The 63,030-nt window shown below is 50.7% G+C and overlaps 1 protein-coding gene across 4 annotated transcripts; it reads left to right on the top strand.

Annotated features, from left to right (window-relative positions):
• Nucleotides 1-16,347: 16,347 nt before the first annotated feature.
• On the top strand, nt 16,348-45,372 carry Faim2 (Fas apoptotic inhibitory molecule 2). 4 transcript variants are annotated; one of them, XM_031355474.1, is made up of 12 exons: nt 16,348-16,516; nt 19,045-19,246; nt 23,175-23,242; nt 23,644-23,708; nt 24,067-24,120; nt 30,348-30,398; nt 30,652-30,691; nt 31,192-31,229; nt 31,676-31,763; nt 31,939-32,034; nt 33,818-33,871; nt 43,833-45,372. In XM_031355474.1, the coding sequence occupies exons 1-12, from the start codon at nt 16,502-16,504 to the stop codon at nt 43,980-43,982; spliced, it is 921 nt and encodes a 306-aa protein (XP_031211334.1). In that variant the 5' UTR covers nt 16,348-16,501; the 3' UTR covers nt 43,983-45,372. The 4 variants fall into 4 exon arrangements, with proteins under 4 accessions (XP_031211334.1, XP_031211324.1, XP_031211352.1 ...); XM_031355464.1 differs by having other exon boundaries at nt 16,349-16,516; nt 23,139-23,242; XM_031355492.1 differs by lacking the exons at nt 16,348-16,516; nt 19,045-19,246 and adding an exon at nt 20,906-21,017.
• The last annotated feature ends 17,658 nt before the right edge of the window (nt 45,373-63,030 follow it).

Below are 63,030 nucleotides of genomic sequence, written 5' to 3'. Positions count from 1 at the left end.
GGGGTGTCGGTGTGCTGAAAGGGGGTGTCGGTGTGCTGAAAGGGGGTGTTGATGTGCTGAAAGGGGGGTGTCGATGTGCTGAAAGAGCCCTGGAGCTGACACCGCTGCCTCGGCCCAAGGGGCTCATCTATAGCTCTGAGAAAGCAAGACAACTGCTGTGCTATCTGTCCTAAGGAGAGGCAGTGAATCTCAATAGAAACTGCATTTGGAGGCAATGATGGTGGCCAGAGCTGGAGGATGGAGCAAGTGACAAGTGATGGGAGTTGGGGGAGAAGACAGGGAGGGAAGCTGTGGCTGCAGGAGTCAACCCCTGCCCTGTGCTGGCTGCCTGGGCACCATTCTGAGGAGCCCCTCTCTGGTTCCCATGGTGCATCCTTCTGCAGTCACCAGAGCAGGGCTCACAGGGTCCTGGCAGAGTGTGGGCCGTGAAGTCAGACGTGGCGCCGAGTGTGCAGCAGGCGCATGCGTGGCCACCATCGCTCTCTTACATCACACTCACAGGAACTACTGTCTGCTCTGGAGTCAGGTCACCCTGGGCTCAAGTGCGTGACCTGGGATAAAGCACATAGCCACTGTGACTAGCGCATGGCTGAGGAGGTACAGCTGGAGCGCAGGTACCTGTGACTGATCACCACCCATGTGGGCAGTGTCTGTAATCTCACATCATTCCCTCCAATGTATATATTTGAAAATTTCAATAATAAAACGTAAAGGGAAACCTGAATATAAAACCATGCTTCATTATGAGTATGTTCAAAGTGTTCGGCCTCAGTTCTCCAGAGGCTAAGGGATTAAAATTGTCGGATGAAAATCAGATTTGGGGTTGGGGGATGGCTCAGTGAGTTTGATCCCCAGAATCTGTAAACAGCAAGATTGGGTGACACACCTCTAATGCCAGCACGCCTATGGGGTGAGGTGGGGGATAGGCTGGACAGGCAGACGCTGGGAGTGCAGAGGTCAAGTCTGGGGTGCACAGCAGAAGCAACAAAGGCAAGAGAGGCTCTGCCACAGCTGCCACAGCTGCCACAGCTGCCACAGGTGGAAGGGGAGAGCCACCTCTACAAAGTTCCCTCCGACCCCATGCATGTACGCCTGTACTCACAAATACACGAAGTCAAAACTGAGGGAGCTAGAAAGATGACCCAGTAGCTGCATGCCTGCTTCACTCCCAGAAGACCTGAGTTCAGTTCAGCACTTCTATCAGATGGTTCACAACTGCCTGTAACTCAAACTTCAGGGGATTAGACTCTCTTCTGGCTTCAGAGAGCAGTTCCACACATCTAGACTTCGCTCACACAAAAAGACACAGAAACACAGACACACACATATAATTTTATTTTCTATTTATTTACTTACTTATTTTGAAACAAGGTCTCTCAAGGTAGCCCTGTCTGTCCTGGAACTCTCTATATAGACCAGGCTGGCTTCAAGTTGTAGAGATCTGCCTGCCTCTACCTCCCAAGTGCTGGGATTAAAGATACACATCACCACATCTGGCCAACTACATTCTTTTTAATTAAAAATATAACTTGTTTTCAGTCATTGATTTACCTAACCACCCTGGGTGGAATTCTTGGCCTATTGCCATGTGCCTATTTTATTTTATTTATTTAGGAATGTGTGTGTGTGTGTGTAGACATCTTTTGAGAGCTGGTTCTCTCTTCCCCCTTACTGAAGAAGGGCTTCTCGTTCTGCTGTGTGTCCATTTTAGGTCCCAAGCTTCCCTGGTAATTCTCCTGTCTGTCTCACATCCTGTAGTAATATTAGGACTACAGATGTGCCACTGAATCCCACTTTTTTGTGGGTTCCATGCTTCCTTCTTGGAGAGAAAGCACTTTTATTTCATGAGCCACTTTTTTTGGATTTTTCGAGACAGGGTTTCTCTGTGTAGTCCTTGCTGTCCTGGAACTCACTCTGTAGACTAGGCTGGCCTCGAACTCAGAAATCTACCTGCCTCTGTCTCCCAAGCGCTGGGATTAAAGGCATGCGCCATTGCTCAGCATTGTGTTCATTTTTAAAAAATTATTTATTTATTGTATATGAGTACAGTGTAGCTGTCTTCAGGCACTCCAGAAGAAAGCACCAGATCCCGTTACAGATGGTTGTGAGCCACCATGTGGTTGCTGGGAATTGAACTCAGGACCTCTAGAAGAGCAGCCAGTGCTCTTAACGGCTGAGCCATCTCTCCAGCCCCCTTGTGTCCATTTTTAAATTAAGAGAACTAGAATCTGAAGAAGTTAACTAAGTTGCAAAGGCCATGCTTGGCTAGTGGAGTTGCTGAGATCTGAAGCCAGGCAGTGCATCTTCAGAGTCCTGGGCTACCATAGTATGGCAGGCTATAGAGTTATCTAGCCACCTTGGGAGCCCACTCTGGTGGGCTACCCATCCTTACATGCTCCCGATCCTCCGCATCCCTGTCTGGCTGACTCCTGGGCTAAAGAGAATGAAAGGACAAGAAACTAAAGAACAGGAGAAAGGAGGAGAACTTTGCTGGGATACACTTTCTTTCAGGTTGATACAGTGTTTGTGACCTTGAGCTTTTACCATATTGATGCTTCTTTCCCATTGTCAATTTTAATCCTTTAGATACTTAATAAACCTATCACCTTTGGTTCAGTGTGACTCTCCAAATTCTTTCTGCAGTGTAAAGTATCTGGCCTTAGCTGAGTGGAAGTCCCTAAGACGGAAGGGAACTTCTCAGCCCTCGGGTGGCTGTTGCTAATGACAAGAAGAGATTTCTGAGGGTGGAGACCATGGGAACTTGTCAGGAGGACCCCACCTCGAGAGTCAAAGCACTCAAGGACACTGCCCCTGAGAGTTGCTGACCTATGAACCAGCCAAGGGTGGAGGCCAGGCTTGAAGAGGGCACTGAGTGTGCCAGGCTAGGGTGCCTGAAGTTTCCTCCTGCCTGGCTGCTTGCACAGTCTTCACTACCCGGACCTGTTCATGGGTCAGCTGCTGCGCAGTCTCTTAGGTGGGAGCATTTGTGAAAGACCCAGGCACAAAAGGCCCAGGCTGGTGTTCAAAGGCCATCTGTAGGAATATAGCTCTCCTCAGATATCCGGGAGAGAGAAAGGCCGGATGCCGGGAGCTCGGGGCTCCTTACTGCCTGCCCTCAGTGTCTTCCAGCTACCCCGGGGTGTATTTGTGGGTACAGAATATGGTCTCCTTGCTTCTGATTATAACTGCAAGAATTCAAGGGTTAAAATCCTCAAATAGGCCCAGCGGTGGCGACACATGCCTTCAATCTCAGCAGAGGTAAGTGAATCTCTGTGAGCTTGAGGCCACCCTAGCCTATAGGGTGAGCTCCAGGACAGCCAGGACTGTTACACAGAGAAACCCTGTCTCAAAACCCCACCCGCTCACCCCCAAATCTCCAAATACTGGGAGTTGCGGAGCCACCCTGGTCTCCGAGGTCCGCCAGCCTCTCAGTCTTCGCTGTCCACGTTTTCTCTCCATCTCATCCCTCACCTCGTTGTTGATTGTACGAGTGTGTCTAAGCTCTGTTACAGGAACCACATATGGCCCCACAGATATGAATAAAGCATTGGTTCTCAGGTTCCTCACAGCCTTGGGGAGGCAGCCATGTGAACAGAGACTGTGAGGGCAGAAGAGAGCATACCCAACACATTACCTACCACCTCAGGTACCACCTCAGGCCTAACTCTGGCCTGGCTTCCAACCCATATCCCCTGACCCTGGTCTGGTCTGGACAGATCTATTGTAGTGTGTGATAGGCTATGAGTCTCCCCACGTCTCCCTGTGAGCTTACCCTAAAATGAATGAGAAGTAGAAAACGGGTGTAATTTAGATGAGCTGCGTCCAATAGAGAGAAATACAATATGAAACCCAGACACATACATGCAATTTAAACTCTTTTAACGACTACATTGAAAATATTTTCTTTAAAAAAAGTAAAATCAATTTCGGTAATGTGTTTTATTTAACTCAATATACCTGAAATATTACCCTGTCAAATGCAATCAATATGAAAAGTTATTAATAAAGTGATTTCTGCTTGTTTTTCAACGTCCTTAAATCTCAGCATACAGTTTGCATCTGTGACTCATCTCACTTGGGGTCAGCCACAGGTGAAGTGCTCAGTTGTCTCACAAGGCTGGTGGACGTCATATTGGACAACCACGTCTACACGTGGTATCTCAGTTTTCAATTCCGCTGTGCAAGAAACAGCCTCGCTCCTTGGGCAGCTTTGCAAGGAAGAAGCATGACACAGCCTCTGCCTCTGATCCCTGCCCAGAATGTCAGCGGACACCAGGCCAGAACACAGGCTTAGGCTCGGTGCATTAACCAACCAGCGCTCTTAACCCTAAAGGTGTGACCCATTAACCAATCAGAAAACTGAGAGGCTGGGAACCCAGGGAGCTCAAGTGTCCCTTCTGCCTGGGGCCTCCTCTGTGAACACGTGCTGTGCCTAGTGAGCCCCCTCTTCTCTGCTGTATCTTACCCCATAAAATGCATTCACCCCAGAACTCAGTGAGCCTAAGAAAGCCCTGTAGTACAGAGAAGAGACCAGAAGAGAACATGTCTTGGTTTTAACGGACTTCACTCTGGGTTTTAGAACTGAATAACTATTTTCTTCTTTTTAGTTTTCTACATTTTGTTTTGTTTTAAAGTCGCCGGGCAGTGGTGGCACACACCTTTAATCCCAGTACTTGGGAGGCAGAGGCAGGCAAATTTCTGAGTTCGAGGCCAGCCTGGTCTACAGAGTGAGTTCCAGGACAGCCAGGGCTATCCAGAAAAACCCTGTCTCAAAAAACCAAAAAAAAAAAAGTGCGCCCCCTTGGGCTTGAGACTTGTATTCGCTATGCAAGTACTGAAGTACACAGCCCCTTCAAAATTCTTAAGCTTCTTAAACTATATAATTTAATAATTTCTTAAAATTATGAGCATGTATTCATTACTTATTAATTTGAAAAGATAATTTGTATTCATATTTGGTTAAATTCTGCTTCGCCTTCAAAGACTATGAGTGCTCAGTTTGGAGAACTTCCAGGATCTGGTGCGTCCGTCCTCTGTCCTGCCCGGGCTCACTCGCAACTGCCCAGGCTAAGTGTTAGTGGATCTATTTACCTCCTCCCTGGGATTCTTTTTAAATGTAGTTTAATTTGTGTGTGTGTGTGTGTGTTACTTGTGTGGTATGTCTGTGATGTGTGTGTGATATTTGTGTGGTGTGTATTGTGTGTGATGTGTGTGTGTGGTGTGTATATGATTGTGTGTGTGTGTGTGTACATATATATATACCCATGCTACAGTACATGTTGAGGCCAGAGGACAACTTTTGGGGAGTTTGTTTCTTTCCTTCCAACTTGTTTTGAGTTGGGGGTCTCTCTTGCTTATTTATGCTTGCTGCACATATAGTTGAGCTTCCCTGCTAATTCTCCTGTCTCCACCTCCCGTCTCCGTAGGAGTGCTGGGTTACAGATGGGAGCCACCATCCACCTCGTTTAAGTGGGTTCCAGGACTGAACTCAGGTCATCAGTTCTGTATCCAATCACTTTTACCTACTGAGCCATCTCGATGGCTCCTCCCCCAACATCTCAAGAGTAGGTTTGCATTTGGCATTCACATGGGACCTGGCACAGTGTCTACCACGGAGAGAGCTCACACTGTGGGCTGGGTGTCAGGGCAGCTCCAGCCCAAGGCTCCAACTGAGCTGGTTGCCACTGGACTCTGTGGTCCTGTTTCCTCCTTATAAGTTATTAAATGTATTTGTGTGTGTGTGCGCGCGCGCGTGCGCGCGCGTGCAGTGGATACACATGGTGCATGCATGAAGGTATGTAGGTATTCACGGGCTCACAAACAGAGACCAGAGCAGGTTATAGTGTCTTTGTCTATAGAGAACTCAGTCTTATTACCTAAGGATGGGGTTTTGCATGGACGCCCACTCTTTCGGCTAGGCTGGCTGGCTGGCTGGCTGGTGAGCTCTTGTCTCTGCTCCTTGGTGCTAGGTCACAGGCATAAACAGCAACATCTGGCTTTTTATGTGGATGCCAGGAATCCGATCTCAGGTCCTTATACTCTCAACTGCTGGCTCATTTCCTCAGCCTCTTAGATTTTCTTTTTTAACAGATATGTAAACGTTTCTTGCTGACTAAGTCAAACCACTCCCTTCCCAAAATATTCAAAACCACAAAACCTCTTACAGGAGGACGGACCCCTTGAGAGGTCACACTTCCCTTCATGTGCACCTGGCACCCCTCTTTGCCTCTGGATTGGTTGGTGTCCACCTTAGGGAGTCTGGACTCACACACTCTGGTTATTTTAGCTAAAGTCTACCAGTGTCTCTCTCTCTCTATCTCTGTCTCTCTCTGTGTTTGTATCTCTCTCTGTGTTTGTGTCTCTGTGTCTCTGTCTCCTCTGTCTCTCTCTGTCTCTCTCTGTTTCTCTCTCTGTCTCTGCCTCTCTCTGTGTCTCTGTCTCTCTCTCTCTCTCAGCACACCACACTACACCACGGTCTCCACGGATCTCCTATGACAGAATGCAATGCTTGGCATACTGCTTGAGTGTGAGCTAACAGGTGGGGAAAACCAGGGATGGAGGGCACTGGCTGTGGTCTCATTCATAAAATGGGACCCTGAACTGAGTCATCTGGCCTAGAACCAGGAAAGTTCTATAAATCGGTCTCTCTCACACCAGGGACTACCAGTTGTGCCACAGAGGTCTCCTTCTTCTTCCTCCTCCTCTTCTTCTTCCCCCTCTTCTTCTTCTTCTTCTTCTTCTTCTTCTTCTTCTTCTTCTTCTTCTTCTTCTTCTTCTTCTTCTTCTTCTTCTTCTTCTTCTTCTTTTTTAACATGCTGCTCGAACACCTGAGACAGGCCCTGAGCTCTCTCCCTGTTTCACAGTTCCACACTGCCAGCGAACATCACACTACAGAGACACCACTAAAATATTTATGAGGCTCCTGGCTGCTCTTAGCTCTGGAGAAAGGGGGAGGCGCTGTACTTGCTCTGTGCCTGAGGCCTGTCACATCACACACAGAGCCTCTTAGCTCAGCGAAGGAGCTGTCATTAGTTCCACTTAACCTCAAGAACCCCAGACAGTGAGGTATGACTGCACAGCGGGTGGCACTCGGAGCCCTTGCCTCTGACTGCCAGCCTAGCTCCAGCCCCTTCTGAAGGCAGAAGCCCTGGGCAACTTACAGGGGGCCTCCTCTGTAAGGCTGAGCTTCCAGTCTAAGGTGGCGATTAGCAGAGGCCTTCCTCCGCTGGCAGATGACTGGAAGATTTGTAGTATATGGCACATGGTGTAAAGCCTAGCTCATGTGGAACAACTCAGTATGTGGTGGCTACTGTTACCTTCATGGACCTAGTTGCATGGTGGTCAGTAAAGGACTCGGGAAGGCACAGAGTCCCTCACCACAAGGAAGCACGCCAGGACAGGACATACTTCTTAGTCTCCCTCCTGTTTCTTTGTGGCTTTAGCCTGGGGTGCCTACTCCCCTCAGCATGTCCTCACCTTGGGAAATAACTTATGCACCTTTATCTTCACTGCATCCCACAGGCTCCGGCGCAGGCTCAGGAGTGGGCACGGTGCAGACGACCCTGCCCTGCAGGCATCAGCCTTAAGCTCAGTATCCCACAGTAAAGCCACCTCCGCTTTCAGACCCTCCTTATAATATACAAAGTCCTCTCCAGCCTACAGGCCCAGGAGGGGTCTGCTTGTCCCAGAGCCTTTGTGCCACAAGGCTCCCCACCGCCACCCCGCCCCCGGCTTCCAGCCCTAGAGCCACTTGGTCTATTTCCCAGGTCTCTGGAGGCTTCCCTAAACTGCCCCCTTCCATCTAAGCCACTAAACTCTCTGGGCAGAGGTCTCAGGCTGAGTCTGCATCAGTGTGGGACCACTGTCTGCTACCCCCTCACCTCCAATGGCTTGCTCACTTGTGCTGTCCCAACTCACGGTAAGGCACACTAAGTCGAATTACTTAGGCGCGTTCCCAGGCAACCCACAATGCTGCTAGGCCAAGTGATGCTGAGAAATGCCTTGCCCACGGGTCCCAACATCTCCCACCTTTTAGGGGAACAGAAGGGCTTGCTGAAGGGGGGGATGGTCATGAAGACCACACCAGCACCTATCCATCTCTTCCCAGAGACCAGACCAGAGCAGCCGTCCCCCTAAGCCCTTCCATCAGCTCCAGGTGCTCTTCTGTCAAGGTCATGCACAAGATGAGGCTGAGGAAAGGCCTTGGCCCCTCTGGCCCAGCCTGGATTTTCATTCTTTCTAGTCCCTGCCTTCTTGAATCAGAACCAACATCCCTCCTATTCCTCGCAGGTGGTTTTTCTTCCTCCTGGGTGCCTCTTGGAGTCTACATGCTTACCCAAGGAAGTTAATTTCTTATTCTTATTCGTGCGTGTGTGTGTGTGTGTGTGTATGTGTGTGTGTGTGTGTGTGTGTGTGTATAGGCTGAGGAGATCACAAAGTGAGAAAAACATATTTGCTAAATTCTGACCTGACCTCAGGCTAAAACTAAGGTCAGCCTGACCCTTCTGCATGGTGCTTGTAAAACGTCTGCTAACCTGCATTGTTCTGCTTCAGTAACCGCAAGCCTTTCTGCTCCACAATGAAGCAGAAACACCTTGGTAACCCAGCCTGTGCCCTATTCTTATTGAAGTTCATATCCTTTCAATGCTTGCTAACAGCCATCACCAAACGTATGGCTTTCTCCTGCTGCTTGCTCAGCTCAGGGCCACTAGACTTGTCATCACGGGAGTGCGTGCCCTAGGTCAGGTCTGTGTGGGTTAATAAAAACTTCTAATTCGTAACAAGCTCATCCTGATCTTCCCTTCGGTGAGGATGGCCCAGCTACAATGGCCAGAGGACAACTTACTTTTGAGATCTGGTTCTCCAACAGTGGATTCTGGGGATTGAACTCAGATCATCAGGCACGCAGGGCAAGTATCTTTCCCCGCTGAGCCATCTTGTTAGCCCAGGAAATGAATTGTAGTGGTAGGATTTTGAGCCTGGTAGAACAGAGGCTGGGATGGATCCTCAAATCCCATCTCTTAGATAGATGTCTTTGTGCCTTTGAACGTGGCAGCTGGGTTAGCCAGGCTAGCCTCCCTGGGTTAGCCAGGGAGCCCCCGGGCAGGAAGAGACATCTTGTTCCTTCAGGAATGAAACACAAAGTTGGTGCCTAATGTTTCTCCCCGCCCCTCATCATTATTTGTGTGTCATGGAAAGCCTTCCTTGCTTCTCCTATTTTTTTTTTTTTTAACTTACTGAGTACAATTAGTTCTGCCAACTGGGATGTTGGCTGGTGCTGTTGGTTAGGTTTTGTGCAAGTGACCATATCTGCAGTGAATTTGTGAATGCAGCAGCCACATCACACCCACAAGACAGCCTTTCGCAAGGCTCCCCCGACCCCTCATTCTTCAGTTCTTAGGTCCTCTCGTCCCCCCTTCCCTTCTGTGCCCCAGCCTTGGTGGCAGGGGTGGATACAGATGCCCCCTTTATCACCGAGCACTCTCACCAGCCACTCGTTCTCAGAGCTGTGACCAGACAGAGTCTCTGTGCCAGCTGCTGCCCACTGCTGAAAGGAGCTCCCTTGATGAGGCAGAGAGCGTCGCCAACCAACCTACAGGGACAACCATGAATGTTAAAAAGGTAGTTTGACAATGTGCCCATTTATCAAAACAGGAGTAGAGGGTTCTCCCCAGGTCCTATGACCTCCTGAGCTGTGAGCTTTTAACTAGGTGTGCAATACTGGGTATAAATTCTCTCCTGAGGAGCAGACTTCCAATCCACGCAAAAAGGAGATGGTAGCCCCAGGTAGCCTTCATGCCAGGATTGCACCAGTGGAGGCATCTTGCCTGGCAGATTAGTATTGCGTCATGCAAGGGTCATTGCTGTGTGATGCTATTGATGACTTTTCCCCACAACAGCCTGCAGAGCATCTTCTGTTTCGTTTTCAGCTCAACTGCAGATTGATTTCTTGGTTCTGCAACCAAAGTATGGTATGATGTTATGTCCTTTTCTTTCCTTTTTCTTTTTCTTTTTTTCTTTTCTTTTCTTTTTTTCTTTCTTTCTTTCTTTCTTTCTTTTTTTTTTTTTGAGACAAGGTTTCTCTGTGTAGCCCTAGCTGTCCTAGAACTCATTCTGTAGACCAGGCTGGCCTTGAACTCACAGAGATCTGCCTGCCTCTGCCTCCCGAGTGCTGGCATTAAAGGTGTGTGCCACCATCGCCCAGCAGAGTGTGTTGTGTCTGTAGTAATAATGTTTTGTCATCTTGTGGTACTCTATGAATCTTTCTGACCTTCCCACTGGTCACAACAGCTCTTCCGAATCTTCTGACGCCCCAGCGTTGGCAGGTGGCAATCACACACAGACAGACATTTCTGCTAGACCTGACACTCTAGAGTTTTGTGGTTCCTTGTGGCATGAAGTGCCACCTGGTGTTGGCTCTAAATTTCTGAACACTGATGAAGGTTCCTTGACACATAATGGGGACATTTGACTGTGGGTCCCTTGAAGGTGTGAACAGGTGTGCTACACGCCTCTGCCTCCTCAGCACATGGAATGTGCCAAAGCATTGTAGATCCTTGATGGATGGTTGTGAATCTGTGCTTGTTCGGCTTACTATGTTGCAGGGACTGTACCATGCCTTATCTTTAGACTTTCATAGTCCTCACAATCAATGACCATGCCAGGCATTCAGAGTCTTACCAAGTGAGCCCTATAAGCTGGAATCTCTGCATATACATCAGTTCTTGACATGCTGTGGACCTCCATGAATAGTTACTGAAAGCTGAGCTGGAGAGATGATTCAGTGGTGAAGAGCACTGACTGCTCTTCCAGAGGTCCTGAGTTCAAGTCCCAGCAACCACATGGTGGCTCACAACCATCTGTAATGAGATCTGACGCCCTCTTCTGGTGTGTCTGAAGACAGCGACACTGTACTCATATACATAAATTAAATAAAGAAATCTTTAAAAAAAATGGTTACTGAAAGCTGGGTATGTGGTACCTACTTTTATTCTCAGCACTTGGGAGGCTGAAGCAGGAGGATTGCCTTGAGTTTGAGCTTAGCCTAAGCTTCCTAATTTTTCCTCACTTTAAAAAGTATTGGATTGGTATGTTTGTTGATGTATGGTCTACAGAGGAGGATGCAAGCTCAGAAAGATTCCACAGTCACCTAAGTTAATTCATTGGGTTCGTGAGGAACAAGAATTCACACCCATGTTGATCTGATTCCAACACCTGTAGTCTTCATGACTGAGCTCCGTCAGGTGTCAGCGACAGAGCAGAGACGGGAGGATAGACACACACAGCCTGTACCTCTAAGGCACATTCCATCTGGTGGATAAGCAGAAAGGTACACAGAGCAGGATGCATGATGGGAAGTGAACACACACAGAACAAGGGGCATGATAGGAAGTGAACTCAGAGCAGGATGCATGATGGGAAGTGAACTCATGCCCATTCCAGGAACTGGAGGGGCTGGAACCAAGACCCAGAGGAAAGAGACTTCTCAGGGCTTTCAGAAGTGAGTGGCTAAGTCTGGACCAGGACATGGGCTCCTGGAAACTCTAGTATGTGCCGTTATTCTACATTGTAATGGGTCTGAACCAGGCTACGAGGGGGCAGGGCATAGTGGACGGACATCAGACTGGGTGGGCAGAGCCTGTAGCCCCTACTCCTGCCCCAGAAAGGACATGTTCCAGTCCCACCTGCTGGCTGACCTCCCCCTGCCTAGATCGCAGTAGAACCTAGATATGGGGCAGAAAGAAGGACAGGGATGCTTGGTGATGGTACATGCCTTTAATCCCAGCCCTTGGGAGGCAGAGGCAGGCAGATCTCTGTGAGTTCAAGGCCAGCCTGGTCTACAGAGTGAGCTCCAGGACAGCCAGGGCTACAAAAGAAACCCTGTCTCAAACAACAACAGCATAAGAAAGGCAGGGAGAGGAGTGTGGGCCCACGTCCTACAGGCGACTTCTGCAGTGAGTGGATTGAGGGCATCACTGCTTGCTAAGGCCCAGGCTTTCTGCACCCCGCGTTTTACAGACTGTATCTGGTATATGTGTCTGGAGAAGACAGACAGCAGTGCACACCCTAGCTGTGTAGTCACATGCTTTCCCACTGAGTTATATGCTCCAAAGAGAAACTCTGGCTGGCAGACTGCACAGAGTGTCTGCTCTTCGTGAGGAGTGCTGCGGTGAGGCCCCTATGTTGAGCAAAGGCTACAAAAATAACAGGCTTTGGGGAACAGCCATGGATATGGGGAGCTGTAGGTACAACATCGTGCCTGAACTGTCTGGACCACCCCAGGCTGTGGCCTGTCCATCGTTAGCCTCAAAAGCCTGGGTGGGAGTGGGGTTTGTAGAGACCCTGCCTCAAAAAAACAAAACAAAGGAAGGAAGGAAGAGAAAGAGGAGGAGAGAAAGAAAGAGAAAAGGCACAGGCTCTCTCTCCCCCACAGGGAATGGTGAGGGAGCTGCGGGTATGTAGGCTTGACAAGGGTGTGGTGCTGGGTAGCTATGCCACCCATACCCGCCCCTGACTACCTGTGTTCCCCTGCCACTGCCTTGGGTTGTGGGGTCACTGGGCTGAGAGCTGTCCTCACCCTGGCTCGGCCCCCAGCAAGTCATGTTATTTTGGGTTAGTCACTCAACCTCTTGGCCTGAAACTTCCACATCTGTAAAGTGAGAAGTGGCTTCTGTCTACACCTTCATCCCCCTCCCCTCCCTGGCACTGGCCTCAAACGACCTGGCTGGCAAGCTGAGCAGAAAGCAGGATGAGCGAGCTAGCAGGGACGGGCTGCTACGGTGTGGAGCTGAAAGGAGGAGAGAGGAAGTGGCCAAGCTCACACTTCCTGCCCCCAGCGGAGCCAGAACACACCTGCCCTCTCTCACCCAGTTAGCCTGCTGGAGGGGTGGGGGCGGGGGTGGGGGAAACTCTCCTGCCTCAGCCTGCCTCAGCCTGCTTACCCTCTCCTAGGATGTCCTCGTGTATTCTGAGATTCAGCCACTGCCCACATACTGTTTAGCCAGAGTCTAGAGCCTTAGTTCTATTCTAGTCTGGCTGCCTGATGCCTCTTCCGTCTGGGCTTCAGAGCAGAGAGCAGGTGGCTTCCATGCACACACAGAGTATGGTGTCTCCCAGGCTGCACGGGAGGAGGACCTGGCAGCACCTCTGTGAGGCTCTCTGCTACTGGTGGGCCAGTACCCAGGTTCCGGTTCCCCATCCCTCTGATGTCCCTCCTTCCTTTATTGTGTACCTAGTCCCCTGCCAAGTCCTGACAGCACTGCTCAGGCTCTTTCTAGTCTTAGAAAACTTGATTTCCAGTCCCCAAACCTTACAGAGATTTGTTAGATACTCGGCTCTGTCAGAAGTGCTTCTAGCCAGCTTAGTAGTTCCAACCTTCCATGTGCAGAAGAGGAAACAAAGATCAAGGGAGTGTATCTTGTCCAGGGCCAGCGCTGGGGCCCCAGAAAGCTGTTCCAGTCCCTAGGCTCTGAGCCTGCCATCAATTCTGTTACAATCTCTGCAAGTCTGACCCTGCACCTTCTTACGCCTACCACACACCACTTCAGATCAAACCTGCCCCCGCAAAGCACTACATACACCAGTTTCATCTTTGTGAAAGCTGTCTTTGAATATGTCATTATCTCACTTAAAAACCTTACAACTCCCCCTACCTTCCTACCTCTGACAAGTGTGAGAACACTCATCAGCAGGGTTGGGGATCCAAGGATGGGACCCCAGGACTGCCCCAACTGGGGATCCCCTTGCTGGTCCCTGCTCTTTCCAGCATTGGTTCCTCTTAGCTGCCCCGTCCTGCTTGTACTGCATGCTTCCTGCTCAGGCAGGGTAGACACCTGAATGCAGTGGAAGGCTCCTTACAGAAAGGTGGCTGGGGACCCTCCCAGAGTGGTTCACCCTGAAAAGGGCAGAAGCATGAGGAACGAGTGTCCAGTGCACAAGGTGCAGCTGCGCTGCCTTCGGTGGGAGCCCATGATTTCACTAAACACCATTGTGGAAGCCTTAAGGAACGCCAATTAGCTAACACCAAGGGCTAATTGCATCATGGATGTTCTTTTGGTTAAACCAGCGGTTCTCAACCTCCCTGATGCTGCGGCCTTTTAATACAGTTTCCCATGTTGTGGTGATCCCAACCATAAAGTTATTTTCATTGCTACTTCATAACTTTAATTTGCTAGGCATGAATCGTAATGGAAACATCTGTGTTTTCCGCTGGCAACCCTATGAAAGGGTCTTTCGACTCCCCTAAAGGGGTTGCAACCCAGAGATTGAACCTGCTGTGTTAAACTCTTTCCACGCATAGTCATTGAATCTCTCTGTGGGCCACAAAGATCAACTCTAAAACAGTGCCCATTTTTAAGTACTGAGGAAATGGAGACTCTGGGCGGGAACCTGGTTCACCACTCAGCTTTGAAGTGCAGTGCAGGATCTGCTCTGGCTTATGCTCTGATCATCACATCTAAACTGCCTTCAGATACCAGGATCCACACAATGGCGGTGCCACTTCTACTGGTGATGCCAAAACATCTGAAAACATGAGGATGTTCATAACATTCCACCCTCACTTGAGCATTCTCAGGTCACTTGCCTTTAGTCCCCAAATGTTCACGTACTATATCTGTGTCATACGCTTTTTTAACCCACAGGTACATAGCAATGTAAAACACCCCACATCACTCCACTGATACCCTAGTGGGTGGAAATGGGGGAGAGAGAACTAAATAAAACCAATGTGAGTCTACGGTAACAATTGCTATTGGAAACAGTAATGGTGGATCGGAACTAAAAGGAGGGTCCAACGTGCCTGGTGAGGTGCTGTGACTAAAGGGTGAGGGGGAACTCCCCACTTAGACCATATCCCAGCAGCCTTGAAGCAAGCGAGGGAGGGATCAAGACTCCCTGGGCCCTGGGCTGAGTCGGCTTGCTCTCATCCAGGAAGAGCACAGCCTGCACCGCTGACTTCAGGCCCCACGCCATGCCAGCTCTCTGAGAAACGCTACTAGTAACAATTTGAGTGCTTTTCCCAAACATGAACCTGAAAAGACCTGCTACAGTAAGATCAATGCAGAGACAAAGACTCCCACAGAGCAGAGCTGCATTGGGATGATCCAAACTATGTAACAAGAGTAGTAAAGCCCGCACAAGAGCTTCCTGAGGGAGAGAAGCAAGTGTAGAGAGGGGAGCTTTGGCTCGGCGTGAACAGCAGTGCTAGGAGCCAAGGGCTGACTACCTGGCAGAGGTGGGTTTGGCAAGCAGGGGCTGGGGACTACACGACTGAAGGGCAGAAAGCTATTGGCCACTCTTTCTCGTCAGGATTTATTTCCCACCTTCTCCTAGGAGATTTGACCCTCCAGGAGACACTGTAGTCGGCTTCCACGGCTTCTCACAATTCCCACCCTGGGAGAACTTGTTTTCAGTGTGCTCTTGCCACCATTACCCATCGGGCTTTGCATCCGATGGAGAACACAGTTCTACTCTTAGCCTCCTTTTCATAGAGAGATGCAGCAGCTCAGAGAGGGTAAGAGCCTTGCCAAGGTCACACAGCCCGGGAGCTGACTAAATTGGGGCTTGAGCCCAATTCGTGAGATCTGAATCTCACAGGGACACTGTGGGAACTGCAGAAAATGGGGATTGGTGCTGACTGAGCCCCAAGGACAAGGCTAAAGAAGGGGGTAGGTGGACTGGAATGGAAAGAGGACAGAATTAAAATGATGGAGGCTGAAAAGGTACAGATAGAGGAGAGCAAGAAGGAGCTTTGAGGCAGAGCTAGCCATGTCTCCAGAAGTACCTGTCTCAACAAGGTTGAAAGAGACAGAAATTGCCTTCTCCCAGACATGCCATGAGACAGGGTGTGGGAGGGGGAGGGGGCGCTATAGCTTCCATTTTACAAGTGGGTAAACCAGAGCAAGGGGAAAGATGGCTGGGGGCTGGCTAAGGCCCGGGAGTCCTGGTGGGAGGCAGAGTGGGCAAGCCATCCAGAACTTTCGTAGTCTATGGTGAATGATGAAATAGACGATGAGAGGGCTGTGGAGATGGAGACAAATTGAGGCCATCCGAGCAGGGAGGGGGAACAAGGCTAAGGCTGGTGGCTGCTGGCGCTGAGATGAGGCCCTTACACAAGCTCTGTACACTGGCAGACCAGAATCAGCTGGTCGGGTGTCAGGGAGTCCTGGTGCCTCCTCCCACCCCCGCGGACCCATCCACCTGCTGCTCCACAGCGCTATGCTCCCCGGTCCCCTGGGATGGCTGAAGTGTGTGGGAGAAGCAGAGGAGGCCAAAGCGCATGTCTTGCCCCGCTCTCAGGTCCGCAGCATCCTGCGTCCCCAGCAGCATCCTCCTAGGCCCTCCCCCTCCCCCGTGTGCGGATGGTACGCTCCGGTAAGCCTGGCCGGGTTGCAGTGGATGTTGCTAGAATCCACGCGGAGGAAAGAAGAGACGCAGGCAGGCTGCGGTGACCCAAGCGGCCACCCCCGCTTCAGGGACCCCTTCCTCCAGGGACGACATCATGACCCAGGGAAAGGTAGGGGCATGTCCCCGCCGCCTGCACCATCCTCCACTCTCTGGACCCCTACTTCCCTGCCATCCTGGGAAAGCTTTCTGAACCACTTTAAGCACCCTTTCCTGGCTCCAGTGCAAAGGTCCTTGTGGTCTTTTGCTGATGTCAAGAGGACCAAACAGTCCGTTTCAAGGAATAAGTTTAGGACTTTTCCCAAGCCCAAGGCTCTCTTCCCCGCTCTGCCTCCCACCCTTTGCTGTGGTATCACGGAGCTCTGCACCCTGGGCCCTGTTAGGAGCCAGACTGGGTGAGAGAAGGAAGGAAAAAGGAAGAAAGGGAGGGGGAGGGAGGAAGAGAGAGAGCCCTTCCTGGGGGCCAGGGTGAGCCTTGAGGGGCAATGCCTGTGGGTGTGTCTTTAGTGCCGGACTCATCCACCTTAGGGTGATCTTTTACTCCCTCCAGACACCCCCTCTGAACTCCCTTCATTATTCCACTCTGGATATCAGTGTACATCTCCTAGGGTTGGGAGTTGCTATGGCAACCCTACAGAAGGATGGTTTGACTTTTGTTTTGGCCAGACATGGGACTGGCTGAAAATAAAAACATATTCTCCTGCCTCCCCACACCAATACACAAATTTTAGGTCTGAACTACAGGGAAGGGCCTGGGCAGCCTTGGGTGGTGCAGATGGCTTATGTAACATCAACAGCCTGTGGAATTATACAACCACCGGGGCCCAGGGTGAAGGGGAGGGTCCCCTAGCCCTCTGTTTAGAGGTGCTAAGGATTCAGCAGGGAAAACAGAAGAAGCCCCCTGGCACACACACACACACAAACCTTGCTTTTTTCTTTGATACCAACCTCAGAGCTAATGGCATCCCTCCTCAGACCCTCAGACCCTTCTGTGTTCAAGCTCTTCAAGGGCCTCAAAATGATGTCATTGGGTGATACCACTTCCTGACACTGGCCGCTTGGGAATGCCTTCTGTGAGGGGTGGTGGGGTCCCAGAGGTTCGGGGGTGGGATGGGTGGAAAGGTGGGGGCTACAGCAGCTTCTTTAGACATGAAGGGAGCCAGGGAGCCTGGGCTCGGGGTCCCACTGCCAGGAGGCAGGAGGCGCGGAGCTGAGCCTGGGGAAGTGGAGCCTCCTCTTCCACGCCCACCCCATCCTAGCTGTTAGGAGCTAGCTCCTCTTTCTGTTCTGGTGGTAAGGTGCCTCAGTTCTTCAGCTGCTTGCTCCCAGATTCCCACAGTGTCTTTTTAGGGAGTGGGGTGCTAAAAGCCTCCTGAGGTCCAGTCACCTCTGGGCTGTAGAGGGAGTAAAGTTGGGGGCTCCCTGGTTGTCTCACCACAGGGAGACAGCAGCAGCCTTTCCCCCCAGCAGAACCTCCTGCACCCAGACCGAAGTTGCCCTTTCTGAGGCCAGGCCTTTCTTTGGTTTCTCGTCTTCATAGTCTCTGTGCCCTGATACTCACAGGTGTCACTGTCTCACCAAGCTGCTGTGTCCACTGTGCCCACCCAGAGGGCATAGATTAGTTTAAGTGGACTGGAGTTCTTAACCCACCCTGTACAGTTTCCCCCTGCGTCTCCATTCCCTGTCTCACAGGAAGGAAGGGTTGAAGCTAGATGTCTTCCCTGGCTCCTCTGGCAATGTCCTTTTGATGTTCTGTTCTGGCCTGGTTGAGGAAGACTGTCTCTGCAGGAGCTGCTTGCCCTCTGCCCCACAGGCTCATCATTTCCCTTCCTGTCTCCCTGTTTCATGCCACTCCCCTCCTGCATTTCCAACTCAACCGAAAGCAGCTGATCCCCAGGGACTGAGCCTAAGCCCTGTGGCCCTGGGCGCCGAATGTGGCCCTGGGACTTTAGTCATCCCCCTTTCTGATTCTGAGTTTCCTCATTTTTAAATTGGTAGAACAGCCGGGCATGGTCACACACAGCTTTAATCCCAGCACTTGGGAAGCAGAGGCAGGTGGATTTCTGAGTTCGAGGCCAGCCTGGTCTACAGAGCAAGTTCCAGGACAGACAGGGCTATATAGGGAGACCCTGTCTCAAAAGCAACTAACAAATAACAACAACAAAAAAAATGATTATGCAAAATAAAATTGGTTGGATACAGTGAGCAAGTTGGAAAGGCAATGAGATAGGAGAAACTTTTGTTCAGTAATAGGGTCTCCTATGGGTCAGGCCCTTCACCAGAGCTCAGAGCAATTGTAGGACCACAGAAGCCCAATCTCTCACCTGGGTGGCACTATGGCTTCCATAGCCACCCTGGTAGATTTCCTGCTTACTGTCTCTTTTCCTTAGCTGGCCCCACCCCTCTGACCTCAGTTCCATGGGCTCTTGTCTGCCTCACTCCCTACCACAGGCTGGAAGAGCATCTAGGTAGATTCCAGGAATCAAGGGGCTTGCAGGGAGGACTTGCAAGTCTCTGCCCCTGGCAACTACTCACTCTCTCTCTCTCTCTCTCTCTCTCTCTCTCTCTCTCTCTCTCTCTCTCTCTCTCTCTCTCTTTCTCTCTCTCTCTCTCCCCCCTCTCTCTGCCTCTACTCTACAGCTCTCTGTGGCTAACAAGGCCCCCGGGACTGAGGGGCAACAGCAGCAGCAGGCAAATGGAGAGAAGAAGGATGCTCCGGCAGTGCCCTCTGCGCCACCCTCTTACGAGGAGGCCACCTCTGGAGAGGGGCTGAAGGCAGGGGCCTTCCCCCAGGGCCCCACGGCTGTACCACTCCATCCAAGCTGGGCCTATGTGGACCCCAGTAAGTCTCTCAGTGACCAGAGGTTGGAGGGATAGAAAGAGCATTGGGCACAGATGGGAAGCCTGTAGGAGGATGTTGCAGACACGGCGTGCTTGGTGCGGTTGTGCAGAACAGCGGACAGTGGCCTTGGAGGGTCGTTCTGAGGATGAGGATGCTCAAAGGGAAGAGAGAGGAGAGGTACACTGTGGGGCACTCTCAGCAAGAGAGGAGGGGACTTTTTTACAAATCACTGAGCTAAGCCAACTGGAGGGGGCAATAAGGGACTAAAGCCAAGTTTTAGTCTAAGGCCCTCATAGAACTGGGCGATAGTGGCACACGCCTTTAATCCCAGCACTTGGAGGCAGAGGCAGGAGGATTTCTGAGTTCAAGGCCAGCCTGGTCTACAGAGTGAGTGCCGGGACAGCCAGGATTACACAGGGAAACCCCATATAAATAAACAAGTAAATTAATAAATAAGGCCCTCATAGAAGGAATAGGCACAGACCAGGGGTTGGAAGGGATCAGAGCAGTCAGGAAGGGTTAGTGAAAGTTCATGCAGCCATGATCTTGACTGTATGGGTGTCCTCTGGATGCATTTATATAATGACTGCTCTGAAACCTTGTGGGATCCGGCCTCTGTGCAGTCTAGGGTTGTCAGAGAGCAAGGGACCAGGGGTTCCCCTCCCAGTTTCTCTCATCATTTCCCATCCTTCCTCTGGGTTTTACAGGGGGTGGGCAGGCACAGTGCAGGGTAGGTGTGTGGGAACTAGCTACATGGCTGGCCAGACATAAGTCACCAACATCTTTATCAATAGTAGCATTCCAGGATCCCAGTAGTGGCCTCTTGGCTGTGTGGCTGAGAAGCCTGCTGGACCACTGTGATTGGCTGTGAGGGGGCCTGCTGGACCACTGTGATTGGCTGTGAGGGGGGGGACTCTTAAGTCCTCAGCAACAGACTGGTGAGATGGCTCAGCAGGTCCATGCACCTTGCCACAAAAGCCTGATGAGCTCAGTTCTGTCCCCAGGTTCCAGAGCAGGCGGTGGAAGAAGAGAACTGACTCCAGAGCGTTACATTAGCCTCTGACCTCTACATGCGCTTTATAGTATGCATGCACCCAAATCATCAACACACGCACATACACGGTCACTCATGTACTTGCATATAATAATAACATGACTTTTTGTTTTGTTTTGTTTTTCGAGACAGGGTTTCTCTGTGTAGCCCTGGCTTGTCCTGGAACTCACTCTGTAGTGCAGGCTGGCCTCGAACTCAGATCCACCTGCCTCTGCCTCCCAAGTGCTGGAATGAAAGGTGTGCGCCACCACTGCCCAGTTTCTTTCTTTCTTTCTTTTTTTTTTAAAAGATTTATTTATTCTTATTATATATAAGTACACTGTAGCTGTCTTCAGACACTCCAGAAGAGGGCGTCAAATATCATTACGGATGGTTGTGAGCCACCATGTGGTTGCTGGGATTTGAACTCAGAACCTTCGGAAGAGCAATCAGTGCTCTTAACCACTGAGCTACCTCTCCAGCCTCAACATTTTTTTTTTTAAATTTAAACTTTCAGACCTTTCAGGGTTTCTCTGCTGCTCCTCCACTGCCCCTCCCCCACCGTAGCTCTCTCATTGCCCATAAAGTTCTAGAAGGGTCCTGAAGACAATACCCCTCACAGAGTCCCTGCTCCTAAGGAGTGAGCGACGACCATGGTCCGTGTCTCTTCCAAAACTACCCCTCTGTCCAGAGCGCAGGCGCCTTACTCCAGGGTGGCGCACTGGAAGGCCAGTGCAGGTGGGGGCAGTTCTTCGCCCTCTCTGACTCTCCTGCCCTGGTTGCTTTATTTGAGGACAACCCTCTAAGTCCTTAAGGTGGAAGGGAGGCTGATCCTTGCAGTCAGCAGGTGACAAACATTCAGCTTGTGGGAAGTGTCATGTCTGAGCTCACTCCTGGGTTGCAGAGCCCTGTCTGTGGCTGTGTTCTCATGAGCTGACTATCATACATGTGCACCTCAGGGACTGAGGTGAGGCCTCAGAGAGCCAGCTAGCTCACTGACCTACCTGTTTGGGTTCTCTAGGCTTCTGAAGTCTTCCACTCCAGGCCCCCTGTCAAATACTCCTTTGAGCCCCCCACCCCCACCCCACATCTGACTTCCCAGTCACTTACTGCTCTCCCTGCTCTGGCTCCAAAATGAGCTATCTTCCATCCTCTCTCTCCATGATGGTTGCGGCTCCAAGGACCAAGCTCTGCATATAAATGTCCCTTCCCTCCTGTGTCCCCATCCCCTTCCCTGGACACTCCGGCTCCTGTGACCAAGAATCAGTAAGGGACATCCAGTCCTCTCTGCTGAGCCATCTCACCAGCCTGTGGCTGGCGACTTAAGGGACACCCAGTCCTCTCTGCTGAGCCATCTCACCAGCCTGTGGCTGGGGACTCAAGGGTCCCTTCTCACAGCCAGTGGCAGTGGTCTGGCAGGTTGATGACTTACATCTGGTCATCCAGTCATGGAAGATTTCCTGTGTCCGTGTAGAGCCCTGAAGCGTGTCTCGAGTTAGTGTGTAAGGAAGGAACAATGAATGATCCTCAGAAAGCACCTGATGGGCCAGGTCCAGGGGCAAGAAGGCAGGTGGCTGGACAAGTGTAGTCAGGCTGAGAACGTGGGAAGGACGACTGCTCAGGATGAGGGGAGACTCAAAGACTGCTCAGCCTGACATCCTTAGAAGAACTTAAACTTGCCTGGCATGGTAGCACATGTCTGTACCCAGCACTCAGGAGATGGAAACAGGAGAATTAGAAATGCAAAGTCATCCTCAGCCACACAGTAAGTTCAAGACCGGCCTGGTCTGCTTGAGACCATGTCACAGAAAACAAAACAAAGAACTTCAGCCTGGTCTACAGAGTGAGTTCCAGGACAGCCAGGGCTACACAGAGAAACCCTGCCTCAGAAAAACCAAAAAAACAAAACAAAACAAAACAAAAAAACAAAGAACTTGAACCTGAGTGATGAGCAGGAGAGGAGCTATAGAAGAGCTCTAACCGGGCAGTGCCGTGGTCATCTCTGAGAGACTAAGGCAGAGGCTGTTGCTGGGAAAGAGGGAATGATTAGCCAGACCTGATGGGCATAGTAGAACAGACCAGGGTAGATACATTCGGGGCTTGAGAATGGCCCTAGGGAGGGGGCACAAAGGCAAAGACAGTGTGGCCTCCACTAGGCACAGAACAGGTAGAATTTCTGTTTTATGTAACTTGGTCTCTGTGAAGTGGACCCGTTGTCCAAACAAACAGAGCCTGAGAAGGCTCGGGTTCACCCAGCTCACCCCATAGGTTGGTAGATCTATCTGTGGATCCATTTGGCTATAGGGGCTTTACTCCTGCAAAAGCTAGAGCTTTGGAACCAGGCCTGAACCTCACCCACTTTGCTCTCCCTCTTTCTGGACCTCCTTTCCCAGCAGCCCCTGGTTTACAGTTGAGCATCGGCAGGCCGAGCTCTTTCACCCAGCATTTGGTCCCAGCCCGTGGGCCTTAGAGCAGCTGGAGTAAGGCAGGATATTTGGTCTTAGGACACATTGTCTGGCCAGGAGAACTGGCTGTTCCTTGCTGATTTGAAGCAGCTGGACTGTCCAGGGAGGGAGATGGGGACACAAGAGGGAAGGGACATTTGTATTACAGAGCTTGGTCTCCAGAGCCCCAGCCATTGTGGAGGGAGGTGATGGGAGATAGCTCATTCCTGGAATCAGAGAGAGCAAGAAGTGACCAGGAAGACAGATGTGCAGAGGGCAGGTGTGGTCAAAGGGGAATTTGACAGTGGGGCTAGGGAGAAGACTTCAGAAGCCACTGTCATGTCATGCCATGACATTGGCATGAAAGCTGGGTTGGCAGCGAACTCTCAGAGCCTCTACCCACCCACCCACCCAGGCAGGAGCTCCGGCTATGAAGGTGGTTTCCCCGCAGGACACCATGAGCTTTTCACCACCTTCAGCTGGGATGACCAGAAAGTTCGCCGGCTCTTCATCAGAAAGGCAAGCACCTTCTCCCATGCTCTGGGCTGGGGAGAGGGCAGGGAGGGGTTGGGGACCCTGTATGGAAACCCCTGGAAGGACATCAGCCCAGCCACCCCCACCCCTCACCCCCACCCCTGCAGAGAGCTTTTACTCGCTCCCACCATCCCAGCTCATGGCTCCTCCTGGCATGTGCTTCTGAGGTCTCACCCAGGGCCCTTGCTCCTTATCCTCTGGGCTCTGTAGGCCGCTCCACCCTTCCTGTCCCTTCACTTGTCTGATCTGCCCAGTAGCCCCGTGAAGGAAGACATCCAGAAGTATCTAATAGGGAGGACTGGATTCAAATGAGTCCCTGGGAGCTGGGGTCTGTCAGAGACTTGCTGGGGCTCAGGGCTTCCCAAACTGATCACTCCCTCTCTCAGGTCTATACCATCCTACTGGTCCAGCTGCTGGTGACCGTGGCTGTGGTGGCTCTCTTTACCTTCTGGTGAGTTGGAAATGTGGACTGATGCCTTCCAGGAGGGGCATGGCTAGGCCTGGGGCAGGGGGACTCCCTCAGACCTCTCTTGGAATGTCCACTTGGAGAGATAGATGAAGGGTGTGGATGTCCTCATGCTGGGGAAGAAGGCTGGGTGTGCCCCATATAAGAAGTTCCCCAAACATCGCAGAGTGGGCCCTGCCTGTCCGTGATGCTTCCTTTGTGTTGCCCCAGTCACCCCAGGTCCCGTAGGTACCATCTAGAGCCCAGTCCACCTCCTTTCTCTGAATCCATGTGGGGCAGGCATAGTCATTGAGCAGAAGCAGATGTAGGCCAGCCTCTGACTCTGCTCCATCCTTTTCTACAGTGACGTCGTTAAGGACTATGTCCAGGCTAACCCAGGCTGGTACTGGGCATCCTAGTGAGTATTCCCCACCCCAGGTTACGTCCTAGAGATGTCCACTGTGTTCCGTTGAAAGATCCAAGTCATCATAGTCCCACATCCAAGTGGGGAGGACCTCAGAGACCCCTAGCATGGCCAGGAGCAACTTTTGGATTGGTCAGATCTGACAGCTGGAGGTGGGGGGGGGGCAGGTGGTGGTCTGGCCAGGGGTGGGGCTAGGGCCCTGGGATAGAGAGAGAGTTGGTACCTTGACCCTAGGAGGGAAGAGGCTGGAGTATTTTGACCTTCTCTAATGATAATGTTGCTACTCCTATTAACATTGTTATTAATGCTTATGAAATTATTAATCATAAGATCCACCACTTAACGAGCACCTAATTAAGGGCTGGGCATTGTTTTGTGTGCTCCATGTACAGTATTGCATTTGATCCTTAAATCTACTAGGTATGACTACCTCAGAAGACCTTAAGACTCAGAGAGGTTGGGTAATTTGCCCAGGATCACACAGCTAGTCGATGGCAGCAGAGTTGGGTTCAAGTTAAGACTTGTGCTCTTAATCCCTCTGCCTGGCACTCTCTCCTGCCCGCCAGCCACTTGGCTGACAGTAGTCCTGTGCTCTTTAAGGAACATGGAGGGCCATTTGCAAGAAGAATCTTGAGGCTGTAGGTGACTCGGACCCTCCTCCCTGGTAACTAAGGAATAATTTGGGTTATTTCCAAGCCAGAACCATCCAAGACTTAGAAAACTCTTCTCTCCAGGTCCCCATTTGGTGTCCAGTATGAGCCAGCCCTGTACTGGGGCTACTGGGCAGGAGCCCTCTGGCTATGGGAGAAGGTAATGGGTGGTGCAGATGCAAGGGAGCTTGCACAGTTGTCAAGGATGGGTGATGCAGACTTCACAGGATAGACAGGATTGGGAGGATCGCCGCGAGGGGGCTAGACTGACAGACAGACAGAAGGACATCCCACAGAGCAGCAGGGCCCTCGGGGGCTAAGCATCAAGACGTAGCATGGCAGAGAAGCTGACACACCGACTGGCCCAGCCTGTTCTTGAATGGGGATCCAGTGTGGGGCTGGGCTCGGCATAAAGCCCTGTGAGCCACCAGAGCCTAGAGTGGGGCTTATTCTTAGCACAAACGGGCAGAGATTCACAGTGAGAAACTTCCCAGGATTCCAGGAGTGAAGACATCGTACAGTCTTTCCTAGGGCCCAGTAGAGAGAGTCAGTCGGCAGCCCGGGAGGGAGGGCTGAGCCCTGGGGAGTTGGGAGGCACTGTGCGTACATCTAATGAGGCCCCAGGGACGGCCACCTTGGCCAGCCTACACAATAGGTTGGCATGGCTCCTAGCACGTCAGCACCGTCTGGCAGGCGTAGGCACCCCCCTCCCCCGAGACCTTGGAAATGGTGTCCTGGCCCCTCTTCTGTGACACAGTCTGTGGAACTCCATGTCCTGAGTTCCTGATGGCAGGGACAGCTCAGGGAGGTGGGCAGAGTCCCTTGGACGGTGTCAGAGAGGTAGGGATGGGGAGGGAGCATCTGGCCTTGCAATGGTGACATTCAAGGAGAAAGCAGCGATGAACAGGTGGAAAGAGGTGCGGGGGGGGGGGAGGGCATGGCCTGTGCTTCCCTGGGACACCACAAAGTTCTGTCGCCAGTCCACCACCTCTTCCTGCAGAAGGCCTACCTGAGGGTCTACCCTGGCCTCCACACCCCTTTAGTCTCTCCATCCTGCCCCTGAGTCTCACCTCCTCACCTCCGCGTATCAAATGCTCCCTGAGGGCTCCTTTGTTGTCTCTTCCTGTTGGGACAGCATTCATAACAGTGAGACTAAAACAGCTCTTTTTTTAATGCGAGAGGCGCCATGCCAAGTGTTTTGTGTGTGTGGCTTTAACAACCCTGCCAAGCAGGTGCTGTTATGGTCTCCATTTTACAGATGAGGAAACTGAGGCAGAGTGAAGCCTCTGAGCATCGGAGCCAGGATAGAAAACTAAAACCTCCTGACAGCCACACGCTTGCCCACTGTGCACTGTTGGCGGTAGCCCCTGGCACTAGGGCAAGTCAGCCGGAAAAGGCTAGTACCTGAAAGTACAGAAAGGGTTTAGTACCTGGTCTTCGCCGGAGTCTCAGTGCCCATCCTGACACTAAGCAGGCTGTCTAGGGGCCTGGGGCTGAGGCTGCGACAGGAAATCAACTGTTCTTGCTCACACACAACCCCTCTCTTTGGGCCCCAGTAGCCCTGGCTTTCTCAAGGTCCCTGTCGTCTCTCTCCACTGGGTTCTCTCCTAATTGTCTGATTGCTCCCACTGAGCATGGTGTCTGTGGACGAGCAGAGGGAACAGAGAACAGCAGGCAGAGGAGGAGAAGCATGAGGTGAGGGCTGGGGTGGGGGTGGCTGAGGAAAGCTGTCAGTCAGCCAGTCTCTGATGACAGCAAGCAGCTCCCATTCACGAGTCCAGCTCTGCGCCAAGACAAGCCTGTGCTCAGTGCTTAGGCTGCACCTCCCGGAGCTGGCAGGCGGTCTTACTGTTCTGCAGTACGGGGAACTGGGACTGGCTGTTAAATTCTTGTCCATGGCCAAAGACTCGCGGCAAGCCTGGGACAGGACTTCTGGCACCAAGCTCCAAAGCTGTACCATGGTCTTTGGAATCCTGAGTCTCTCCAGCCTTCCTTCTGATGCCGGTCTGAAGGGTTGAGGAACTAAGAGAGTGCAGAGAAAAGGACATGAGGCCCTTGGTCCCAGGAATCTTCTGGGCTGACCAGAAGGACAAGAGACACACAGCCAGGTGTCACTGTTGTCTTAGTTGTCGAAGTGACTGAGACCCTATGGAGCAGAGGCCAGAGCACTTTTTCTTCCTTCCTTCCTTCCTTCCTTCCTTCCTTCCTTTCTTTCTTTCCTTCTTTCTTTCTTTCTTTATTTATTTTATGTATGAGTACACTGTAGCTGTCTTCAGACACACCAGAAGAGGGCATCAGATCTCATTACAGAAGGTTGTGAGCCACCATGTGGTTGCTGGGAATTGAACTCAGGACCTTTGGAAGAGCGGTCAGTGCTCTTAAACTGCTGAGCCACCTCTCCAGCCTCAGAGTAGCCCTAGGGACAGGAGGGTTCTGCTGCCCCCCATGTGCAGTGTGGCCACAGCTCTGGCACCTGGCATCCGATTGCAGTGGAACCTCTGGGGTCTTGAGCTTCACATTCCAACGCTGCCTGCTTGGTTACTGTTCTGGTTTGGCTTTTTCATTTCATGCAGAAATATTTGAAGAGCGCTTACTGGTGTCAGACTCCAGATTAGATGGCAGGGAAAAGAAGTCACAAGCCGGCCTCCTGGTGCTACAGGGGAGCAGGGGCCATGTGAGCTGAGCTGGCTGAGGCTGCAGTCAGAGGAAGCCGGTCCAAGAGGGAGTCTTGGTCTTGCCACTGGAGTGATGGGCAGAACAGGTGGTGATGAGAAGCAGAGGGTGGGTGATGTCCGGTGACAGTAGAACTGAGGAGCCAGCGGTGGGTGGACTGCAGGCATCGCCAAGTCTTCGGGGGGGGTGGAGGGTGGGGGGTGGGGGGGAACATGTGATCTGATCGGCCTGTAGTGTGGAGGGTGAAAGGCTGGGCTGCAGGCGGGCTATCATCCCAGCCAGAGAGAAAAGAGAAAGAGGTGGCCCAACTTCAAAGGGAGGTGGCAGAGATGGAGGGGAGAGTGAGGGTTGAGTGGGAGGCTGAGCAGATGCAGGTGATTAATTGGGTGTGGCAGGCAGGCAAGCGCCAAGACTGATGCTGAGGCCTCTGGATGGGCGGCTGGCTGGTTGCATGGCATCCTCGGCAGTGGGAAGGGGGAGTGGCGGGGGGGGGTGCAGAACTCAGCTCTAGCCCTCCGCGTCTGGTACTGTTTCTGAAAAGCTTCTGTTCCCTTAGCAGCCAAAGAGACGTCCCAATCTAGTGCTGAGAGGGAAAAGTGGAGATCTTGAGTATGGGGTCATCTGTCTGTCTGAGCGAGCCTAGCTAGGGAGAGCGGGGTGGGGGAAGAGTCAGCTTGAAGCATCCAGCTCCTTCGGAGGATCCTTAAAGGAGGCTGAGAAGGAGTGGCCAGCGAGGGAGGGAGGAGGGAACCCAAAAGTGTGTCATTGTGGAACTGGGGAAACAATAGGAGTGACCAGACATCAAGCTCATGTAATGGAAGGACCGAGTAACAACCAAACTCAACAGGGTCACCCTGATGTGACAATGCCAGCTCTCACGTGGGGCTGAGGCCCGTGTGTCGGGCAGGTTGGAGAGATGAAGAGGCACTGAGGAGACTCTCCGGAGACGACCTTAAAGGCAGCTTCCTGCGGAGCTAGAACCAGGGAAGATGCTGAGTGAAGATGGGGAAAAGCCAAGGAGGTCGGCAGGGGAGACCTGGTGACCTCAGGACCTTTAAAGTAAGCTGTCACTGGGCTTTTGAGGGCCTTGGACCCAAAGCCCAGACCGGGGGCAACGGCTTAGGAAAGAGTTGAGGGACAGGAATCCTGGTAGCGCTACGTGAGGTTTGCAGGTGACGGTCCAGGAGCCAAGGGATCCTCCCTCATTATCTCAGATCTTTCTGGAACATAGCAGAGAGTGAGGCAGCCTGGGAGAGTTAGGAAAGGAGAAGGCTGTTTGGAATTGCATGGAGGGCAGGTGAGACTCTGAGGAGATGGAGAAAGAACTGCAAAGCCAAGCTGAGGGCCTGCTGAGGGTGGAGACTGTGTGTTGCTAGTCCAGTTGTCCTGGGAGCTCACCCCCATCTTCTATCTCCTCACCTTTGACCCTTGCTTTCCAAAAAACTCTTAGCAGTCATCCACGGGCTAGCCACTTCCCACCGGATGCAGCCACCTGATCCACAAATTGATTCTGCTTCCTGTTCTGCTCGGTGTGGGTAGGCTAGTCCGTGCCGAGCCCACAGCCTGGTAGGAAAGGAAAGTAATAAGAGCAGCTAAGGAGCTGGCTAGAGGAAGGGATGAGAGAGGCAGCGTGTGGCGGTCGGGAGGCAGCTCCCCACAACTGGCGCACCTTGGTTTCAGCCCTTCCCCAACAGGACAAGTCAGCTGACCTCGTCTGTAAAGGAGAACACAGCCCATGAAGAAGGGAGGATCGTGTCAATAGTTAATAAACACACCCCAAAACAAACATCGACCCCGTTCCCCTAGTCATGTAGGTAGTTCCAGGCCAGCCAGAGGCGCATGACAAATTCTTGCCTCAAAAACTATATAAATAAACAAAACAAATAAGTACCCAGCACACCAAGTATATTTTAGAGTAACTTTTAATTTGCTTTTTATTTATCTATTATTTCTGAGGCAGGTCTGCCATGGAGTAGGCTAGCCTCAGACTCCATAAGTAGATCAAGATCACCCTGAGTTCTTGGTTCTCTGACCTGTGTGCTGGATTGCATCACTACACCATGGCGGCCAGCATGAGCTTCTTATTTATTTATTTAGTTATTTATTTATTCATTCATTCATTTTGGAATGCATGTGTATGGGTGTGCACATGTGTTCATGTGGATCCATTGCGTGTACATGTGCATATGGAGGCCGGAAGCCAGTTTTGGATGACATCCTCAGGGAAGCCATCCACCGCCTTTGAAACAGTGTCCCATTGGCCTGGAGCTCCCAGTGAGGCTAGACGGGCTGGCCATCAAGCTGAGCCCCTGAAAGCCCCCTTCCTGTCTTTGATCTCTGAGAGCTGGGTCTCCAAGAGTGTGCCGACATGCCCAGCTTCCCACGTGGGTTCTAGGGACTGAAGGCAGGTCCCTCATGCTCGCTGGCCAGGCCCTTCTCCCTCTGAGTTACAATGTACCCAGCCTCTGTGTGTGACTGAGCTTTTTAACTAAAGTCTCTTAGCAGAGGGGGCGGGGCGGGTGAGGTCTGCAGTCTTGGGACATGGGAGGCTAAAGTGGGAGGCTCACTGAGAATTCAAGGCTAGCCTGGACTACATAGTGGTTTCAAGGCTAGCCTGGACTACATAGTAGGACTGTGCTTCCCAAACCAAACATACTAACTACAACACAGGTCTCTGAGGCCGCTTGGGTTGAGTGGTAAGATTGGGAGGCCATAGCTCCTAAGATTTAATATTGCTGGAGTGGGCCCGTCCCACCCAACCCCACCTTCCTTTTTTGGAATTGGACCACCATCTTGCCCATTGCCGTTCTGCCTGGTGCAGTTTGGGTAGGGGTGCCAGCTGCTAGGTAGATGGGCTCAGGAGAGACCCTCTGACTTGCCTGTATATCTCCCTCACAGTGCGGTATTCTTTGCAACTTACCTGACTCTGGCTTGCTGTTCTGGACCCAGGTAAGATCATGACTTGGTGGGGGAGGGGGCCTGCCTGTGGGACAATAGCAGGATATTAAAAATCTGCTCTGAGTCTTGCCTTCCACCAGGGCGCTGTGCAGCCCTGAGAGGGCCTCATCCTCTCTGATCTGCCCTTCACTTTGTGCCTCTGAGGCAGATGGGCCAATGAGAGCATAAGAGGGTTTTCAGTGAAGGAAGAGGCTCTGCAGTGTGCAGGGTGTCTATCCTCTGAAGCCTGTGGCTTGTCTTTCAGGAGACACTTCCCTTGGAACCTGATTCTGCTGACCATCTTTGTAAGTGACCAGGGTGACAGATGCCGAGTGGGGAAGGAGGTGGGACAGAGGCAGCACAGGTTTTGAGGACCAGAGAGTCTAAATAGGGGACATCTAATGAGAGGGCTCCCCTGGAGCAGAGGTGTTGACCCTTCTTCTACCAGAGCACCCTCCTCCCTCTCTCAGTGGGATGAAGCCCCCCGCCCTGCACTCCCAGTCTCTTGTCCTTGGGAGGTTGTGTGGGAGTTCCACCCAGAAGCAGGATAATGAAGAGACGGCTCTCACTGAGAGAACAAGACTGCCTAGGAGATAAAGGGGCAGCTAGCCTGAGGAGCCTGCAGGCTGGCCAGGGAGACACTATTTAGCAGGGCCTCGGTCCTGAACCGAAACCCATATGGATGAAAGCAGGCCCAGCACAAGGAGTATATGCATGGGGGTAGAGGGGCTGGGCTAGAACTTGAAGGTGCCTGGGACCCCCGAGACCACATGAGGTAACATCCCTTCCCATGATCTCCCTGCAGACTCTGTCCATGGCCTACCTCACTGGGATGTTGTCCAGGTAAATGGGACAGGAGTGGCCTTTGTAGGCGTGCAGCCAGGGTCTGGCCACATCTAAGGGAAGCTCTCCACAAACTCCATCTTTGCAGGGAGCTCTTGGATGGGGGAGGGGCCCAAGCAGACAGGCTGCCTTGGCTGTCTTGGTTTCACTGTCCTCCTTAGGCACCCCATGGCCAGTGGCTCTAAGACCCAAGCAGGCTGGTGGGGCTGGGATGAGGGGTGGTGGCGAGGAAGATGATGTCATCCACGACGTGGCTTTAAAGCTCTGGGCTCCTGGTGGTGTAGAATGCCTTCAGACACCCGGCTCTGCCTATTGGAGAGCTTCACCCCAAATAGTGACAGGGAGCCCTGGGAATGTAGGTTATGAGGTCAGCTTCTGGCAGGAAACAGGGGGGGAGAGGAGGGATGGGAAGAGGGGAACCCTACTGACTGGACGCCCGTCCTCAGTTACTACAACACCACATCTGTGCTGCTGTGCCTGGGCATCACGGCTCTCGTCTGCCTCTCCGTCACCATCTTCAGTTTCCAGACCAAGGTCAGCCCTGGAGCCTGTGGGCAAGGAAGAGCATGGGGGCCAAGGGTCTCTGTGGGGCTGAAGAGAGGCAGGGGGTACTACATTGGGTTATGGGGGTGAGTGCAGAATTTGCGGGTCTCAATCTCGGGCTGCACACTGCTGAGGCCCGGTGCTGATGGCCCCCTGTGTCCCGCAGTTTGACTTCACCTCCTGTCAGGGTGTGCTGTTTGTGCTGCTCATGACTCTCTTCTTCAGTGGACTCCTCCTCGCCATCCTCCTGCCCTTCCAATATGTGAGTCTCAGCCTACTGGTCCATGGTGAGGGAGGTGGAGATGGCCCGATGCTCAGGGTGCATGCTCTCTTACCCCTGCTGGGCAACCCAGGGCCAAAGCCTCATGGCCTGCCACCCTGTCCAGCCCTCCTGGCACCTGTTGTTGGCAGCATATGCAAGCAAACAAGGAGGCTTTTCTTGGCAGGCCTGGGCACCTGCCCAGCTCCATGAGCCGCATCCGGCTTCACTTTCCCGGTCCTCTCCTGCAGGTGGAGGGAGGGGGAGGGGAACTGTAGTTGAGAAAGATACAGTGGGGCTCCAGGGTCCAACAGGCTCAGGGGCTCTCCTCAGGGACCAGCTAAGTCCAAACAGGCAGAATCTGGCTAGCCAGGCAGGAGGGGAATTAGCAACAGCGCAGGAGCAGATTTCCCCACCCTATCTCACAAATGCTCACCCACAGGAGGTCTCTTCCCAGGACTCCAATTAGCATCCTGCTTGCCCAAAAGAGTGCCTACTGTGTAGGGGCTGAAGCAACCAATGCTAGGGAACAGGTTGGAGATGTGACAGGTGGTTTGAATCCTAAGAACACAGGAAAGAACGAGTTGGATCTATTAGAGGACTCAGCAATATTCTCTCCGGCCACATCCGGTACCTGGTCTCCCATGGCCTCTTGTCTGCCAGGCTCTGGTGGTATTCCTTATCCCCTCTAACACACTTCCATACTGCCCAACCCCAGCCTCCGGGCAGTTGGCACTCAGTCTAGGATGTCAAGATTGATTATGGCACTTCCTTAGCTCTTCCCAGGATCCTGTTGACGAAGGAAGAGGCCGGAGCTGCCTGGGGGCCTCTACGTATCTAGGATGGGAGGGGGCTACAGGAAGGAGCCCCAGAACTTCAAAGAACCCTTTATTGACCCATGTTGAGCTGATGGGATGCCTTTGTTTCCACAAAGGGATCCACAAAGAGTAATACTAACATGGCACCATATAGTTGAGTGTTCACAGTTGGGGTGAGCACAGACTGGAAAGGGTACTGCTCTGGCCTCCAGAGGCACCCCTCTGGCAGAGACTGAAGACACCTCCACTTCCGTACCCACCCTGACTGACTTTTTCCACCTGAGCTCTTTTTGTTTAAAGATTTATTTTTATTTTATGTGTATGAGTACACTGTAGCTGTACAGATGGCTGTGAGCCATCATGTGGTTGCTGGGAATTGAACTCAGGACCTCTGCTTGCTCCAAGCCAAAGATTTATTTATTATTATATGTAAGTACACTGTAGCTGTCTTCAGACACACCAGAAGAGGGCATCAGATCTCATTACAGATGGTTGTGAGCCACCATGTGGTTCCTGGCATTTGAACTCAGGACCTTCAGAACAGTGTTCTTAACCGCTGAGCCATCTCACCAGCCCCTTCACCAGAGCTCTTGTTTCCAAGGCAGAGTTGGAGAGCTCCCTGTGGAGGAACAGACAGACCCCAGATAGAGCAGAGATGAGTTGGGGACAGCAGGAGGAGCCAAGAGCCAGAGCCGGACTGAGGGAATGACTGGCAAATAGGATGAGTCGCCCTTGGCCAGCCTGAGCCTGGGCTGTGCTTTGAGGGAAGACATGTCAGGTCTGTGGGAACCCCCCGTGGTTCCAACCACTGTGAGCACCCCAAGAATCACCAACCTCTCTCAGACTGGGGCTTCTTAGAGAGGAGTTACCCCTGTTCTTCCATCCTCTGGACTGAGCCTTCCCCCAACTTCTGGCCCCTCTGCCAGCCATCCTTTTTACATGCTAAGCCTATCTTCCCTCTCCCACAGGTCCCCTGGCTCCATGCCATCTATGCTGTGCTGGGAGCCGGTGTGTTCACGTTGGTGAGTTTGGCCCAGCCTCTGGGGTCTCCTTCTCAGCTTTGTGACTCTCTCCTCAGGCCCTTCTGCCCTGTGTCTTCCTTAAGGTCTCTAGGGAACCTTTCTGCAGCATCTGAGGGCAGGGCTAGTGCTGTGCCACATGTGGGGAACTCTGTCTCGTGTCCAAGACTAACTCTCTGAGCGGGGCACAGGAAGGTGAGAGCATCAGGGGGGACTAGATGACCAGGACAAAGAAGAGGGGTCCTTCAGGCAGAGCACAGGTATATCTGGCTGTGTGGACCAAATGAGTAAGTCCTAGAGCAGTCTGGGAAAATTCTCATACCTAGGGAAATCTCATCAGAGGGGGAACGCCTTCTTTGCTGTTCTCACCGAATTCAGTTAACAGCGAGAGCTAATTCATTTCTTTGCGTATGTATATACTTGTTTGTCTTTTAAAAGCAAACTGGCCTTGAACTTGTGATCCTCCCACCTCAGTCCCTAGAGTCTGGTATTATAGGCATGCACCACACCTGGGGCTCAGCTAATATTTATCCAGCACACACTCTCCCCCAGACAGCTCTCTTTTGTTCTTAATTCACACACCACACCTAGCAGATAGCTCTCACTCTTCTGAGATGGCAGTGAAGAGGAAGTTCAGAGATGGCAGATAGCATGTTGAGGTCATCCTAGGACACGGTGGGACCAAGCTGGGAACGTGGATATCTGGTTTCAGGTGGAAAGTGCCTAGAAGCAGATGCCCAGGCAACATGGCCATAGAGAGACAGATACCTGCTCGAGGCAGCCCAACATATCCTTGAGTCAGGTGGACCCCAAGAACCAGGATAATGTGCCTCGGGATCACCCAGGAGACAAGCCAGGTGTCCATGACACCATGGGAAGCCGTGCAAAGAGATGTCTCTTGCCGGTGAAATCAATGGCTGGACCGTGTCTCTCTCTGGTTTGCTCAACTACACTAAGTGGCTAGAGTCCCAGGTTTGTCACAAGATGACAAGAATGTCCAACTTATCCCTGTGATGTAGACAGCACTGATGTAAGAACTGCCTCATCCATCCTCCATCCGCCCATCGTGGTGCTACACCCGCAAAACTAGCATTTGGGAAAAGGAGGTAGGAGGATTAGAAGGTCAAAGTCACCCTTGGCTACTTAGAGAGTTCGAGGCCAGCCTTGGCCACAGGAGACCCCGTCTCAAAGCATGCCAAGCCAAGCCCCTTCTCTGTCAGGGTTAAGGCCCTAGGGTTAAGGAGTTGTCAGTAACGGTCAGATCTGGCACCAAGCCTCGGTCACACTGTGCCTGTTTAGTGCCATTCCCAGTCCCTGAGGTCCCTAAGAGAGGAGGAACTCCTCCTGGCTGGGACTTGGCAGAGGATAGACAGAGCTCTCCAGCCATTCCTCTGTCATGTATCGAGGGGAACATGGCAGATCAGAGCGGGGAGGTCAGACAAGGGTCAGGACAGGATAGAGCTGTGCTGGGCTTACGGGCTCATGCTTTTCATGGGTCTTTACTGAGTATCTACCACGTGTGTGGTGCTGTGCTACCTGCCCGGAAGCCTTGGTCAGAAGGAAGAGCGGTGTTTGGGTGAATATGGCAAGTCTGCGGGAAATCCCTGTGGGTTTCTCGATGGTTACCAGGAGCACTGGGTGCATACTGTGCTGGTCCAAGGCCACCTAGTCAAGGAACGTGAGGACCAGAAGAGCTAGACACACCAAGTCCTCCTCTTACGGGTGTGAAAACTGACATCTAGATAGATCAGGCAAATAGTCTAAGACTGGTTCTCAACCTGTGGGTTTCGGCCCCTTCGGGGGTTGAATGACCCTTTAACAAGGGTCAACTGTCAAATTTCCTGCATATCAGATGCCTACGTTATGATTCGTAACAGTAGCAAAACTACAGTTATGAAGTAGCAATGGAAATAATGTTGTGGTTGGGGGACATAATCACATAGGGAACTGTAATAAAGGGTGGCAGCATTTGGAAGGTTGAGAACCACTGGTATACAGTTTCCTTGCAAGTCAACCAAATATGGGTCGAGACTGGGTTGTCAACTTACCTCAGTCTATCTGCCAATTCCCTGTGTCAGTGGGGATCCCACTTCTTGGGAACCCTAAGTCCTAAATAAAGTGAGATGGCTGGGTACCCCAGGATGCCCACTTCTCCTGGCTCCTGGACCAGTGTTTCTCCTTCCAGGTCATATTTTCTCAAGCAAAGAGCAATCTCAGAGAATTGGAGGGGGATCAGGATGGGAGAAAGGAAGAGAGCAAAGATCAGGGCTACCATTCCCGGGCAGTAGCATCAGGAGGCCCCAGTGAGCAGCCGTGGGGGCGGAGAGGAGGGCAGGAGAAGAGGCAGGCCCGAGCAAGGGAGGCCGGTGGAGTGGGAAGACAGCCTGTGGAGGGCCAGGGCATGCACTGTGGAAGCTTCCTGAGGGTCAGGTTGCAGAAGTGTGGAGGCAGGTAGGGCTGGGTGGATGGTAAGCCTTTAAATCTGCTCAATAATCCCTCGTGTTATTAGAATAATAAGAATAATCCCTGCCATCTGTCCCGCCCATAGCGTTCTGTGGCACACTTTCATGCTTATTGCCTCATTGCGTCTCTACCACAACTCAGGCAAGAGAGCAAGGCTGTTCTAAGAATTGCCTTGCAATGTGGTAAAGTCTCGCAGCCAGTAAAGGACGGTCCAGGCCCAGGTGTCCCAGGACCGGTGTCGAGTGCCTCTGTGGTCACCTGGGGAGAGGATATACCTCTCCCATCCTCTTCATCACCACCATCATCATCACCACCACCATCTCCATCATCATGTGTACCATGTGTTGACTTCTCTACTAGACTCTTGTGTCAGCATCTAAAGGACCATAAAACCCACGAAAGACTCTTAACCCACATCTCCCTAAAGCTCTTACCTAGATATAGCAGAAAATTCCTTATGAATCTCTGGTCATCTCCCATGATGTCCCATCCCACCTCAGTCCGCCCTTCCCCCACTTGTCTTCTCCCATACTCTCTTGTGCGCCTTTCCCATGAAGTCGGGGCTTTGTGTGTGCTGAGTGTGAGCTCTTCTACCGAGCTTCATCTTCAGTCCACTGAGCACTCTGCAGTTCACCAGCAGCCTCCACAACGCCAGCAGGCAGTCTCAGCTCTCCTTGGCCTAACTCAGCAGAAGCCTCCTCCAGGCCTCCGGCTCCTGCTTTCTGGTTAGGCGGCCCCATCGTGGCCTGCCCTGGGTCCCTGAGTCTTTCTATACTCTTCTCTCAGGACCCCAGGCGGGCCCAAGGCTTTGGATTTTATGCTTCACACTGATGACTGGATTCACATCTCCGGCTCTAGTGTCTGAGTTCCAGACTAGAACATCTCATGGCGTAGTCAGTATGCCCATTTGAAATCTGACTGGCCCTTTACCCTAACTAACATGCAAGCAACTTCATTTGCCTGGGTCCCTCTGCTTTTGCATTCTTCCCACAGCTTCTCCCGGTGTTCCCACTCAAGGCAAATCCCTTGGCAGCCTCTCCCTTCCTGATACCCTACACATCAGACCCAGTCGGCAGCAGATCTCATGGCTCTACCTCTCTTCTAGAGCCTAAGTACTCTGCCAAGCTTTGTGGCCCTTCTTTCCCCGTGCCACCAGGCTTGTTGTGATGTCCCCCCTGCAGCTTCCCCTGCTGTGTCCACTGTCTCTGGTCCAGACACCAGGCAAGAGGTGGGGATCCCCAGCTTCACATCCAGCCGAAGGTTGCTCCCCACAGGCCCCCTTTGAACTCCTCCCTCCAACTCTGCTGTGTCCCTTGCTGCCTCGCCAGAGCAGCTCCTTCCACACCCAGGATCCCACACAGATGGGCTTCTCTGTCCTGAGACCCTTCCACCTTCCCTTCTTCTCCTTTGTGCTTTGTTTCCGTCACCCACCGCTGAGCGGCCTCCACACTCAAGCGCTGTTCCTTCCTCCCCGGAGTCCTAGCCCTAGGGACCCTATCTCTTCCTCAGACACATTCTGGCTTTTTCTGATCTGTTTGGTTTTCTGACTCAAGGGGAAGTTAAACACCTTGAGAGTGAGGCTCACCAACCACTTGGCTTGAGCATCCACATAGTCCCAGTTTCTGGAACAATCTAGTACGCAGCAGACACCACCCCCCGGGGGTGTTGTGGGATGAATGGACACCCAAGGAGTGAGTGGGGGCGGGGATCTGAGGTGCTGGGATGGCCAATCGCACAGCTGAATGTGCACCGTCCAGGCTGTTTCCTGTGTGTCACGGAGAGAAGGCACATTGGTGCCCAGTGACCCCCAGAATGTCTCATTCAATTAGTGTACCAAAAAGTCTTGGTTGCAATCATCTTGAAAGTTACATAAATAGTTGAGAGAGTACATGGGTGGGCCCTTCTGCTTAGAGAAGGGAGGACAAGCCCTTGCGTGCCAGGACACACGTAAGAGTCCTGTGTCTTAAGCTACCTCAAGAAGGTCCAGCAAGGTTCAAGCCGTGTTCCCAGGCATGGAACCCTGAAGCCTCAGGTGTTGCTAGAGGTAGAGCGGCCCTGGCCCCCACCTTGCACAGTTTCTGCCCAGCCCTACCGCCTGGCCCATGAATTTACCTCTCAAGAAAGCACTCGAGTGGGGAGAGGAGGGGAGAGCCACTCGGGGCCCACACCTTCAGGCTGACTCAGCCGCTTCTTACTAGCATTTCAGTCCTGGCATCCAGTAAGTGGTAGGGGTCAGGCTGCAAACTCCAGGCTTCCCGACCGTGTGCCAAGGCTGAGTGTGGGAGACACACGCGTAGGAGGGGGCTGCTTCTCAAGGCTGGAGCAGCAACTCAGTCTCGGCTGGGCCTTGGCTTCCACAATGGGTGTCCCTACCCCAAAAGATGGAAGAAGCGCTCAGGGTCGGAGCTGAGGGTCCTAGGACCGATGCTGGTGGGAATAGGGACCTCGCCAGGGAGGGTCCTGGGTCTCACCCGACACGTCCTGTTTTCCCTTCCTCACATACAGTTGATGGGGAGTAATCGAGTCAAGGCTGTGCTGGGTGTCCTTGTTTTGTCTGACTGCAGTGCAGAGAAAGGGTCCCATTGTGTCACTAACCCAAAGAAGGCTAAGTGGGAGGAGTCACCCCAAGGCCACAGTCACCCTGCAGTCTTACAAGAGGGAACAGGACACCAGATGGGCCCAGTTCTGGGCACTCTCCAACTAGGAAGCCTGTGTTTTTCTAAGCAAAGGGCTGTGTTTGCACGTTTGCACGTCTCCTTACCTCACCCTTATAGCACTCACACACACAGCACCACGCACGCACCCCACCTTGCTTCTCTCGGTATCTGGGGACCACCGTCCTCTTGGCTGCGTGATGAAGGCAAGTTGGTTATACCGTCTGTGCCTCAGTGATGTCAGCAAACGATGGGGGCAGGAAAGTGACATTTGTCACGGAGCCTTAAGTGGGTATTTTAAAAGTCACAAGGCTCTGCTGGGTGTCATTTGAATCCTCGTGTTTATAAGTTGTACTTCGTAATATGTGAACACATCTATTTCTGGGTCTCGGTTTTTAAAAATCTTAACTGTGGATGAAGCAAACATTTTGAGCGCACTCCTTGGCTTCCCCAGTGGGGACCGTGATGGGCAGCTGCCGTCTCCTGTGGACATGGTTGTCTATAGGCTCCTGAGTCACAAGTGTACTTTTGTGCAGGCGTGTGATAAGGTCGTTTCCGCAGGTTGCTTTCTTCTCTGGTAGCAGATATCAGGTTTCTGACTCCGTTCTGCATCGGTTTAGCTAACTGGCCCCTGTTGACAGGCTGGGTGATTTCCGGTAAAGCTCTGTTAGAACTTGCCCTGTGAGAGCGGCCCAGGGCTCGCAGTTCCTGCACCGTGTTGCCATTTCTGTAGGATGGAATCAGTGTATGAGCTCCTTGCCATCTGGCTCCACACATTGTGGCCCCAATTCAATCCTTGTCTGCGGATGGCATCTCCATGATGTGTCTCTCCCACAGTGCCTCAGCCTCATCTCTGAGGCCATGTTTGAGGGAGGGACAGACAACAGATACAAGCTTGATTCTCAGTGTAACAGGGCCAGGCTAACTATGTGGCCAGTGTCTATGTAGGTCACCAGTTCTTCACCTTTGGGTGGCAATCCCTTTGGGGGAAAAGGGGGAGGTCAGATGACCCTTTCACAGGGGTCACATATCAGATATCCTGTATACCAGATGTTAACATTATGACGTATAACAGTAGCAAAATTAAAGTTATGAAGTAACAACAAAATAATTTTTATGGTTGGGGTCACCGTGACATGAGTAACTATATTAAAGGGTTGCAGCACTAGGAAGGTTGAGAGCCAATGGTGTAGGTGCAGCCCTACTGTGTGGTGGACTAGACCAGACACCCTGAGCTCCTCCACCCTGGGCAGGTCCCTCTTAGCCCCCTTGCAAGCCTACTCTGCTTTTGTTCTGTCCGATAAGGGGCAAGGGGCAAGTTCCAGCACTAGGCAAGAGACTATCAGCAAGCCACTTCCTAAGACCCCTGACCTTATAGGCTAAGGTGACATGCCCACCGCAGGGCACACAGGGACAGTGAGCTGAGATAACATATCAGCATACACAAGGACTGTTTATACATTCAACATACATTACTCCTGTTCTGGTCCTGCACTGCCCCTGACCCCATCCCACATACTCATGCAGAGTCCTGTGTCCAGATGGCCTCTAACTCAACCGAGGGTCACCTTCCAGGTGTCAACAGCTGCCCTTAGCCTGTAACTAGTGTGTTAACTAAGAACAAGATAATCTGCTGTCAGCTTAGGATGTTGCCTAGGGGGGCGCTAGCCAGTCACTTTTCCCTGGCAAACCATGGGATTTTTTTTTTTATATGTAACTACACTGTAGCTGTCTCCAAACATATCAGAAGAGGGCGTCAGATCTCATTATGGATGGTTGTGAGCCACCACGTGGTTGCTGGGATTTGAACTCAGGACCTTTGGAAGAGCAGTCAGTGCTCTTAATGGCTGAGCCATCTCTCCAGCCCAAACCGTGGGATTTTTAAAAATTATTTTACATTTAACTGTGCTGTGCTTGTGTGTGTGTGCTCGCCACAGTGTGTGTGTGGAGATTAGAGGACAACTTCTAGAAGTCAGTTGTTTCCACCGTGCGGGGTGTGGGGGCCAAACTCAGGCCGTCAGGCTTGGTAGCGAGCACCCTAGTCTGCCGAGCCATCCCGCTGGACCTTGTCATGGAATTCCTGATGGTGTCTGTGGCCCTCGTTAAACTGTCGGTCCCCTGGAACACAGTAGGTGCTCAGTAAATATGAGTGCGTGCAAATAAGTAGGAAGCTCCCCACTGGCTCTCAGGAGGGAGGCTGCAGTGGCGGTGATAGCCCCTTTGGGGTGGGCCTCCCCAGTTAGTGCTGTGGAGGAGAATCCAGAGCCAGAAGCCAAGGGTGCAGCCGCAGTGGGTCCACTCTTGTTGGCAGCCAGCTAGCTGTACCGGGAGGCTGCTGGGTGGGTGCTCCTTGGAGAGGCACCCCCAGACCTGAGGGGGTCCAAGTCTTCTAGGTTGAAAGATTCGGTTTCATGAGCTCACTCAGGGGTGACGAGGCTCTGGGAAAGCAACCAAGCGCTGCTGATTGATAAGCCAGCTCAGCGATTTATTAACTTATGCTTGGCAGCTGTGCCTGTTAGACAGCCCGCAGCACTGGAGCTGGCCCCTCTGCCTGCTTGTTCTCTTTGCAGAGGAAATTTCGCTTAGAAAGCCACATCTCTTTGCTGAGTGTGACAGAGTAAAATGATAGCCTAGAATAGTGAGAGCCAGGGATGGTGTGACCATCTCTGCTCTCCTGCTCTGTGAAGGGAGGGTTCTAAGGTCACGTGATTAAGTTGACTCGACCCTTGGCCTTCCAGACACAGCCTGTGTTCCAGGAGGTCCAGGCCTTAATTCTGCTGAGCTCAGAGGCCCCATCCATGCATACAAGGCCTCCTCAACCCTTCCCACAACTCGCCATTTCCTTCTGTTAATGCAGATTCCCCTCAGAATCTCTCTGCCTCCCCGACATGATGTGGGAGCCACCTGAGTCTCATTAGCAGCGTCTGCCTATTCCTGGGAGGATACAGCTCCCCCAGATGCCTCAGTAAACCCCAGGAACACCACCATTCATTAGGTGCCGGCTGCATGCCAGGTGTCCTGCGCACAGTCTGGTTATCATCATCTCAGAGCAGCCTCAGGAGACAAGCACCCTCATCTCCATTCAGCACCAGGGAGTCGCAGGCCAAGAAGAGAGTCCGGGTCTTGCTCATTCTCCCAGCTGCGTGGGTGGCAGGGCAGAGACTCCACATGAGGTGGCATCAGGCTCAGAGTCACCCTCCTCATAAAGCATATGCTGGACTGGCTCCTTGTTGGAGTCTCTGGTCCCTGTGTTTTGTGACATTAGCACAGAGGGCGGGGATCCTCCTGGGGCTCTTTGTGGGCTACATCTAACACAACTCCAAGGAGTCTGGGTCCTGGGTCGAGGAGGGGCTGAGAGAAAGGGATTGGGACATCCGTCAGCCTCGCTCCAGCCAGACGGAAGCTTCAAGGTCGAGCATCAGCCCCTTTATCCCCCTCCTTTCCCACAACCACCTTCCTCCTCCCACACACTTAATTCTTCACTGTTCACAATGGTCCAGCAGGTCCCCAGGGCTTTCCTGATCTATCCAAGGCCCACCCCCCCTCCTTGACACCCCAGGAAAAATGTCATCCCTCTTAAGGACACCTTCCCCTTGAACAATCAAGAGCTCCCACTCCACGGTCCTAATTATAGCATAGACCCAGCTTTCTCATAATCATCTGAAAGTTCTCCCTCCCCCCATTAGGCCTCGGACCTAGCCGAACACACAGGCTTGTGTCCTTTATCAGTTCCAGCTCAGTCCCTGCCACGCAGCACATGTGTGACAGTGTGTAAGGAGCCCAGAGACACTGGCCTTCCACATACGTGTGGTGGAGCCTCTAGACACAGAACGAGGCAGGGTGGGGGGTGAATCTGAAGGAATGTGAGAGCTGATGCTGCTTCCCCTTTTAGACCCTGGGAGACTCTGGGGCCTCCATCCTCTGAAGGATGTCCCTGCCTGCCTGATTTCATGTGTGTCTCCCAAGGGGTTTCTGCAGCCAAGGGAGGACCCAGAGGAAAGCTGTGGGGGAGGGGCGGGTGTTTGTGGCCAGAAGGAAGGGCAGACGGCTGGGGAGCCTTGGCTAAGGGAATCTCTAGAGAGTCATCTGTTAGGCCCAGAAGGTCACCCTGGGAGAGCCGAAAACTCCTTGATGATCCTGGGCAGCTACAGAGGGTGACAGAGTGGAGTGGATGCTGTGCTGTCGCTAGCCTGCTCAAAGCCTGGATTTGCCGTTTCCCCACATGGGTAAAGTGAGATAAATGTCGAACATCTCTGGTCTCAGTTTCCTCCAGTGATAACAATTCTATTCCAAGGAGCTTGGTGTCTGTAAAGTGTATAACAACCCACTCTCCCAACCTTCCCTCCCCCACCCCACCCTATCCCACCCCCACCCTCATGCAAATGAAGCATGCATTTCCCCTCAAAAAAACGCAGCAGAGCCTAGAACAACAGCACAGATGAAAACTGTTTCATCTAGAAAGCTCCCTGCCTCGGAAGCCCTCCGGAACTGCGGCCACGCCCACACAGGGCTTAGCCCCACTGCGGGTGATGCGGGGTGGGAGGCACTTTGTAATACTCTATGTTACTCTCTTCTCACTAATACTTCTCACCCCCACCTGCCCCCAGAGCGCAGAGAGCCTGCCTCTCTGCTGTATTTCTGCCCGGAACAAAATAAGTGCTCAGTAAACGGGGCGGGGGGGGGGGGAAGTTGGGGGTGGGGGATGTGGACGTATTCCGGGAGGAAGGTGTTAGGAAAGTTCCGGCTGTTGCAGCAGGGTCACTGGACAGCCAAGTAATAAACCAGCAGCTTAGCTCCTCCGTGTCACTGACTGAACATGTGACTTCTTGTTCTTCCCTCTCTTCCAGTTCCTGGCATTTGATACCCAGCTGCTGATGGGTAACCGGCGACACTCGCTGAGCCCCGAGGAGTATATTTTCGGAGCCCTCAACATCTACTTAGACATTATCTATATCTTCACCTTCTTCCTGCAGCTTTTTGGCACCAACCGGGAATGAGGAGCCCTCCCCACCCCCACCCTTCTCCAGAGAATGTCCCTTCCCTGTCCTGTGACCCTCTCCGTGCTCTTGCAAGACCAGACATAAACTCGCTGCAGCCAGCTTGTGAGCAGCCGCTCCCTCCTGCAGCCAGCCCTCGCGTTGCCCTTCTGCAGCTTGTACATATGCCACGCTTGAGGCCCCGCAGATCTGAGGCCCCACCATCCCCTGCGGTGCTCCCGGCACCCGATTGCATCTTCCAAATGGCCCAGTCAAGGCTGAGGGCACCTCTGGGTTTGCAGACCCAAGGAATGAGCAGGAGGAGCCCAGCAGGATCTCAGAGGTGGGAAGGGGACCCCAGGAAGCCTGGCTAAGACTGTGACCCCCCACCAAGTCTTCTAGGGCTCCCTCTTCTCTTTCGGGTCAAGCAACTATGCTTTGTAAGAAAAAATAGCTGAGAGGGCACAGCTGGGACATGAGGTCAGGGCTCTGTGGAGTGGATAAAGCCGGTAACTCTCAGCTGTAGGCCAGTGCTTGTTCTAGGGACCCGGGCAATATAAAAAGAGTAGGAAGTCACTGTTTGCCCTCCTGGGTCATCTGGGACAGGGGGATGTGCTAAGCCAGTCCTGAGCTCCCAGGCAGGGGAAGGCAAGGGGAAGCTGGGAGGGCTGAACCAGGGGCTGTCAATCAAATCGCATCCACTGGAAAGGCATATATGACCACAGGACTAGAAACAGGACTAGAAACCCATCTCTCTTTTTTCCACTCTATGCCATTCCCACAGACCTAGGGGGAGTGGGGTGGAAGTCTGGTGGAAGTGGTAATGTCTGCTGGACTAGCCCTTACCCAGGGCTCTCCTTCAGTCCCTTCCACACCTGTGTCCTAGGTCTTCTCCTATCTTCTGCTACAGTCTGTCTTATCTCCAGCCAGGCCTCCTGAGGCCCGAAGAGTAGAGGCATCCATTTCCCTCCCCCCAGCTTCCCTGGCCACTCAGCCCAGAGTCCCTGGGCCCTTGCCCCGGTATCTCCACATCTCTGTAATTTGGAAACTGTCCAGCTAATGGTCACAGCCAGGGCCAGTCCCTTGAGCCTGTCCCGTGTGATGAGGCCAGAGCTCCTTATCAACCTCCAGGCTGCTGGGATCTCAGGCAGAGTGTGCGTCAGTCACCCTGCCCTGGCTGACTGCCTGCTGGAGAGGGGACCAGGGGCCTACACCTGGGGCAGCATGCGGGCGCCTCATGCACACGGCCAGCTCTAGGCAGTGGAAAGTTACTGGGTGAGGGCTACAAGGCCCTGAGAGGATGTAAGGGACCCTGTTTGCCCCAGGAAAGGGGACTAGGTATCCCACCCACTCTGCCCCCACCCACCCTGCCTACTCTAGCCTTTGAGAAATATTACAGAAGCATTTGAAATTTTGTTCTATCTTGGAATATTTGAGGAGGGAGGGTGGTATGGAGGGACAGTTGGGGTGGGTGCTGGTCTAAATGAGCCTACTGCAGCAGTCTAGACAGGCCCTGCAGGGTTATAGGCACATCCACATTTCAGAGGTAAAGTCAAGTGGCTCAGAAAGGCTTGGATAAATCCACTGTCGTCAGGTAAACCTGAGGGATGGCCCACAGCTACTTCCTCCGGTGTGAGTCTGGGCTGGATTGAGACGTGTAGCCCATAGGTATGTGGGTGGACAAGCACTGACATCTCTGGGGATTTGTGGCACCCCTACCTGCTCCTATCACCCAGCCTGGCATCAGGAGGTGCCGAACTCTTAGGTTTTCCCTCCCTGGAAGTCAGCTGGGAGGCAGGGTTCCTGGCTTCTGGTCTGACCTCTCTGCCAACAGGCTTATTACTGTCTGTGACTCTGTTTTCCTATCTGCAAGATAGAAGTCCCCCAGCCAGTGCCAGTGTGGGGCAGGGAGAGGCACCACGACACTTGGCTGACTTCTTCATCTGCTTGCTCCCTTTGAGCTGAGCGCCTTTCCTAATCTCTAGCTTCAGTTCTAGAAAGGTTCAAAGCCCCTCCCCCACCGGCTTGTCACCCTCACACTGGCCAATTTCCCAGAAGCCACTTGTCCAAGTCCTCTTCTGAGACAATTTATGCAGAGACTGAGAATTGAGAAATTTTTCCAAGGCTAAGTTCCAAAAAAATTGGGGGAGTGGAAAGCCCTCAGCCATAAATAATGTGACCGGGGCACAAGTCACAGTGCTCTCAAAGATGGCTCGTGAAGGTGGGGAGGCCCTGCAGCTGCCCAGCAAAGCGCTGAACTGGCTCCAGGGCCAGAGAAAGCCTTGATGGCAACCCCTGGTGGGGCAGTAAGGACTCCCAGAGACACCTGGGTGGGTCTTGGCAGGAGGAAGGGCGGGGAAACAAGAATGCAGGATTATGAGGGATGCCGGATTATGAGAAACCGAAGCTGGGCAGGTGCGGCAAGCTGAGAAGGAGGAAGGACTACTTCTGACCCCTCGCATTTTTAGCTTGGGTGGTGCTGGACCTATGACGGGGTAGATTGGGTTTCCGTAAGGCTTGAAGGAATATCTGATGTGAGGCCCAAAGCCGTCTAAGGAACCATGACAGACCAGGAGGTCCCCTGTGCAACTCATGATGGGACGAAGTAGGGACATTAAGTCCCTCATTCCCCACACTAGTTCCTGGGCCCGTGCACCCCTCTTTCATTATAGCCCAAGGAAGCTTGGGTGTGGTATGGTTCTTTCATTCCACACCCACACTCCCTTTCTTCCTTCCTTTCTTTTTGTTTTGTTTTCTTTTCCTTCCTTCCTTCCTTCCTTCCTTCCTTCCTTCCTTCCTTCCTTCCTCCCTCCCTCCCTCCCTTCCTTCCTTCCTTTCTTTTTGTTTTGCTTTTTTGAGACAGGGTTTCTCTGTGTAGCCCTGGCTGTCCCGGAACTCACTCTGTAAACCAAGCTGGCCTCAAACTCAGAACTCCGCCTGCCTCTGCCTCCCAAGTGCTGGGATTAAAGGCGTGCGCCACCACTGCCCAGCCTCCCTTTCTTCTCTATGAGTCCCGCAGAATTCTGCAAGCACCCTTATTCCAAAAGGCCGAGGTGGGGGTCAAGTTGGGAATTTTTTACACAAGGACTTTGCTGCCCCCTTCTGGTTATTAGAGGAAAAGCGGAGTCTGGCTTTGCATATCTCTCAAAACACAGTTGGCCTGCCTGCCAAAACCCATCTCTACTCAGTCCGCTGCACTGAGTTTTTCCAGAGTGTCAGAGGGTGGAGATCTAGCACCGGGCACAAGGACTCACCTGCTACACACCCAGACAGGGCTGCCCTTTTGGCATTAGCTCCTCGAGTTCCCTCTGGTCTCTTCCATGTGCCTGTGTCCGCCTCACCTGCCCAAGATCTGTGACTGATTGGAAATAATAAAAGCAATTACTAAGACACCTGGACTGCTTGCTTGTGGCCTTAGCCTTGGAGTGTGTGAAATGTCACTGAGCTGTGGGGTCCCCATCTTTATTTTCCTGGGGAAAGGCGTGGGGCCCCTCTGCTCAGGACTCCTTTGCTTGGGAGCCTTCTGCAGACTGACCCAATCTTGTTAGTCTTTGGCAACCTACTCTTTTCCGGGCCCTACTGGTAAAGGAGTCTTTATTTTGAGCAAAAGTGTTTCCTTAAACTGGAGAGGCCGGACATTCACAAGCAGCAGCTTTGAACCTATAAAATGAGAGTTTCGGGAACTATCTTGTAAATCCTCGAGCTGCAGAACTCACAGAACATGGGCAAATGCACCATTTGAGAAGAGGGAAGAAGGGCTAGAGAGGTGGCTCAGTGGTTAAGAGCACCGACTGAGTTCAATTCCCAGCAACCACATGATGTCTCACAACCAACTCTAATGGGATCAGATGCCCTCCTCTGGTGTGTCTGAAGACAGCAACAGCGTACATAAATTAAATAAATTAAAAAAAAAAAAAGAAGAAGAAGAAGAGAAAGGGAGGGGTGGCGGGAGGGAGGAATCTACTCCAACTGTTTTATTTTACATAAGAGGAAACTTAGGCCAGGCAGTGGTGGCACATGGCTTTAATCCCAGCACTTGGGAGGCAGAGGCAAGCAGATTTCTGAGTTCGTGGCCAGCCTGGTCTACAGAGTGAGTTTCAGGACAGCCAGGACTACACAGAGAAACCCTGTCTCGAAAGAAGAAGAAACTTAGAAGCAAAAGTTTCAGCGACTAGTCCAAGCTTGTGCATAAATTACCGACAGAATGGGATCAAAGGGCAAATCAGTTAATGATTGATTACATCAACAGATTCCCATGGTGTGCTGGAGAGTTCTCTGTCAACTTGACACAAACTAGAGTCCTCTGAGAGGTTAAGAAAATGCCTCCAGAAGATCAAGCTGTAGGTAAACCTGTAGGGCATTTAGGGCCCAGACCATTGTGGGTGGTTCCACCCCTGGGCTGGTGGTCTTGGGGTCTATAGGAGAGCAAGCCATGAGGAGCAAGTCGGTAAGCAGCACCCTCCATAGCCTCCGCATCAGCTCCTGCCTCCAGGTTCCTGCCCTGTGTGAGTTCCTGTCCTGACTCCTTTCAATGATCAACAGCAATATGGAAGTGTAAGCTGAATAAACCCTTTCCTCCCACCTTGGTCATGGTGTCACCTCCCAGCTATAGGGACTCTGACTAAAACACATGGGTACCCTGGTGTGAGGGGGTGGGGCAGGGACATGACCACATTGGAGGGGGAGTATTATTATTGTTATTATTATTATTATTATTATTTTATTTATTTTATTTGGCAAAAGCTTCCAGTGTGTACAGAGCATGCCACAGCAGAAGGAAATGGCAACTGAGAGCATTTAGCCTCCGGGCCTAAGCAGACACTACACCTTCTCTTCTTTCCTTCCTGTTTTTTGCTTGTTTGGTTTGAGACAGTTTCACAATATAGACCAGGCTGGCCTCAAACTTATAATCTTGCCTTGAGCTGGGATTATATGTGTGTACCACCCTGCTTGGTTCATTAGTGGGACCTGAGCAGGAGGCTGAGCTATGGTAGGGACCAGGAGACCGTTGGCAGAAAAGAAATGGACGAAGAGTCTACGTTGGGGAGAGGGAACGCTGGACTCCCATGCTTCCTCCAGCCAGCATGAGCCCTACCGCCTCCCCAACTCATCCCTAGACTGCCGGAGTTTCAGCAGTTTCCTGAGGCTGCTGTAACAGATGGTCATGAGCCGAGCAGTTGAAAACGACAGAAATCGTCTATTCCACCACGCTTGCTGAGGCCCGAGCCTTGCTTGCTCCCTTCGGGGGGCTGTGACGACTGCTGGCTGACTGCTGGTTTTCTTCACCATCATCCTGTGGAACCTTCCAGTCTCCGCCTGCCTCAGCATGTGGACTCTCCCTGCCTCTCCTCCTTCCTTTACAGAGCAAGGCTGTGTCTGGACCTCTAGCCTGCAGCACACCCGGGAGGATGGCTCACCCCCCAGATCCTTCCAATTTCCATGTCCAGGGATGGGGGCTTAGGACTTGGACATATCCAAGTGGCCCACTGTCTAGCCACTCCCCTCTGGACTCCACACAACCCTCCCCACACAGCTGAGAGAACCTTCGTTCCCACTGCTAGGTCCCCACTGAGGCTGGACAAATTCTACAACCTGACCCAACTCACATACAACCATCCATCTCTACTCAAGGGTGTGTCTACTCCCAGAAAATCCGTTTGCCAACTCTCGGACTATGCCCTCCCAGATGACTAAGACTCGTTCTTCCCAACATACAGCACCAGCTCTCTCCAGAATTCTCTTTTCTTGGACAAAGCCTTGCTGAAAGAAGCCAGCCTCTCCTGTCCCCTCCTCTAGCACCTCTGGTGCCTTTGGCTGGCTTCCTCTATTTCGTGAGCCATTGTGTAAGAAGTCTGAGTGCCCCAGGCTGCATGCTGGAGAGACCATGTGGGTACACTGCCAGGGGCTCCTGCTGTGCCCGCCAAGGTGGCAGCCACCGTGGAAGCAGTCACTCTAACTTCAGCTCCTGGCTCCACGCATTTGAGATCTCCAGGTTGAGGTCCAAGCCACCATGGCACGGGGACAAGTCAGAGTCCTGTCCAAATTCCTAATCCATGGATCCCACAAGCACAGTCACTAAATCTGAAGTTATTTGCCAGGCAGTAACAGAAACAGAATGTGGCCTGGAAGTGATGAACCTCCATAACCAGAAAACAAGCAAAGGCACTGGGACGAGAGATACCTAAGGGGCCCCCAAAAACTGCTCAGGAAAGCTAGAAGGACCTGTGCAGGCCTGATACACCAGAACTGGGGATGGAGCTAGGTGGATTCAGGAGCCCCTGGCTGGCCAGCCTAGCAGAGATGGTAAGGGGATGAGGTAGAAAGGAACAGAGCAGTGGCTCTCAACCTGCGGGTCATGACCCCTTGGAGGTCAGGTATCAGATAGCCTGTATATCAGATGTTTACATTACGATTTGTAACAGTAGCAAAATTACAGTTGTGAAGTAGCAATGAGATAATTTTGTGGTCGGGGGTCACCGCAGCATGAGGAGCTGTGTTAAAGGGTCCCAGTGTTAGGAAGGTTGGGAACCCCTGCCCTAGAGGATGATATCCAATGTCCTGCTTAGGCCTACACATGTACAGACATCTGCACACCCATGTGCATGCACCATACATTCACACACACACACACACACACACACACACACCATACTCACATACACACACCACACACATTCACACACACTCACCCATACACACACACATTCCCCCACTCACATACACACATACCATACTCACATATACACACCACACACACACCATATTCACACGTACACACCACACACACACAATACATTCCCCCACTCGAATACACACACACACACACACACACACACACACACACACACACACACACACACCACTCTACGGCATGGCTAGCTGCCTCATGTAGTAGAGCACTTTGGATTTGGAAGGGGTGGAGACCGACAGAAAAGGCAGGCTGACCATGCCTGTCAAGGAAGGGAACTCAGTTCTGCAGGCAGGAGGCCAGCAAGGGGGGGCAAGCAGAGGAGGAATGAACCAGATCTGTGTTTGGGAAACAACTCGATGAGACAATTTACTCTCTGCCTAGAAATCACATTTCTAGGTGTTTATTCGAAATAAATAATTTCCAAAAAGGAACAAGGTTGTCCATAGAAATATTGCTCAGAGGAGTAAAAGTTGGGGAAAGTAAATATTAAATAATGAATGACTGTTTAACAAATCGTGGTGTGCATTCTATTAAATATTTAGCAGCCACAAAAGGTGACGAAATGGGTAAACATTTACACAGAGTTCTATGGTTTGAATATGAAATATCCCCCAGAGGTTCCTGTGTTGAAAACCTGCTTCCCGAGTGGTATTGATAAATTTTGGGGTGTTGCCCGAGCCTTTGAGGTCACATCTAGATGCAGAAAGTAGGAACTTGGGGGTGCATTAACAGACTGTGACAGAAATGACGTCTAGACTGATTCCCACAGAGTTCTAATTTCTCATGGCCAGAGTCCTTTCTGTCTGCAGCCCCATCAGCATCCTGGCCTTTTGAGCTCTCAGATCACCCATGAAGCCCCATTACAGAATTCTAAGACACGGGGCTAGATCTTGCCCCTGACCTCTTCCTGCCATGAGGCGGCTTGCTCTGCCACCTGTTCCCACCTTGGTGCTCAGCCCTACTCGGGCTCCACGGAAACGGAACCAGCTAACCATGGGGCAAAGCCGCTGAAGCAATAAGTGAAATATATACTGCCATCTTGACTTGAGCTGTTCGATGTCAGGTATTCGGCCACAGTGACAGAAAGGTCTAGCACTGAAAATCGATAGTGGCAGTAAGACTATTTCTCCGACGGCACAACCATGGGAATCCATCCTAAGCTTTTACGGTTATTTTGCAAGAGGGATTTAGTAAAGCTTAACCAGGCTCAAAGTAAGCTGTGAATAGGAGCTGGCAAGGGCAAAAGGAGAAACTGACGCAGAGCCCAGTGCAGGAGGCCCTGAAACATCTACAGTGTAGGTAAAGGTCTCATCGAGGTCCCCGGAAGCACCCCTGAAATTACTCTGCAGTGTGTGACAAGATCAGAGAAATCAAAGTGTGGTGCTGAGAGGGCAGAGCCTAAGCTGTGATGGAGATCTCGGGTAGCTGAGCGTGTCAGGAGCATGAGATGTCTGCTGAGGACGACAGACAAGAGCGCTGGCAGCCAAGACGCTGTCGGTGCAGGGCTGTAGGAGGCCTCTGGCACTTACATCATGCCAGTGTGTGCCCTGGAAGCCAGACACGGAACTACAGGGTCCAATGTTTGTCCTGTTGGATGCCTGTCTGTCTTGTCCTGTTGGATGTCTGTCTTGTCTTGTCCTGTTGGATATCTGTTTTGTCTTGTCCTGTTGGATGTCTGTCTTGTTTTGTCCTGTTGGATGTCTGTCTTGTTTTGTCCTGCTGGATGTCTGTCTTGTTTTGTCCTGCTGGATGTCTGTCTGTCTTGTTTTGTCCTGCTGGATGTCTGTCTGTCTTGTTTTGTGCTGATTCTTCATTGCTATTCCCTAATCATCCCTTTTCAAATGGAAATATTGACACCGTGCGATAGAATTTTGAATGTATTTAATTTTCTTTTTGATTTTACAGTGGTTTACAGCTAAGAAAGCTTGCCTTAAGTCGAAGAGACTTGAACCCGAGATTCCAGTAATGCCGCTGTTAGGGCTGTGAGATCCTCAGAGATGTGATCTTTGACAGACACGAGCCCTGTGGAGGCCAGGACTGGGATGCTGCTGTTGAAAGAGATACGTGTTGGTATCAAGTCGACAATGGGTAGACTTAGAATGGTTAGTGTTAATTGGCAGCTTGTTTAGATAGAGAAGCACCCAGGAGCTTAGTAAAGACACATCTTATGGGGGATGGGAAGGTGTTTCCAAAAGAGATTAACTAAAATCAGGAAGTCCACACTGAATGTGGGTGGAACCATCCCATAGTCTGGGGATCTGGATGAGGTAAGGAGTAGGGGTGGAAGCCTGTCGGGGATTCCTTCTCTCAATGCTTCCTGGCCATGTGAGCTGTTCTGTGCCATTGCCTCTTGAAATGGACAGAAACCTTTGAAGTCAAAATACATCTTTTCTCCTTTCATGTGCTCAAGTCAAAAATTTGTCAGTGACGAGAAGCTAGCACAGGTGCTGTCTTAGTCAGGGATTGTGTTCCTGCACAACATCATGACCAAGAAACAAGTTGAGGAGGAAAGGGTTTATTCAGCTTACACTTCCACACTGCTGTTCATCACCAAAGGAAGTCAGGACAGGATCTCAAGCAGGGCAGGAACCTGGAGGCAGGAGCTGATGCAGAGGCCATGGAGGGTGCTGCTTACTGGCTTGCTCAGCCTGATTTCTTACAAAATCCAGGACCAACAGCCCAGGGATGGAATGACCCACAATGGGCTGGGCCCTCCCACCCTTGATCACTAATTGAGAAAACGCCTTACAGCTGGATCTCATGGAGACATTTCCTCAAGGGAGGCTTTCTCTGTGATAACTCCAGCTTGTGTCAAGTTGACACACAGAACCAGCCAGTACAGACTCACAACACTGAATGATTGCAAATTTAAAAGCAAGTTACGAGGGACCAGAAAGATAGCTCTGTGGTTAAGAGCACTGGCTGCTCTTCCAGAGGACCTGAGTTCCAAGTACCCACGTGGTGGCTCAAAACACTCTTTAACTCAAATTCCATGGGGACCTCACACCCTCTCCTGGCACCAGGCGCTGAAGTGGTCTAGAAACATACATGCAAGGAAAACATACACATAAAATAAAAATAATAAAAAAACAAATTACAAGGTATTGTGTATAGTCTCATTTTAATGAAAAAAATATAACACCTCCCTATAATAAAATGTCAACTAATAAAATATTTTTTAAAGTTTTTTAAGGTTTATTTTTATTTTATGTTCACTGGTGTTTTGTCTGTGTGTGAGGGAATCAGAGTCCCTTGAATTTGAGGTACAGACAGTGGTGAGCTGCCACGTGGGTGCTGGGAGTTGATTCGGGGTCCTCTGGAAAAGCAGCCAGAGCTCTTGACCTCTCACCAACTTTTCAGCCCCTCCAACTAATAATATAGCAGGAATAAAATAATTAGAAATCATATTGCAATAATCAAAGGATCATACTAATGATGGACTCAGGCAAGAATCATCAATGGATGTGAAACCTTTCTATTCAAAATTTGATAGACTTTTTTCTTTTTCTTCCTGTAGTGCTGGGGGTGGGGCCAGGAAGCTCGCTAGCATCCTACTACTTTTTCCCCTACATTCTACTACCCTGTTTTGTTTTTTTGTTATTTTTTGTTTGTTTGTTTGTTTCTTGAGACAGGGTTTCTCTGTATAACCCTGGCTGCCCTGGAACTCATTATGTAGTCCAGGCTGGCCTCGAACTAAGAGATCCTGAGTGCTGGGATTAAAGATGTGTGCTACCACCGCCCAGCTTTTTGTTTGTTTGTTTGTTTGTTTGTTTGAGCCAGGCTCTCATTCTGTGGCCCACATCGGCTTGAACTCTTGCTCCTCTCGGCTCTGCCTCCTGTGTGGGGGACACCAGTGATGTGCTATTTCCGTCTGCTAGAAGGCTTTGTTGACATACACCATGTATGTATACATGAATACAGTTTGTGTGTGCTGATTCCCATACCAGGTACTTCGCTCGTTTAAGGTGCACTTGGGGTTTTTCGGTATATCCTAAACCTGTCACAGCCATGACACCCTGGTTTCTGAGAGACTTGTTCCTCCTCTCGTTAGCTTAACTTAGCACCTGATCTCTCCTCCATCATGCCCCTCAGCCACTGACAGCCACATGTTTAATTTCTGCATTCAGGGCTGGAGAGATGGCCCAATGGTTAAGATCACTGATTGCTCTTCTAGAGGTCCTCAGTTCAATTCCCAGCAACCACATGGTGGCTTACAACCATCTGTAATGAGATCTGATGCCCTCTTCTGGTGGGTCTGAAGACAGCGACAGTGTACTCACATACATAAAATAAATAAGTGCATAATTTCTGCATTCAGGGGTTTACTTTCTGTCTGTCTCTTTAGCCCAGGCTATCCTTGAGCTTCCTAGATAGCCAAGGATAACCTGGAATTGTGATGCTCCTGTGTCCATCTCACTTACATACTTGGGAAGTATGTAAGTGTTCCCAGGCACACAGGCAGGCAAAACACCCATCCATGCAAGATAAAGAGAAGTTAGGGTCACGGGTGTTGCCAACAATCCAGCTTTATGCAGCACTAAGGACTGACCAGGAGCATCCATGCGGCCAGTGGAACTGTTTCCACCTAGAAACTTACTGAGTTTTCATATTTCATAAACTATTCTACTGCATGAATCTACTATGTTTTATAAACCAATCACAAGACATTTGGGTTGTCACTTCTTTATAGGTAATAATATTGCTATAAATATCCTTGTACATTTTTTATGTGGAAACATTTTCATTTCCTTTAGAAATATACTTAGTGAGGCCTGCCAAGATGGCTCAGGGGTTAAGAGCACTAGCTGCTCTTTCGGAGGATCAGGGTTCGATTCTCAACATTCACTGGGTGGCTCACAACCATCTGTAACTTCAGGTCCAGGGAACCTGGTCAATGACATCTTCTGGCCTCTTGGGAACCAAGTATGTAAGTGTTCACAGGCAGGCAGGCGGGCAAAACACCCATCCATGTAAGGTAAAGATCCAAGTCCTAGAAGTGAGCTTTGCTAGTTCAAATGTTGGATCCTCATGTAGCTCCAGAAGGGGGCCTTATGGGAGAGGCAATGAAGTGACAGACTGACAGACAGGAACTGGGACCTGTCTCTTGGGTGAACCAGACTCTTGGGTGTTTATTACACAGAGCTGGTATCGCTGTATACAGCTGAACAAAAAGATGGGGTTTATGGAATACAGCTGGATCAAAGAGGCAGTTTCAGTTGATCATGGTAGGAGTCTCTGCAGAGAAGCCATCTTCAGGACATAAACACCTGTAGGAGGCTGGAGAACTCTACAGCGGACATTTGCTGTACACGCTATCCACTTCCCTCTGGACCTCACCCCAGGTAGGTGGGGGTGGGGTTGATAATTCCCCATCCTAGCAACTCCTTTCGGCCTCAACCATCCTGGTGGGCTGAAGAGGTGCCTCTCTGTGGATTCTCATTCACTAATAATATTTATTTGGGGTTCAGAAATAACTCTTTCCACAGATTTTTCCTTTTTTTTTTTTCTTTTTTCTATGGTAAACTTAATTATATCCCAGTATTTCATTATCTTTACATTCTGCCGACTCTTTGTTTTATTTTATTTTATTTATTTATTTATTTGGTTTTTCGAGACAGGGTTTCTCTGTGTAGCCCTGGCTGTCCTGGAACGCCCTCTGTAGTCCAGGCTGGCCTTGAACTCAGAAATCCACCTGCCTCTGCCTCCCAAGTGCTGGGATCAAAGGTGTGCACCACTACTGCCTGGCACACAGATTATTTCTTATTACAAAATAGAAAATTATAACATGACAGTGACTAGATTCTACCATAACCATAACTCTTTTTTGTTGTTGTTTGTTTGTTTTTTGTTTTTCGAGACAGGGTTTCTCTGTATAGCCTTGACTGTCCTGGCCATAACCATAATTCAAAGTCAATGTTGCAAACAGTGGCACAAGCTGATGCCCCCCCCCCATACCTTCTAGTCTATGTGCTAGAAAGGACACAGTAAAAACACAACTGTAAACCAGTGTGCACTGCACACCTGTCACATGATAACATTGCCTCAGATGCACAGGTGGGAAGACTGCCAGTTCTAGATGGGCAACGTGAAGAGACCCTCTTTCAAAGAACCAAGGACTGCGAACAGAAGAGACCCTCTTTCAAAGAACCAAGGACTGCGAACAGAAGAGACCCTCTTTCAAAGAACCAAGGACTGCGAACAGAAGAGACCCTCTTTCAAAGAACCAAGGACTGCGAACAGAAGAGACCCTCTTTCAAAGAACCAAGGACTGGGAAGGGAGCTTTTCTAACGTACTCATCTCTACTTTCAATCCCTAGCACTGAAAAACAAACAATTCCACCAACACCTGCAAAGCCTGAGTCTCACCGTGAGGAACATTAGACATAGCCAAAAGTGCTTACAAGGGGACCCTGAACCCACATGAAGGAGAAGGGTGTTACACAGCTGCAGGCTTGTGAGTCCAGTGTTGGGGGTGGCACAGGCAGAGACACGTGGACTCTGAGCACCATCAGTCCAGTGAGAAACCTGTCTTAAACACCAAAGAAGACAGAGGCTGGGGAGATGGCTCAGTGGTTAAGAGCACTGACTGCTCTTCCAGGGTTTCATTTCCAGCACCCATGTGGTGGCTGACGATGGTCTGTAGCCCCAGTCTTGGGGAATTCAATGCCCTCTTCTTGCCTCCAAAGATACAGACACCAAGCATGCATGTGTTATGTAGATACACACATCCCTACACATAAAACAATTTTAAAAGAGCCAAGATAGGCAGCACTTGAGAACTAAGACCTGAGGGTGGTCTCCAGTCTCCACATGCATGTGCACACACTTGTACACACACAATCACAAACAAGCACACCTGTGGTCATCTGCAGAAAGTGGGTAAGGCTAGGTCTCTTTTGTAGACCAGGTTTCCTCTACTGAATTCACAATTTTTACTAAAGGATTTACTAATATTTCTATACCGAATAATCATGTAACTTGTGTAATAAAGTACACTGTAAAGAGAAGTTTAAAAATTATATAAATACAGCTGGGTGTGTGGTTTGTGCCTATAGTTCTAGTAATAGGAATTTGAAACAGAAAGATTGTGAGTTCAAGGCCAGCCTCAGCTACACAATGAGTTCCAGGTCAACCAAGACTACAAAGTGACTGCCCCCTCCTGCCCCTGCCCTCACTGCTGTACACACACACACACAAATCAATAAAACTAAAAAAATAATAAACACGCAGAGGAAAGATAAAGGAAGAAGGGCGAAGGCAGAGAGAGATGGTCTGCCAGCAACTCTCTCCACCTGATCTAGCAAGTGCTCTGAAGGGACCTGAATATTGCTTTGTTTGTCCCCTTTGTAAAACTGTACTTTAAAATATGTGTGTGTGTGTGTGTGTGTGTGTGTATGTTTGTGTGTCTGTGTGTGTATGTGTGCCTATGTGTATATGTGTATCTATATGTGTGCCTGTGTATATGTGCCTATGTATATGTGCCTATGTGTGCTTGTGTGTATGTGTGTGTATGTATGTCTGTATGTGTGCCTGTGTGTGTATGTGTGTTTATAACTGTGTATGTGTGTGTGTGTGTGTGTGTGTGTATCTGTGGTGTGTCTGTGTGTGCATGCGCTCGTGCATGTGCTCACCTACATAAGTTTATATGCTCACTTATGTTCAGGAGCCAGGGAAGTTAGAAGAGAGCATTCGAGCCCCTGGAATTAGTTACAGGCCGTTGTGAGCCGCTGTGTGCGTGCTGGAGCCTGAGCCTGAGCCTGGGTCCTCTGCAAGAGCACTCCTGACCACTGAGCTATACAGCAGTGTGGCTACGGAGGGTCTGCTCTTGAAGGAAATTGATATGGTACGACTAGCTCAACATTAGGTTGCAGCCAGGCATGGAAGTCCTGAAACTCGAAAGACAGAGGCAGGTGGATCTCAGTGGGTTTGAGGCCAGCCTGGTCTACATAGCAAGCGCAGGGCAGCCAGAGCTACTGAGTGAGGCTCTGTCTCAAAAACTGAAAGATAAAGAAAAGAATAGGCTGCTAGGAAGTCAGCTCATCGTCTTAGCTGTCCTTTGCTTCCTGTTTGGCCAAGCACTTTCCTTCTGATGTCGTGCAGTGACGGAACCAGAGAGCCCTCAACAGAGCGGAGAAAATGCCGGCACGGTGACCTTAAACCTCCAAAGCTATCAGCTAAATCAACCCCCTATAGACCGACCAGCCCCTGGTATCAGAAATACTTTTTAAAAAAAAATGTTTTAAAGGAAATTGTTAGTTAAGTCTTCACAAAAGAGGAGATACTGGGGAAAGGAGTTGTAACCAGGGTGGGGGTGGGGGATACATGGATACCTTCCGGGCACAGGGAACACAATGTGTATGAGGCCATGCACCTCCCCTTCAGGGCGTTCAGGAAACTGAATGGTTCAGTCTGACTAGATCATGGATGTGATGGGGTTAGAGTCATGGAAGCAAAGAAAAACGCAGGAGTCACTTGAGGCTTCAGTACTCAAAGGTGTGCGTGGGGCGAGCTCTAGGGACACGCAGAAGCCTGGCCTCCTGGATCTACAGTACAACAAGAGGTCAGGATTCACCTGCGCATTCCAGTTCAACGTCTATGTAAGAACTTGGGCTTTGTTCTGGATGTACCACAGAAGCTGCGAGGGCATGACAGTTTGCTCGTCTTCTTCCCTTCTTCTTCATGTCCAGGCAGGTGGTTCCTCATCTCCCTTCTCTCTGACCTCCAGACTCCAGTCCTCGGAGTTTCTCCATCAGTGCCTCTCTATCACCCTCTGACCTCCAGACTCTAGTACTCTACCGGGCTACCTCCAGTCATAGACTTGGCTTCATCCATTTCCTGAACACGCTTTCATGATTCCTGAAGAGAGACAATCCCTTGGATCTCAAAAAATGAGAAAGAGCTGGGCAGTGGTGGCTCACGCCTTTAATCCCAGCACTTGGGAGGCAGAGGCAGCCGGATTTCTGAGTTCGAGGCCAGCCTGGTCTACAGAGTGAGTTCCAGGATAGCCAGGGCTATACAGAGAAACCCTGTCTTGAAAATAACCAAAAAGAAAAAAGAAAAGAAAAAGAAATAGGGGTATAGAAATTGCTGAGCTGTTAAGAGCACTGGCTACTCTTCCAGAGAGTGCGGGTTCAATTCCCCAGCACCCACACGGTGACTCACAACCATCTGTAATTAGTCTGATGCCCTCTTCGGGGCTCTTCAAACACACACAAGGTACATACACACATGTGTACAAAATGTGCACAAACATTAAACAAGCAAGCAAGCAAGTCTGAGGCCAGTCAGGGTTAGGAAACAAGTCCCTGTCTTGTAAAAACAAACAAAAGAGAATCTGTCAAAATATTTCTCAGAGTGCCCGTGCCATGACATTTTCACCAACGGCGTCTATTTTCTCACCATCCAACCCACTCAAGCTGTTGTTACTGTTGGCGTTTTCTTCATTTTCCCTGTCTTAACTGATGGGTTAACTGATCCTTTCAAGGAGGTCTTAGTTTTGTGTTTTCCACAGGAATAATATGTCTAAAATCTTTCCGTGTGTTTATGACTAAGTATATCTTCTTCAACAAGCTATCTCCCAATCTTTTGCAATATTTTAGTTAATTTTATTGGAATTTTTACTGTAGAGTTTCAAGATTTTTTTAAAAATTTATTTTACATGGAAATCCTTTTGAGAGATGTGGCTTGCAAGTGCCTTCTTCCTGCTTGTAGCTTATCTTTTTATTCTCTGAGGGCTTTGCAGGAGGGGCGTCATAATGGCTTTAGAACCTCTGGAATGTGGCTCGCTGGTCAGCACAGTCATGATGGGTGTGCCTCCGTGCAGAACGACTCCGAGGACCACATGTCTTGAGGACTTCATGCTGTTGTGGAGTTCTGCTCTGCTTGCTGCCCTCACTTCCCTCTTAATCTAAGAACTGTATGAAAACTCTAAGGGGCTTCCAGCCCCTCACTGGGCAGTGTCTCTGGCACTCACGATGATAATGCTTGATCTCTTTCAGACACTGCTGCAGGGGCAGATTAATGATTCTATCACCACTCTAGGAAAGAATTTAGAAATGTAGATTGTCAGCAATGACCACCATCCTTAGGGAGCATTTGGAAAAATAAAATATTTGTGAAACTAGGTTAAGATGTTTTTGTTACTGGCTGTGATGTAGAAAATCTTTTTTTTAAAAAAAGATTTTATTTATTTTATGTATGTGAGTACACTGTAGCTGTCCTCAGACGCACCAGAAGAGGGCGTCAGATCTCATTACCGGTGGTTGTGAGCCACCATGTGGTTACTGGGAATTGAACTCAGGACCTCTGGAAGAGCAGTCAGTGCTCTTAAGCACTGAGCCATCCCTCCAACCGCCAATGTAGAAAATCTTAGGGAACAATTTGAAGTTCAGAAAGGCACACTGGCCGGGCAGTGGTGGCGCACGCCTTTAATCCCAGCACTTGGGAGGCAGAGGCAGGCGGATTTCTGAGTTCGAGGCCAGCCTGGTCTACAGAGTGAGTTCCAGGACAGCCAGGGCTACACAGAGAAACCCTGTCTCGGAAAAAAAAAAAAAATCAAATCAAAACAGAAAGGCATACTGTTATTAGTTAAGCTAGGGACTTTTTATGGTCAGGGAACAAGAACTATGGCAGCCCTGGCTGACGGACTCTCCCTGAAGCTGACTGCTGACTGATTTCTTTCTTTTTTTTTTTTAAGATTTATTTATTTTATGCATATGAGTACACACTGTAGCTGTACAGATAGTTGTGAGCCTTCATCTGGTTATTGGGAATTGACTTTAGGACCTCTGCTTGCTTGGATTGGCCCCGCTCACTCAGGCCCAAAGATTTATTATTATAAATAAGTACACTGTAGCTGTCTTCAGACGCACCAGAAGAGGGCGTCAGATCTCATTACCGGTGGTTGTGAGCCACCATGTGGTTGCTGGGAATTGAACTCAGGACCTCTGGAAGAGCAGTCAGTGCTCTTACCCTCTGAGCCATCTCGCCAGCCCTGTGATTGATTTCTTAAACCCATTTCTGCCCTCAGCTTCCTAATGTGATTTAATAAGAATTTCTGATGTGAAGATGTGAATTTTGAAGATTTAAAATAGATATGACTGATTCTTATATAAAAGTTTAGATTTGTGATTCCTTTAAGATTCATATAAGATTACTTTTAAAGATAAATAACAAAACAATTAATCTGTTTTTTGTAACTACAAATTGGGGCCTGCCAGTAGGAGAAACTGTCTGAGAAAACTACCTTGCTTGCTCACACTTTGTTAATCTATAACAAGTTGCTTAGCTATGAATGTATGTGGGTTCTTGGGAATAATTTATTTTCTTTGCCTGTACTACATAATGTTGTTTTTTGTGAAGGTATTAGGAAACACACTGTTATTTCACAATCATTCACTAGAAGAAAACTAGACTGCAATTATATTGTAATCTTATACTGCTTGAAAGATTTTGCTGGAATATATAAGCTATAGGAGAAAAAAAATAAAGTTGTAAAAACTTTGTTCCTTCCAAGTATATGTGTATATATGTATATATGCTGGAACTTCATTCCACCCATCAAGTTTTTGTATGTATGTATGTATGTATGTATGTATGTATGTATGTATGTGTTTTTGCTTCTGTGGGTGTTATCAGAGCTTGCTCCATCCACCAAATATGTGTATATTTGTGTATGTGTGTATATGTATATATGTATTTGTCTATATATCTTTATGTGTGAAATGCTTGGAGCCCGCTTGCTGAAGTTTTGCTCCATCCATTCACTGTGTGAATGTGTGTATGTCTACCTATCAGTCTGCAGTATGTATGAATGTATATATGTGTGCATGCATACATGCATGTGCTTACATGTATGAAGTTATTGGAATCTGCCTTTTGCTTAATCTACTCTGTGTGTGTGTGTGTGTGTGTGTGTGTGTGTATGAATTTTCTCTTTCCTTTTCTTTCTCAGTGGCCCCTAAGAGTTAAGAGTTCAGAGAGAGTTTTTCTCTGGCCACAGGGAATCAAGCTTTGTTCCCTTGAAGAAAAGTTTGCTGAGTAATCTCTCTAATCACTGGCTGCCATAAGCAGAAGCCCACATCGGTGACTGGCCTGACCCCCATCAGCTGCTCTCAGAACTGTCCTCCGTGGAGACCACTCCTTGATGCCTGCTTCGGTTTACCTTCCCTGGATGTCAAAGCTGGTCTTTGGCATCCTAGTCATGCTTTTACAAACATTTCTCAAGGTAAAATTGCTTCATTTTGCTGAATTCCCATTCACCAATTTATTTCCTGTTTAGACAGGGCCTCACTTTGTAGACCAGGCTGGCCTGGAGCTCAGATGGCTCATCACTGCCTCCTACTTGCTGGGATTAAAGGTGTGTGTGTGCCACCACAC

Source organism: Mastomys coucha, unplaced genomic scaffold (assembly GCF_008632895.1).
Source record: "Mastomys coucha isolate ucsf_1 unplaced genomic scaffold, UCSF_Mcou_1 pScaffold11, whole genome shotgun sequence".
Classification (NCBI taxonomy): domain Eukaryota; kingdom Metazoa; phylum Chordata; class Mammalia; order Rodentia; family Muridae; genus Mastomys; species Mastomys coucha.
The sequence above is the reverse complement of the archived record's forward strand: the minus strand, read 5'-3'. Positions and strand labels throughout refer to the sequence as shown.

What these genes read in the sequence shown, in the direction of transcription:
- Faim2 (XM_031355464.1), top strand. An exon ending in TCTTCAGTTTCCAGACCAAG is followed by an intron (nt 31,764 to 31,938) that starts GTCAGCCCTGGA and finishes TGTGTCCCGCAG; the next exon opens with TTTGACTTCACCTCCTGTCA. An exon ending in GAGCCGGTGTGTTCACGTTG is followed by an intron (nt 33,872 to 43,832) that starts GTGAGTTTGGCC and finishes CCTCTCTTCCAG; the next exon opens with TTCCTGGCATTTGATACCCA.